At 59.1% G+C, this 59,955-nt stretch overlaps 2 protein-coding genes across 2 annotated transcripts; one reads left to right on the top strand and one right to left on the bottom strand.

Annotated features, from left to right (window-relative positions):
• The first annotated feature begins 9,030 nt into the window (after positions 1 to 9,030).
• On the top strand, positions 9,031 to 11,832 carry LOC130829909 (basic salivary proline-rich protein 2-like). The gene is made up of 4 exons (XM_057696452.1): positions 9,031 to 9,124; positions 9,215 to 9,395; positions 9,948 to 10,583; positions 11,410 to 11,832. Exons 1-4 carry the CDS (start codon positions 9,031 to 9,033, stop codon positions 11,468 to 11,470), a joined length of 972 nt encoding a protein of 323 aa, XP_057552435.1. The 3' UTR covers positions 11,471 to 11,832.
• Positions 11,833 to 22,434: 10,602 nt separating this feature from the next.
• SLX9 (SLX9 ribosome biogenesis factor) lies at positions 22,435 to 53,034 on the bottom strand. The gene is made up of 6 exons (XM_057697063.1): positions 52,807 to 53,034; positions 45,889 to 45,997; positions 35,605 to 35,673; positions 28,425 to 28,575; positions 24,454 to 24,519; positions 22,435 to 23,279 (listed from the first exon to the last, which is right to left on the bottom strand). The coding sequence occupies exons 1-6, from the start codon at positions 52,942 to 52,944 to the stop codon at positions 23,156 to 23,158; spliced, it is 657 nt and encodes a 218-aa protein (XP_057553046.1). The 5' UTR covers positions 52,945 to 53,034; the 3' UTR covers positions 22,435 to 23,155.
• Positions 53,035 to 59,955: the final 6,921 nt, after the last annotated feature.

Here is a 59,955-nt window from a genome sequence, read left to right as displayed (position 1 = left end):
GTACCCAAGAGAATGGAAACACACAACCACACAAAACCTTGTACAGGGACTTCCCTGGTAGCGCAGTGGTTAAGAACCCACTTGCCAATGCAGGGGACATGGGTTCCATCCCTGGGCCAGGAAGATACCACAGGCCAAGGAGCAACTAAACCCGTGCGCCCCAACTACTGAGCCTGTGCTCTAGAGCCTGCGAGCCACAACTACTGAGCCCACACGCTGCAACTACTGAGCCCATGCGCCTCGAGCCCGTGCTCTGCAGCAAGAGAAGCCACTGCAATGAGAAGCCGCCTGCTCATCACAACTAGAGAAAGCCGGTGTGTGGCAACAAAGACCCAACACAGCCAATAAAATTAAGTAACTAAGTAACCAAGTTAGAAAAAGAAACCTGTGCAGGGAAGTTCATTGCAATATTATTCGTAACAGTCAAAAGGTGGAAACAACCCAGATGTCCGTCCATGATGAAGGGGTAGGCGCAGGGTGGCCCACCCAGACACCGGAACGTGACTCTGCCACGCAAAGCAACGTCCCGACGCCCTGCAGCTGGCAGGCGCCTCGACACTGCGCTCGGGGAATTAAGCCAGGCTCAGAGGATGCCACCCGACATGATTCCACTCGTAGGAAACGTCCAGAACAGAGAAACCCGCAGACACAAACAGCAGAGCGGTGGTGGCAAGGGTGGCGGGAGAGGGGAGGGGAGGGATCCCCAGCGGGCACGGGGCCTGTGCTTGGGGTCATGCAGAAGTTCTGGGACTGGAGAGAGGTGACGGGCTCCTGCATACAACAGCGCGCACGTGCTCGGTGGTGCTGAACGACACTTTTAATTAAAGGATGAATTGCAAGGTGTGTGAATTACATCTCAATTTTTTTAATTCTGTAAGAGATGACTTTTTGGGGGAGGGAAGAGGTTTTTTGTTTAAAGCTCTTTATTGGAATATAATTGCTTTACACTCTTGTGCCAGTTTTTGAGGAACACCAAAGTGAATCAGCTGTATTTATACACATATCCCCATATCCCCTCCCTTCCACCCTCCCTGTGCTGGCCCTCTAAGTCATCACCCATCATCGAGCTGATCTCCCTGTGTTATGCAGGAATTTCCCACTAACCTACGTTTGGTCGTGTGTGTATATGTCAGTGCTACTCTCTCACTTTGTCCCAGCTTCCCCTTTGCCCCACCCCCCCACCATGCCCTCAAGTCTGTTCTCTACGTCTGCATCTTTATTCTTGCCCTGTCACCAAGTTCATCTGTACCATTTTTTTTTTTAGATTTCATATGAGTTAGCATACGGTATTTCTCTTTCTTGCTTACTTCACTCTGTATGACACACTCTAGTTCCATCCACCTCACTACAAATAACTCAATCTCATTCCTTTTTATGGCTGAGTAACATTCCATTGTATATATGTGCCACGTCTTCTTTATCCATTCCTCTGTCGTTGGACATTTAGGTTGCTTCCATGTCCTGGCTATTGTAAATAGTGCTGCAGTGAACATTGTGGTACATGTTTCTTTTGGATTTTGGTTTTCTCAGGGTATGTGCCCAGCAGTGGGATTGCTGGGTCACTGGGCATATACCCTGTAAGAAATGATTCCTTTAAAAGATGGTGCCCAGGGTTCAAGGGGGCACCGTGCTAGTCCATGTCCACTGTGCCCATCGTCGGGGGAGACCACACCCAGGGGCACGAGGGCCAGTGGGGCCGCTCTCCCGCTGCGGCTCTAGGGGCAGCCCGGCCCTGTGCCGACCGGGACGCCCTCGTGCCGAGAGTGCCCCAGCATGTGGCTGCAGCAGGGCCCGTTTCTTCTGGCTTTCGGCCAGCCTCCAGCCCCTCCCCTGTCTGCCCCTCCGAGGCCTAATCTGCCTGCACATGCCATTGATTTATTTTTTTTTAATAATTAATTTATTTATTTATTGGCTGCGTTGGGTCTTTGTTGCTGCACACGGGCTTTTTCTAGCTGGGGCGAGGGGGGCTCCTCTTCGTTGTGGTGCGCAGGCTTCTCCGTGTGGTGGGCTTCTCTTGTTGTGGAGCACGGGCTCTAATCGCACGGGCTTCAGTCATTGTGGCACATGGGCTCAGTCGTTGTGGCTCGCGGGCTTCGTTGCTCCGAGGCATGTGGGATCATCCCGGCCCAGGGCTCGAACCCGTGTCCCCTGCCTTGGCAGGTAGATTCTTAACCACTGCGCCACCAGGGAAGTCCGTGCCATTGATTTCTAATTCAAAGGATGCCGTGTTTACAGTGCGGTGAGAAGAGCGTTTCTGCAGCAGATTCTAGGAGCCCACCCTCGGGGGGGTGGGGGGGGGGGCTCGGGCGTGCCCTGGCCCTCGGCTACTGTGCTGCTGCCCGGGGAGCCTGACCTCGGTCCCAGGGGCCTGGCGAAAGGGGTCGAGGAGGGACGGAGGCGGGAGGAGGGAGCCGGGCCAGGCGCCACGTGGGGCAGAGGCAGCCTTGGATCTCCTCGAGTCCGGGCTCCCGAGCTCCTGCCCGTGGGAAACTGGGCAAGAAGACGCTGTAGACTCCTGCACTGTAAAAATCATCTTTCTTTTTCTTTCCCCTCTTTTTTTTATATAAATGTATTTATTTATTGCTGCGTTGGGTCTTCGTGGCTGCGCGCAGGCTTTCTCCAGGTGCAGTGAGTGGGGGCTACTCTTCATTGTGGTGCGCGGGCTCCTCACTGCAGTGGCTTCTCTCACTGCAGAGCACGGGCTCTAGGTATGCGGGCTTCAGTAGCTGTGGCTTGCAGGCTTAGTTGCTCCACGGCGTGTGGGATCTTCCCTGTGTCCCCTGCATTGGCAGGTGGATTCTTAACCACTGTGCCACCAGGAAAGTCCCAAAATCATCTTTCTGATTCTTAAACACTAGGGCCACATGGCTCTCTAGTGCACCTATCAGTCCAGAAGGCGTGCAGCTGGGGAGACGTGAGAGGATTTTGGTTCTGTGACCCCTGCTCTCCTCTCCCAGGAGGCACTTGGGCGGGCCGGGGTCTGTGTGTCTGTGTACAGCCCTGCCTGGGCACACAGATGTCGGAACGGGTGGACACGACTCGCTGAGACCCACCAGGACACACTGATCAGCCCGTCAGGCTTGGAGCCAAAGACCGAGGTCTTTTGGGTGCAGAGCAGCGGCCCTGGGTCCTGACCCCCCAGCTCAAGACCGGCCAGGACAGCCTGCCTCCTGCACGCACTGCTGCTGGTTTCCGAGGCACCTGCAGGAGGCCAGCCCCGCCAGGCCCCCACCTCTAGGAGCCCCCGTCATGTCCTCGGCTAGATCTGGGGCCTCCTCCTCTGCAGACACTGTGGGGCAGGGGTGGGAGCTCAGGAGACCCGGGTTCCAGGCCCGGCTCAGCCAGGAGCCAGCTGCACCCCGGCAAGTCTTGTCCCGTCTGTGGAGCCGTGTGGCCAGAACGACCTTAGAGGCATGTCTGGCTCCTGAGTGCCCCAGCCCTGACCCACTCGGCCTGGGCTTCCCGCCGCATCTCCGGGTGCCAGCCTCCCAGCAGAGCTACCGAGCCAGACGTCCCCAGAGCCCCAGAGCTGGTGCCGGCTTCCCCTCCTCAAGAGGCCAACTCAGAAAGACGGCTTCTAGAAAGAAGAGCCCAGAGCGGGGACGGAGACGCCAGATGTGGGGCCCCCAGGGCTGGCCGCTCAGGCACGAGCCTCGGCGTGCGGATGGCAAGCCCGGGGGTGCGCACGGGCTCCAAGCGAAGGTCACGGGGTCTCTGGTCGCAGGAACACGTGAAGCTCCGCATTCAGGCTCACGCGGGGTCGGGCTGTCACAGCGCCCACCAGCAGAGGTGTCACGCCTGTGTCCCATCGCGGCAGGCCTGCCTTTCCCGGAAAGTCACAGAAATGGGATCCGACAGGAAGCGGCCTGTTGGCTCCAGCTTCTTCCACCTGGAAAAACGCACTTAAGGTTCACCGGTGCTGTGTGAAGACCCGCGTGTCCCCTCCTGTGCTGCGAACGGTCCCACCCGTGGACGTGCCACCGTCCGCTTCCCCACTCACCTGCTGGAGACGCCCCAGCTCTTTCTGGGTTTTGGTCCTTACAAAGCAGCTGTGAACACAAGCTCTCAGTTCACCTGGGCAAATGCAGGGGTCCTCTGGCTGGAGGGGCTGCAGGGGGAATGTGGAGGGAGGGCTTGAGGGACAGCCACGCCGCGAAGCTTCTGAACAGCCCTCAACAAAGACGTCCGGGCAGGTTCGGTGGGCGTGGTCACCAGAACACGCGTCTTCAGCCTGCAAAGGCAGCCTGCCGTGGAAACCAGGCCCCTCGTATGCACCTGCTGAACTGAGATGAGACCCAGAGGGACAGGGAAGGAGGGGCCACAGCCCCCCCAGCACGTGGCGACAACAGTGGCTGCTCCTTGGGCCTGTCCGGTGTGACGTGGCATCTGTGCTGTGGCCACAGCGGTCGCCCTGCTGCTGTTCTCAGTCCCTGGAAGTCGGGAGATGGAGCACTGGGCCCACCTCTGCAGAAGGGGGGGTGGCCCTGAGTCCCCCTCCCTGACCTCTTACCCTTTTCTCCTCCTGGGACGGCCTGAGCAGAGCTCCCAAGAGTGAGGTGCAGGTGGAACGCCCCACCCCCAACAGTGTGCTCAGGGGAGCCTGGAAGGGTTCCTGCAGACCAGGGAGGGGGGAGCCCTGAGAACTGCATGGGGGGGCGGTGCTCCGGGCAGAGGTCTGCTCCCCCCGCTCCCAGTCTGCTATTCCGTGATGTGAGCGCACGTGAGTGAAACCCACGAGGTCAAAATCTTCCTCCCTCCTGCTGCACCTGTCGTCACTGAGACGCCTTCCCAGCAGGAGAAAGCTCAGGATAGAGGCTCAGGATGGGTGAGCACAGGGTGTCCCAGTGGCCACGGCAACAAACTTGCTGGCTTATAACAACAGAAATTTGTTCTCTCACAGTTTTGAGGCCAGAAGCTCAAAATTAGGGTGTGGAAGGGGCCACACTGTCTTCCAAGGCTCTAGGGGGGGATCCTTCCTGCCTCTTTCAGCTTCTGGCAGCTGCCGGCGCTCCGGGGCTTGTGGCTGCATCCCTTCAACCTTCAAGACCAGCACCTCTGAATCCCTCTCTCCATCCCGACATCATATGGCCTTCTCCTCCATGTCACCAAATCCCTGCCTCTCTTGTATAATAAGGACGCTTGTGGTGGCTTTTAGGGACTGTCCACACAATCCAACATAGGCCCCCTTATTTTATTTTATTTTTAATTTATTTATTTATTGGCTGTGTTGGGTCTTCGTTGCTACGAGTGGGGTTTCTATAGTTGCAGAGAGCAGGGGCTACTCTTCATTGTGGTGCACGGGCTTCTCATTGTGGTGGCTTCTCTTGTTGTGGAGCATGGACTCTAGGTGCACAGCCTTCAGTAGTTGTGGCGTGTGGGCTCAATAGTTGTGGCTCTCGGTCTCTAGAGCACAGGCTCAGTAGTTGTGGCACACAGGCTTCGTTGCTTTGCGGCACATAGATCTTCCTGGAGCAGGGATCGAACCCGTGTCCCCTGCTTTGCAGGCAGATTCTTAACCACTGCGCCACCAGGGAAGTCCCCATCAGCTTGACTTTGAATGTTGTACGTCAGTGGGGCCTAAATACTGTCTTATATTTGCAGAACCATAAATCTGGAAGCTGCTTATCTCGAGAGCAGCAGCCCCTACCGAGGCAGGTGGGGCGGGTCCTGGGGCGTGGGCATCAGCCTGGAAGAGGAACATGTGGCCACAGAGCCCACGTGGGGACACCAGAGGAGGTCGGGGGCAGGGGCCAGGCCAAAATGGGCGGGGCAGCCCATCAGCCACAAGCCACCTTGACTGGACCGTACCTGTGGGCTGTGATGAGGCCGTATCTGAGCTTTGGGCTCTGCCTCCCCCACAAAGAACTCAGAGAAGGATGAGTGCGCGTTCCCAGAACCAGGGCCAGTGACGTCGGCCGTGGCCAGGCTGCACTCGCCACCCAGCTGCCTCCACGGCTCGCAGGATGGTGTGAGCGGGCAGACGGAGGGCCCCCGTTCTCTCTGCAGCACTGAAGGAAGCCGTTAGGGCTGCGTGGAGATGCTAGATTTCTTGGAAAACATCACAGCAAAGCTCTTCTTGCTCTTGCAGAGTTTGCAAATATCAGAGAGTAACTGGAAATTACCCTTGCCTGGAAAATATTTCAGACAATCCACCCTCTAGCCGAGAACTTTTGGAGAAAGAAGGAAACAGGAAAAGTCCAGGCCGTGCGCATCCGAAGATCCTCAGGCCTGTGACGGAGCCCCGCTTTCATTTGGGATAGCTCTGCAAACACCGGTGCCTCTGGGCCACAGGCCCCCGCGGCGCAAGCCATGTCTGGAGTGGGCCAGTCCACGTGGCCTGGGCCACCCTGCGCCAGCAGCAGGCCCCAGGTCTCACGACGGCGCCCCTCTCACACGCCCCTGCCTGCGTGGATCACCTGCCGGGGGAGTCACTCTGGGGCCAGAGCAGGACAGAGCAGGACCCCCGTGGTCACACAAGGGCCCAGATGCCTCTGCTCACTTTCCCTCGTTGGCCAAAGCAGGCTGCTGGCCACGCCAGAGCAGATGGGAAACGCAGCCCTACTGCGTGCCTGGAAGGAGGGAGTGCTGGGTGTCTGACAGCCCTAATCGCTCCTCCCGAGAGCTCTGGGACCCGTGCTGCCCCGAGAGAGGCGAGCACAGCGGGGAGTGTGGACTCTGCCCACCAGGACCAGAGTAGGCGTGGGGGGGGTGGGCCTGGGACCAGAGCAGCTCACGTCAAAAGGGCCGGACCGCCACCTGGGAACTGTCCAGAGGGTCGGGGGACCACGTGGGCCCAGGAGAGAGGTGGGTATGAGGCTGGTTGGCGCCGTGAGGGCACAGGTGGGGTCTCAGGAAGCGTGCACCTCCTCCCCCATGCCTGTGGTCACTTCCCACGTGAAGGACACTTCTGACCGCTGAGCCTTAATGCAGCCAGGACACAGTTGACCCGGGAGGTGCCCACGTGGCCAGGGCCAAGCCCAGACTGGAACCCGGCCCCAAGGGCTCCACCCCCAACCCCACCCCAACCTCCTTTATGAAAGTCCTCTTACGACGGCCTCCTCTGGGGTCACATGTGGGAAGCACACGCAGCAAACCTGCAGTTACGCGTGCACCTGCCATCTGTGGGGCCACTGTCAGCTGCCACGTGTAACCGCGAATGAAGAAGAGAGAAGGCATTCCTGACATTCCAACAAGTCAGTGGGAAATTAACGTGTCAACATGCAGTTTAGCTGCAGCTTTGCAGAAGAAACACGGCTCAGAACTCGGCCTGTTGCTTCCTCTCGGTTGCGTTTCCTCTATAATCCAACAAACTCCTCACGGCGCCTCCTGCCGACGCAGTGCCAGGCCCAGACCCGCCACCTCCAGGGTCCTGATGGGTGAGAGGGCCACGGGCCAGGAGACAGGGCAGCACCCTTCGTCCCGGGGTCCCCCGCCACCGGCCTCTGTCCTGGGCCTCACCCCACTGCCCACACAGTGGGGCGTCTGAAAGTGAGGTCAGCGTGGACCAGAGCGATGGGGCTGCTCTCTCTGCCCGTCCTTTACCTCTCACTGTCTCTAGCTTTGATGCCAAATGGAGACAAGCCCAGCCCCCTGGGGGGGCAAAGACAGGAGCACCCATCAGAGGGCTTCCCCTCGTCGGCATGGCCGAGCCTAGAAGCTGGCGCTGGCCGGTGTCCCAGAGACCCTCCCGGTCCCCGGCCAGCAGGGCCCCCGCAGTTATTCCCTCGGTCATTGCCAGGAAACCCCAGTATGCGAAGACCGAGTCAGAAAGCCACGCACAATCAGGGTCGGGGAGACGGGGCCTCCGCCGCACAGCTGGGGAGGAGCAGGGTGGCAGGCCGTCTACACCCGCATGAACTCCCATCAAGCCGCCCGGGTCGCGCTGGAGGAAGCGGCCGGAAGCCGCGGCACCCTCACAGCTACGCTCCGACACGCAGGGAGAGTGGCTAAAATCCAACAGTGCTGTGTCTGCGCCTTCTCAAAAGAAAAGAGCACTTGGGGTCCTTGCAGTTGAGGGAAGATCGAGGGCGTCCTCGGGGACAAAGAAACCCAGCCCGGAGAGAATCCAGCCGGAGAGAGGACGTGACCTGGGACCTGTGCGCCAGGGAGCCCGTCTCTTCCCGGGCGGGAGGGGGCCCTGCCCAGAGGCCCCCACGACTGCAGGAGAAAGGCAGGCGAGGCGGCAGGCTGCCCTGAGAAGGCCCTTCTCAGATTTCAAACAATAAGAAAAAAGGTGAGGAAGAGTTAAGGTTCAGTTTTTTAAAAATCTCTGCCCTATATTTTCTGCTGTTGGCTGTTCTAAAACACATTCTCAAAATATGTCCATAAGACACTGACCCTGTGAGAATGTCCGTGAAAATTAAAACACCAAGTAGTCTGAGAATCCTGCTGCCCACCCCCATCCCCAGGGGGTCAGAGTTCACATTAGCCCATTAAAGGCACTGATAAGTCCTGCTGCAGGGCCTGTTTTCAACCTTGCCTAACTCTGCAGCCCCCAAACAATTTTGGCCAAAGAACCCCCTTTTCATATAATAGCTGATACCGACCCAGAACCCCTAAAACTGACCTTGGGTGAAGCTGCATCAGCGTGACAGCATAGAGGGTGAGTCAGACAGGATCTGGCCTCCTGACGGCAGCGTCCTTCTGAGTGGAAGGACTTTAAAACCGGGCAATGGTGATGCCTCTGGGCTCCTCTCAGTGCCAGGCTGGACAGCACCCTTTCTCCCAGCAGAGAGCAGTGAACATGCCCAGAAACACAGAAGCGGGAGGAACAGTCAGAGGTGGGAAGTCACCCAAACAGTGTGACGTGCAGCTGCAGGAGGACAGGCAGAGGTGACAGGACACGTGGCCCTGCCCCAGGCTGAGGGGGCCTCATGACACCACAGTGGGGGGCCACGGGACAGCCGTCCGGGATAGCTGCATCTCACGGAATCCCCCGGAACAGGTCAGAGTGAAGAGGCACGGACATCTAGGCCAGCTAAGGCAGCCACACCGCACTGGACGCTGATTCCAGAGCTGTCCATTCTGGAAATGTCCAGCTACACGCAGCGGCGACTGCACAGGGGATGCCCAACCAAGCCCAGCCCACAGGGTGTGCGCGGGAGGAGTGGCGTTATCCTGCAACGTGGGCCCCGGGAGACGGGGAGGGGGGTGCTGCCCCAGGAACATGGGAGTGCGGGGTGGGGGGCTCACCAGGTGAGCCCCCCACCCGCAGGGGCTGCCGGGGAGCAGGGCCTGGACCAGCGCCCAGAGCACCCAGACGCTCGGGTCTTCCCAGCTGACAGGAGACGCCCACCCGGGGCCGGGGCTACGGCTGCCTCGGCCGCCCGCCCTCCCCAGCTTCTAGGGCCTGGCCGGCCTCAGCCCCCGCCCTGCGGACCCCGGGGTGACCGTGGGTCCGGCGCACCGAGAGGGCGGTGCCCGAGGCGGGCAGAGACCGGCAGACCCACGGCTGCCATTCCCTGGTGTCCCCGGCCCTGGGCAGGGAATGAGGGGCGCCGGCACGTCCCGCGGAGTCTACCTACAGTCTCCCGGGAGCAGCTGCTGAGCCAGGGCCGCAGGGCTTTCGTCTGCCTGTGGTCACGCCACCCCAGCACCCGCTCACCTAGGGTTGGATCACAGCCCACCCACTGCCCCTTCCTCCCGCGTGCCCTCAGGAGCAGCTGCTTCCGGGCAGGGAGGCAGCGCGGGGAGGACGCCCCAGCTTCCAGCCCGGAGGCGAGATGCACGGTTCCAGCAGCGCCCCAGCCTCGCTGCCAGCAGAGCTGAAAACCCCAGACTAAAAATAAAAGGTGTTTCTCCTGGAGGCGCCTGGCTGGGCCTGCGATGACACCCCCGCCACAGCGAGCCCCTGAGCTCCTTCCCGGGCCACGGAGGAGCCGACAGAGAGAACTGACCCCCAACCAACCTGCGCTGGAGGCGGGGAGGCTCAGCCTCTGACGGCCCAGCTGCTCCTGGCCTCACCCCACACCCCTGGGCCCCCAGGCCAGCCGCACCGGGGGCACCGCGGGGGGCGGGGCTGGGGGGCAGTGGGTTCCCCTCCCGGCACCCCGGCCGAGGGGTCCCACACACAGCCCGACCGCACGTGAGAAGCACCGGGCACCGTGCCCCGCAGCTGGATTTCTGTCCCCACCTGAGCCCGGAGCACCCGGACCTCAGGGCGGGGGCCGCCCGTGCGCAGCTGGGAGCTGCGGCCTTGGACAGGCTCCAGGGCCTGAAGTCTCCTCCTTCCCCGTGAGTGTGGACTCGGCCGAGAGCAAGGGAGCAGCCCGGCGCCCAGGAACCCCCCGCCCGCCGCCGCCGCACGGCGGCCCCTCGCTCACGCCCTCCCCCACCAGGAGGCCCCTCGGCGACCGGGCGCTGGGGCCTCAGCGTGCGCCGAGCGGCTCCCCGTCTGCAGACCCGCCCAGCCCCTCGCCCGCCGCGCCCCACCTCTGCGTGGTGGGCAGAGCAGATGGTGCCCCAGAGCCCCCACGCAGGAGCCCTCCCCTCCGCTGCCCCAACCTGCCGCGGGCCGCGGCCTCCGCAGACTGCTCACAGCTGAGTGGGGCGCGTGTCAGACCAGCGGCTCGTGCGCAAAACAGGTAAAGATCCAATTCCAAGAAGCAGAGAGCTCCACGTGGGCACAGGCCTCCTCGTGGCTCTCCAGCAGGACTGGGGTCTATAAGGAAAACTGGTTTTCTAAAGAATGTCCCACGTGAGTCCTGCAGGGCTCAGGCCAGGACCCCCTGCTGCCTGCAGGACACCATCGTCCTCCGGGAGGCCACCAGGCCTCCTCCCTGTGAGGCAGGGTCCAGGCAGGAGGCCACAGACCACCTCTGAGGGCGAGGCCCCCTCACCCAGCGTCGGGGCCTGGAGGGACGACGGAGGCACGGGCGCCTCTGATGAGCTGGTCTGGGGAGCAGGTGCCTGAGGCAGAGGCCACGGGCCTCCAGGCAAGGCGAGCTCTGTCCCCACCAGAGCCTGCAGGTCCCTGGGCTCCACTCGGCCCCGGCCCTGCCCAGGTCCCAGGTCCCAGAAGCAGCAGGTGAAGCCTGTCTCTTCCCAAGTGCCATTGTGGGTCCCTCCAGGTCCTTCCCCAGGCCCCAGCGGATGGGCTGGGAGAGCCCAGAGCTGAGTGGGGCTCCAGCCTCCATCCCTGCCGGCTCTGGGCCTGGCCGTGGGGTTGCGCCCTCGGTGTCCAGACAGCAGTCCCGAGTCTGCAGGCTGCCGTGCGCAGGGCCTTTGCACACGCAGAGCTGCCTCCCACGTACGGGCTGGCAAGCCCACGCCCCAGTCACCCGGGGGGCCTCCAGGTGTGGCCACCAGCAGCTTCTTGTTTCCCTTCCTCTCCTGGGAGACGGGCTGTTCTACTGCTTCCAGAAAGTATGTTTGTTGTTTGGTTCCTGGAAACGCCATCTGATTAAACAGGCTCTGCCCAGACCTGCCACTCGGAGGCGGCAGCACCCACGGTCCAGCAGAGGCGGCGTGAGGGGCCGCCACACTCTGGCCCCCCGGCTGGGACCAGGCTCTACACGGGGAGGGGGAAGAGGCGGGAGGACCCTGCCTCAGAGCAAGTCACGGCGCGGCTGCCCCGGCATCGACGGGCTGCAGGAGCCCCCTCTGCAGGTCCTCAGCCCTCAGGCAAATGGACGCCTGGGCCCAGGAGTTCAAGTTCAAGAACAAGCACGTGCACAGGCACACACGCAAGGGGCACACGTGTGAGCCCACACACACGTGAACACACCATGCACCCGTTTGGACGCGCACACACACACATACACCCAGGCACGTGTGCACACAGGCACACACACGCAGGCCCTGGTCTCAGCACCAGGGTGCAGGTGTAGGGATATCGGCTTAACACTTAATAAATAATTGAGCAGAAATGTAAATCATTAATAAAGTCTCATAAACAAAAGTCAAGTGGGAATTCTGTTGACAACACACAAGAATGCAGAATTACTGGCAAAACACCTCCTCCCTCGCCTAGCACCCCCGTGCCTGACAGCTGCCCCATCACCCCCGTCCCCTCCCCAGACGCCCCCAGCCTTCCCGCCCCGCAGCCCGCAGCCCGCAGCTCGCAGGCTTGGGGACACAGGCCAAGACCAGGCCCCCGCGCCTGGGCACACAGGGGCCCTCAGGGAGGGACCGGGTCTCCCCGGGGCCAGTCACGGGTCCGCCAGGCTCCAGCCAGACTCAGGATCTCCAAGGCTCTTGTCTAGAGGCGGGAATCCGCGTCCCAGCCCTGGGGTCTTCGGAGGCATCACCGCGGACCAGGTCCAGTGCTCGGGCCTCGTGACAGCACGCCAGCCCACGCCTCTTCACGGGGCACGGCCAGCAGGGGCTCCACGTCTCACGCCACTGCACCTGGCGTCCTGTCGCCCAGGCAGCCATCTGTGCAGGCTGACAACTGGGTTTTGCAACCTGAGTGGTAGCTGCCGGGTGGGTACTTGAGATGCTCACTGGGGCTGGGACAGGTGTGGGGGGATGGGAGAGGTGTGGGGGGCTGGGAGAGGTGTGGGGGGGATGGAACAGGTGTGGGGGGCTGGGAGAGGTTTGGGAGATGGGACAGGTATGGAGAGGGGACGGGACAGGTGTAGGGGACGGGACAGGTGTGGGGACAGGACAGGTGTGGGGGTCGGGAGGACAGGAGGGGAGGGGTGTGCAGAGCCTGCCTGGATGCTGGGCCCTCCGGGCAGGCTGGGACCCAGGATAACTCCCTTGGGTCCCTGGAGAGGCGCTGGAATGGGCAGTTGGGGGCGGCGGAGGGGGACGAGCAAGGCCAGGATGAAGTCCAGGGCACATCGGCGAGGAGAGGGGCCTGGGGCCCTAGGGTGCATGACGGTGACCCGCTGCACAGGCTGGGCCCCTCGATGGGCGTGGGGGGAGGAAGGAGGAGACGGGAGGGGGAGAGCCAGGGGTGAGGGGGCTCGGGCCCGGCAGGAGCGGGGTCCTGTGCGGACCGCAGGGCGGGGCCTGGCAGGGCTGGGGTGTGTGCCGCCCGCGGGGCAGCGGGCTGGGGGGGGGCGAGGTCGGCCTCCGCCGCGCGGGGCCGAGGGTCGGGGGCCCAGCAGAGCCCTACTCGGGGTGGACGGGAGCCCGGTGTACGAGTTACCCGTCGCCACCTCACGGGTCCCTCCCAAGCGCGGCAGCTTCGCGCGGCCAGCTGGCCCGGCCTCTGCGGTTTCCGGCCGCGCCCTCGGGTGTCCCGCCTGAAGGCTGGGGGCTGGAGCGGCCGCCGCCAGGACAGACGTGGGCTGCGGCCTCCCCGTGCGCCTGCCCGGGCGGCCGTCTCCTCCCAGACGCCGGGCGTGGACAGGGCGGCGTGGCCATCGGTGCCGAGGACCGCCGCGCCCGGGGCCCACGCCCGCAGGCTCCGCTGCGCCGGGGACCCGGGCCTCAGCCGCCCCGCCGTGGACGAGGGGCCCCGGCCTCCCTGAGCCTCGGCGTCCCCGCCTGTAACCCAGGGCCACCGTGGCACCGGCGCCGCGGGGTGGGCAGGGTTCCAGGAGACGACGTGCGGCCGGCACTCGGCTAGCGGGACCGCACCCCCTCCCGGCCGCGGCGAGCGGGGCGCCGGCCTGCGGAGCCGGGGGCCGCGGGGCCCTGAAGGGCCGCAGACGCGCGCGCGAGGGTGCGGGGAGTGAGCGCTCCTGGGCTGAGGTCACACCCCTTTCTCAGGACGCGCACAGGGCAAACAAAACCACAATATTATTACAAGGCTAAGCCCTATTTTACAGCTGCCTTTAATATATGACGGTCTTGTTTCGTTTCGTCCAAACAGTTGGACGCACGTTTCCCTTCGCCCCGGGCAGCGGCGTGTCCTTCTGCTCGCGGCCCCGCAGCCAGGCGGGAGTGAAGGGCAGTGGCGGGAGAGGAGCCCCAGCGGGGACGCGGGGTCCCTCGGCCAAGGGGTCGCCCCACGAGGTTCCAGAGAGACCCCCGCTTTCTCTGGGGCGGGGGAGGGACCCGCCAGGCGAGTTGGGTTCTGGGGGTCGGGAGGCAGGAGAGCGGCGCCCGCTTTCCTTCAGGGCCGGGCCTGTGTTTGGGGGCTGCCGTGTGGCCGTGGACTCCCAAGGCCCCCGGACACCGGACGTCTGTGGTCGGCTGTGCTGGACAGGACAGGGGAGGGGGGCCCGGGACGCGCCCTGGCACGGCTGTGGCGGGACCTCTCGGGCACCAGCCCTGGGCTCAGGCCCCCGGCCCAGCTGACCCTAGACGAGGTGCAGGTGGCCCTTCCTGGCCCTTGGACCCCCGTGTGGCTCCTCAGGCCTCCAGACACCCGGACCTCGGGGGCTCTGGCTCTCTTCCCAAAGCACTGGGGGGCCACGTGGCCGCGGTAAATGACGGACCCCTTTGGGGCTGCCAGGGCACGCGACCCCTGGTCTGCCCCGGGAGCCCGGCCCCCTGCACCTCGGTCGACTCTTTCCCCTTCATAGAAAGGGCTGGATGAGCCCTTTCTGCCCCCGCTGTCTGGCCCCCACCCCAGCATCTGGGAGAGCAGAGCAGGGAGCTCCCGGCAGGCCCAGGGGTCGGGGGGGGCCACTTTCCTAACAGCTGCCCCGAGGGGGGCGCCCAGGTCACCCAGATGCCTCCACAAGCAACTCCCAGGGGATGTTTAAAGCTTAGCAACTCTACTGCTTTTCTGTTTGCCAAACCAGCCACTTTTCTTTTTTTTTCACGTATTCCTGCTGCTGCCTTAGGCGTTGGGCTTTGTCTTATTTTTCTTCTCTACAGTCTGGAATTGAATGCTTAGTTCATGTATTTTTTATTCTCTCTTGTATATAATAAAAACACTTATGATGGTAAGTTCTCCTCTGAGTGCATTTCTGGCTGCCTTCTAGAAGCTTCACTGGGGAGTTTCTTCCGTGCTAGGCTTTCCCAAACTTCCCATCACGCCGCGTGGCTTTCTTGGGGCTCGAGTCACTCCAGAGAGCATCTGTTTCTTTTCCAAGTTGTCTCACTCACCTCGGCGTGACTTAGAGCTGATTGCGGCTCCACTACGTGTCGGAGAACTTGTCGCGTGTCCAGCAGTTTACTGAGCGTCCTCTGTGGGCACTGCACACACAGGTCCCCCACTCCAGGCAGCTCCAGGGGGAAACGGGAGCAGCTGGTACCACATCTGCGTGAAAACCGCCATGGGAGACTCTTTTGTTGTTATTCCCTGGAAGCACATCTGACTTGCTGTTTCTTTCTGCAGAAAGTTATTTTATTTTTATTTATTTATTTGGCTACATCGGGTCTTAGCTGCAGCACGTGGGCTCTTCTCTGTGGTATGTGGGCTTCTCTCTAGTTGCGGTGGACAGGTTCCAGAGCACATGGACTCTGTAGTTGTGGCACACAGGCTCTCTAGTTGAGGCACGCATGCTCAGCAGTTGTGGCATGTGGCCTTAGTTGCCCCATGGCATGTGGGATCTTAGTTCCCTGACCAAAGATCACACCCGTGTCCCCTGCATTGTGGGACGGATTCTTTACCACTGAACCACCAGGGAAGTCCCATGTTTCTCGGTTTTTGTTTTGTTTTGTTTTTTGTCCCATCTTTCTTGAAGAAAATTCTTATTTCTCAGTACTTCTGGCCGACTTGCTGGTGGCGCCCTGCCTTGACCTCAGCACAGACAGGGCAGCTTGTTTCTACTCCTCAGTCTCCTCGGTGGGAATAGGAAGGAGGTGTATCAGTCACAAGGCACCAGTTCTGCTGCTGTGACAAACACTCCCAAGCGTCAGCATCTTCACAATCATGGTTCACCTCCTGCTGGCACAGCAAGTCCACCTGAGCCCATGGGGCTCTGCTCCATGTTGTCCTCACGCAGGACCAGGCTGGGGGACAGACCACCGTCCATAGCACTCCTGGTCACCGTGCAGCCCGGCACGTGGGGTGCATGGTGCCCTGACTCTGGAAGCTGCCCCAAAGCCATGCATGTTATGTGTACTCATGGCTGTGTCCAGATCAAGCTGGGGGCGTGCCCAAAGCCAGGGGAGCAGAGGACGTAGGCCTGCAGCAAGCTAGAAGAGAACCAGGCTCTGTGCTCGGCCTCGGGACGGACCACAGCAGGGCCTCTAGCACAGAGACACGGACGGGAAGGAGGCGGGGTGGCCTACCTGCACCCCGGTCACGAGGAGCCACTTCTGGACTGTCCACAGAGGCAGGTTTTGAGGACCCCTCGTGCTGGGGGGAGGCGGTGATTGATTAGTAATGGCTGTCCTGGAGAGGGAACATTCCTTGCAAAGCAAGTTTTGTCACATGAGGAGACACCAGCAGGCTCCAGAGACCAGCAGGAGGGGAGGACCCGTCTGGTCAGGACATCAAGGGACCCAAGAGCAGCCATCCGCTCCTTCTGGGATGTCGGGACCAGGACACCAGCCAGACAACAGGACATCCGAGGGGCAGGCCAGGGGGTCCTGCTGGGGCCAGTGCCGCCTGTGCAGGGTCCCACCCCAGCAGGAGTTCAGGGTGGGGCTGGACGGCAGGAAGACCAGGACAAAGCCTCGCCTGGGATTCCAGGGGGTCCTGCAGCATGAGGGGCCCAGAGCCCGGCCTCCTCCCTCTCGGGGGGGCATGGGAGCAGGGTGGGGTCCAGGCTTGGGTGGGGGGCAGGGCAGAGGCGGAGGAAACACCCCCTCCCCCTCCAGCAGGAGGAAGCTCGTGGACACCGTGGAAACCTTCCTGGGGACCCGAGGGAAAGTCTCGGGGTGTCAAGGCAGCACCCCACCCCTTGGCTTCCGGGAGGGGCCGGGAAAGGCTGCAGGTCCTCACGTGTGAGCAGAGCAGACACGGTGCAGCCGGGGACCCCCGAGCCACGCCGTGACCCCAGGAATGCAAAGCCGTGGCACGTGGAAAACGAGTCACACCACCTGCGCCCCCAGCAGGAAAAGTAGTAACACGTGACGGGGCAGGAGCCAAGGAGGAATTTGAGAGAACTCAGCCGTCTGGGTAGAAGCGCTTAAGGAGCAGGAACCACAGTGCCTCCCCGTGCGGAGGGCCGCGCTGGCGAGCGCCTGCCTCCTTCCCGCCTGCGGACTTTGCGCCCGACTGCACCCACGCACGCGCACACCGGCGCCGCGCGTGCACGAGCACACATGCGCACACGTGCACACACAGGCGTGCCTGCTCACATGCGCACCCTCACGCTCTCACCCACGGCTGGCAGGGGCGCATCACAGGGCACGACCCCCCACCCGTCTGAGCCGGTGGCCTCCGGGTGCAGGCGTGGGAGGGGGCGCCGTCCGCCTAGCCCCACAGGAGCCACCCTTCCCAGGGCGCTGTCTCTCTTCCCCGTTCTCCTCGGTTTAATCCCAGTCGTAACAAGAATCCAGTCATTCCTGTCTGGGGGCTCGGGCTGCATGGCGCCCAGGGCTCCAGGACTCCCACCGGGCTGGGGTGAGGGGATGCGGTCAGCCTGGGCACGGGCCCCGGGCACCAGGCGGGTGGGGACGTGGCACCGCATGTGGCATGCGGCGGGGTTTCCCACATCACTCACCAGCCACGTCCACTTGTGAGCGTATTCTCTCCCATCTACACGAACCAAGGACCCAGGGCCTGAGTGACAGCCGGGTCCCCAGCCCCTGGCCCCACCATCCTGTCCAGTGTGTGGGTAGCCCCCCGTCTTCTCGGACTAACTCAAACATCCACTGTAGGCAAAACACAGGTGCCCGCTTTTAAACATGTTCTCCCCCAGAACAGGAGAAGAACCCACCCACTCTAATACAGTCCAGCACTGTTATTAAGGAAAGAGGTTTAAATTTTATATTGTAGGCTTGACCCTTACAACGTAACTTAATTTTACATATAATGAAACGAAATTAAACATTTAAGAAGCAACACTTAAAAATCAAAGGAAGCAGGGGAAGCTGGCTGTGTATCCAGCCCAGGCAGCCAGAGGGAAGAGGTGCCCCAGGTGACTTGAGAACACAGCGCAGGGGCTCCAGCAGACCGCGGGGCCAACAGGACGTTCACAAGGGCCCCATGAGGCGCCCCCCCACCCAGGGATGAAGGTTAAGGACACTCAGACCTGTGACCTCAGGGCAGGGAGGGCTGAGGGGCGGGCGGTGGGAATCCCCTGGCTCAAGTCTTTAAGGCTCTCGGGGACGAGCTTGGGACCCGGGGCAGGTGGGCCAAGAAAGGACCTCTGACCTGGCCCTGGGAGAGGAGTCCCAGGGCCCACCCAGGGGACAGGAGGAGGGCGGCCTCGAGAGGGAAGGGAGACAGCCCAGGAGGCAGCGGGACGTTTCCGCGGAGGAGATGGCCTCGCAGGGGCTCGGGAGGCCAGCCCAGCAGGCGGACGGCCCTGTGTCGGGCAAGAAAGCCCAAAGGCACCGTCACAGGGACCGGTCCCCAGAGGGCCTGTGGGTGAGCAGAGGCCTGGGCCACGGGCCGGGGGGTGGGACAGGGCCCTCGGAAGACAGCCGGGCCGCCTGAGTGGGGCTGGGACAAGGGCACGGCAGTGCCTGGCTCCTCCCCAAGCTGGGCACCAGCCAGCAGCAGGGGTGTCTGCAGACCCAGAGCAGAGGGTCCCAGGCCTGCCCGTGTCCACACCTGCACTCACCTCCACCGCGGAGGGCGGAGCGGGGAGTCTGGGGCACGCGGCCTGGAGCTGGAACAGCCAAGGGGCAGAGCAGTTACGGCCCCCGCCCCCCTGCCGCCAACATCACCCACCAGTCGAGGCCTCGTCCACGGACAGCGGGCACCGGCGGGGCCCAGCTGCCTACCCGGCCTGCAGAGGCCTCTGGCCAAGCAGCACCTGACGTCTAAAATCAGAAGCCCTGCGGCACAGCGGCCCCCTAAGTGGGGTCCCCTGAGCAGCCCAAGTGCCCCCGTCACCCTCCAAGGGCCCTCCAACACCCCCCAGCAGCCTCGATCTTTTCTGGAAAATGGGACCCCGCCTGTTCCCAGGGCTGGGCCGGCCCGCAACACGGGGCCTTGGCCCAGCCCCAGCGCTTGGGGTCTCCCCACTCCCGACCAGCAGCCCCGCACCCTCGCCGCACCGGGACTCATCACGGCTCTGCGGGGCCAGGGCTCAAAGCACGCCCTCCGCCGCCTTCTCACCCCGAGCATCGCACCCTTAGACGTCTGACCTGCACCTGGCGCAGGGGTCGTGCCCGCTCCGCTGACCACACGCTCAGAAGAGATAAAGAAAAGCACCTGCTGCCCCTGCTGGGCCGTGAAACGTGAGTCCTGCCCACAAGGGCCTGGCAAGGGGACACAGGCTGTGTCTTGATGTCCAGAGAGAAGTACCAGCCACCCACCCAACACACCCCGACAGGAAGGCGTGTCTGAGCGGCGTGGAGGACACTGGTGTGGAGAGCCCCGCTCCCCCGAGGCAGAGGCCCCCGTCTGCTCTCCTAATGGCCTCCGGGCAGGGTGGGAGGTGCAGGGGGCTGACCCCAGCCCCCAGCTCCCCACCGGCTCCCAGAGCAGCCCAAGCCACATCCCTGGGACGCCACCCCCCGGAGAGAACTTCTTGATGGGATGCCACCTCCGCTCTGAGGGTCCCTCGTGGTTTCTGGGCAGCGAGGACACACCCTGGTCCACAATGAGGAACGCTAACCGCTTCCCAGGTGGGAGCCGTTGGCGCTGTGGGGGGAACCCCAGCATCCCTGTCTGGGGGCCTCCCGGGCCTGGAGGGGACCCACTGGCGCCCTGCCTCCCTTGTCCAGCCTGGGCTGCAGAACAGGCACTTCCGCACACCAGTGCCCCCATATAGTCCCAGGCCCGGCCACCGTGGCCCCCGGGCTGGGCCACGTCCCTCCTGGGCACTGATGACATCCCCCGCAGAGGTGCGGGGTTTGGCGCTGAGGCCAAAGGCAGGGTCGAGTGATCGGGGACTGGAGGCCTCCCCGAGGGCCAAAGGGCAGGAGGCTTGCTCTCCACGGCAGAGGCTGTCCTTTGTCCTTGCCTGCCCAGCCTCCCTGGAATCTGGGGCGGGGACGTAGCCCAGCCCTGGCCAATGAGCTAAGAGCGGATATCCCTGGGTGGGCCTCTAAGGAGGCCTTAAAACGAGGGGAGAGCAGGTTTCCCGGTCCCTCTTGCTGTTTGCCCTCTGCCCCTCCCCCTTTTCCTACCCGGAATGTGATGTGATGGCTGGGGCGCTGGCGGCTGCTTTAGCACGAGGATGAGCAGAGGATAGTGGAGCCTGGGCTGTTGATGGCACCCTGGAGACCTGGACTGCCTGCTTCCAGATCCTCACTGTGTGAGGGACAACCCTCCCCCACTTTAAACACAATCAGCCATGATGACTTGGGTTTTCCATTACAGCCTGTGGTAGGGACTAGCAGAGGACCAAGGCATCCTTCTCCCCATCCCGGGCCTCAGCTAGACAGTGTCCCCAGCCTGCTCTGCAGTAATCCCAGGGCCAGCGCAAGCCACCCTCACATACTGTCACTCTGCCTGACGCTTCCAGGACCCCATCCGTGCAGATGCAGAGTCAGGAGGTGTCCACCCAGGGCCTCTGCCACCGTCTGCCCTTGGGGTGTGAGTCCAGCTGGCACAGAGCTGGTGCCCCCCTCACTCACACTTGCCACCGTCCCCCCGCCTCCTCCTCCGGCCCCGGGCAGGCCTGAACTGGGCTTACAGGACAGCTGTTCCTGCCCCACCACAGAGAGCTCCCCGTGGAGAGGCGTCTCCTCTCCATCTGGTGAGGTGGCTCGGGCCAGACAGATGAGGCCAGAAAGCGTTGGCTGAATGAAACGGAGCTGGAGATGGGCCCTGCCCGAGGACGGGGATGCGGACAAGGGGCACAGCAGCTTGGGGGTGGGGGCGGAGGCCACTCGGGTCAGACCCGGGACACCTGCAGGAGGCAGAGGGAGGGCTGGCCCACTCCTCCCAGGAGCCCTGCAGCCAGAGGGCCGACCTGCGCCTGGTTCTCTAATTAAACATCGTTATGTAATTAGATTCTGCTCCCAACCCGGGAGAGGCGCCGAGGTGGGAATAATGACTGCTGTGCTGGAAGCCAGACACCAAGGCAAGAGGCAGGCGCTGCGGGAGGGGGAGGGGCGGCACCCGGGCCAATCAGGGCACCCCGGGCTCGCCTGGTGCCGGCCTGAACAGAGAGCAAACTCAAGGTGTCGTGGGGGTCACGGTGCGGCCGGAAGCTCGGGGTTCGCAGGGGCTCAGCGCCAGCTCGGGGGAGGCAGCCTTCCCCGGGGCCTCCGTTTCCCTCTGGAGAGACGGCCCCAGCCGGGTGCCAGGACCTCCTCTTCAGGCAGCGGGACCGGGGGGGACCGGAGGGATGAGGCTGCAGGCCCGGCAGGAGGCCCCACGACCCAGCAGCCCCTGGGGCACCAGAAGAAACATAGGATCCAGACATACAAGTAATCACAGATTTTCTCCCCAGAATCTTAAGATGTCTCAACCTTAAGGAAGACTTCAGAAACACAGGCGGCCATCAGGAACATGCCTGCCATCACCACTTTAAGCTACGTCACCGGAACAGCTTCCGAAGTGACCTCACAGGACGGAGGAGCGCCGCCGTGCAGCCCCGCCCGCCCCGGCGCTCTGACCGAGAGCCCCAGCGCGTCTCAGCACGACGACCTCAGCCAGGACGCCTCACGGGCGCGAGGAACATTCCAGAAGCAGCACGTCTGGAGTTTGTGCAAACCGGGCTGTGAGCACCACGGGACCCGACTCACCTGGGAGCCGCATCTGTGCCGCACCCTCCTCCCTACCCAGCCGGCAAGACGAATCTGGTGACACCCAACGCCGGGCACAAACGGGGCCGGGCCTGCCGATCACCGGGCGCGCGGGGACGGACAACGCGATGACACGGGACAAAGCCAGGAGCAGACAGGCAGGGTCCCCCGTCAAGAGCCCGGAGGTCTGAGGGCGTGGCCCCCGCGCGAGCCAGCCCTCCCACCCACCGGGCCCTTCCTCCCCTCACCTGCCCCTCCCGGCTCCGAGGCAGAGGAAGGATCTGCTGGGGGCCCCAGAGTGACCCTGACCCTCTACGCAGGACGCCACCACCCACCGCCCTGCTCGCCCAGGGCTCTGCTGTCCCCACCCTCAAGCCCCCTCTCCCAGCTGCTCACATCCTGCCCACAGGCCGCCAGGCACACAGTAGGCCCACTGCCGCCAGGCAGACCAGCGTGGCCTCTTCCTCGGGGACCCCCGCCCCGCCCTGCGGCCGACCCTCTCGCTACACCGCTCCCGCGGCCCGGCAGCTGCCGCCCCTCCCGCTGCACCACACCACCGCCGGAGGACACGCTGCCCCGGCCACGGCGCCTTTCCCCACGGCCCCCCCGGGGGCTCCTCCCCCGGGCCCGGTGCTGCACCGTCTGCAAGGCCTGTGAGTGTGTGCGCTGTGCGGCAGGGATTCTGCCCCCGTGCTGGGGGCCGGGGAGCACCATCTGGGACCAGAGCCCCTCGCAGGCCCTGCAGGGCGGGCACCACGGCCCTGGCCCGTGAGCCCTGCGAGGCTTCTCCTGCTGTCTGCGTTTAAAGTGCACACGAAAACCATCGAGCTGTTTGTCACTTAATTTTATTACCAAATAGTCCACGTTCGTTCTACAAAGGTTAAAAAACACGGAAGTCCCTCTGGCTCACAGACCACAGCCAGCAGGCTCCCAGGGGGCGGGGTCTCTCCCACCCCCACCTGCGCCCATCTGACGTCAGGGCTCTCTGCTGGGGGGAGGAAGGCACCCCCACACGTGTGCGGCTCCTCAGGCCAGTCTCCAGGGAGAGGGCTGAGCCCGTCGCAGTAGACGGCAGCGCCGGGCTGGCACCGCACCTCCATCTCCCCTCCGCTTCCCCCCCACCCCGCATCACCCAGGGGAAGGTCCTGGGCAGAGGTCGGAGGCCCTGACAGAGGCACCGCGAGATGGCGGCAGAGCCGCGCCCAGCCAGGGCCAGGCTGGAGCTGCTGGGGGACCAGGAAGCTAGAAGGTTCTTCTCTGAAAGTAACACGCCATGTGCAGTCACTGCTGACAAACTCAGACAAAACAGCAAAGTGTGAGGAAGGCCAGCTGAGTGGCGGCACCAGACTCCACGGACACCCTGGGTTTTTCCAGCACTTTTATTACAAAAATAAATGTGCCGTCACAACACCACCGTGCCGACTGTCGCTCAGGGAGCCCCGTCTGCGCGAGGCCGGCAGCCCCCTGGCTCAGGGGCTGGTGGAGCAGGGCGAGGACCGCAGGCACCTCCTCGTGGGTGTCCCCGGAGCTGAGCCGGCCCCGCGCCGGGTCAGGGCTGCCCGCCGCCCTCCAGCTGCATCCGCTGCACCAGCTGCCGCCCGACGGCCTGCAGGGGGCTGGCTCTGTAGGCCGGACTGGCCAGCAGCTCCCGAAACCGCGTCCTCTCCTCCTCGCTGAAAGAATGGAGAGCGGGGGTGAGCAGACCCCACGCCCTCGGTGGGGGGCTGGGGATGCGCGTTCCACACCCCCGGGACCAGCCGCGGCTCAGCCAGCCTGCAGGGACACGGCAGGGGGCTGGGCTGGGGCCAGGACGGGGGGGGGGACGGACTGAGGAAGGCTGTGCGCCTGTGACACTGTGCCTGGAGCGTCCCGGGGGGCGGTCTGAGGCCCCACAGGGGCTTCGGGCAGGAGGGGAGTGGCTGCCCTGGGGCCTCCTCTTCCCCACCTGTGACAGAGAGCGGCTACGGAAGGCAGCAGGCGCCCTGCACACGAGACCCCACGTGAGCGGCCCGCCTCCAGCACAGCTGGGCAGACGCAGGAGCTCGGGGCCCCATGGGGGCGACGGCGGGGGGGGGCAGTGGGCCCACCCCTCCCACAGGAGGTCCTGAGCCCCCACTCTGTGCCCGTCCCTACGCCCAGCCAGCCCCAGGGGGAGCGGGCACCGCCAGTGCCACCTTCCAGAGGTGCCAGGGCAGCGCGCGCTGTGGGCCCCATAGCCCAGCGTGGCCACGGGGGGCCTGGCCAGGTGCCTCTGAGGACAACACCTTTGTCACCAAAACTAAGGTGACCCAGTCGGGACGCTCCGGGTGGCAGCTCCGGCACAAGCCCATGCGGGCCCATCAGGGCACCGTGGTGGGGACAGCCCTGGCCCCGGGCGGGCGAGGGGGTAGAGGGCGCAGCCCGTGCCCTGCTCCCACCCTGGGTGTGTGACCGAGGGCAAGGCCGCACCACAGCAGGTCCCAGCTTTCTCTGCTGCTGATGGGGAGGCTCTGGGCTCCACGGGTGGAGTGACGGCCCGGCCAGGTGTCTGCACACCCAGGATGCCTAGGCCCTGGGGCCCCGAGGGTGGCCCCCCGAGAGCCAGCAGCTGCCCCTCCCCCCACCGCCCCGGGGGGAAGGGGCTCCCAGGCTCCCTGCAGACAGGCTGTGCGCGCCCGAGCTGCCCCCAGCACCCGAGGGACCGGAGTCGGGAGACGTGGCCAGACACCACATGGTGCTGGGGTGGGCCTCGCGGGGGGCGGGGGGGGGGGGGGGAGGCGGGGAGGGAGGGGGCTGGGGGGAGGGGGGGGAGGGGTGGGGAGGGGCTGAGGGAGGGGTGCGGGAGGGGGCTGGCGGGGCCATACTCACAGGAGCTGGAGCCTCTGCGCGGCACTCATGCGGCTCAGCGCGGCTGGCCGGGGCCTGCTGGCCGCCCTACCGGGGACAGGAGACGCGCGTCAGCACAGCACGCGCCCTCCCGGAAGCTCCGCCGAGGGCCCGACTCCAGGCCACGGGCCACACAGGGCTCTGGGCCCACGTGCCGTCTCGGGGAGACACGGGCACCTCACGGCGGGAGGACCCGGCGACCCGGGAGTCCTGGGCCGACCCCTGCGTGTAGCCTCCAGACCAGGAGCCCTCATCTCTTACCCGTGTTTCTTTGTAAAGTGTGAATGAGAGACCCGCCCTGCCTCCTTTCCCCCGGTCCCAGCCGCTCTGGGGGCCTCTGTCACACCCCCCGCACAGCCGCGGCCCCAGGACACTGTGGCCCTGTTCCTCCCACCACGGACCCCTCTCCCTGCGTCCCCCAGGCAGCAGGTCCCCCGCCGACCACCCAGAGCTCCCCAGAGGCCCCACCCTTGCCGCACGGGTGGGCCCGGGGCTCCCTTCCCACGGCCAGGGCTCCCGGGAGCGGCCGTGAGCTGGGAGGTCAGGAGGCCTTGGGTCCACACCCCCACCTAGACCAGGTAAGAAGGCCTCCCACAGCCCCTCCCTGCCCCGACCGTCGAGGGCACCAAGGCACACACACACACCTGGGACTCCCCTTGGGGCCCAGGGGCCAAGTGTGGTGTGCGGAGCAGGGGCGAGGAAGGGCGGGACCCTCCCCCGAGCCTCAGGGCACGACCGGAGCCTGACAGGCTGCTCAGGGCAGGAGGCGTGCCCCTCCCCACCGGGGTCTTCCCCTGTGGACGGAGCGGGGGGGGTGGGTTCCCTGAGGCCGCGGGGGGGAAGGGAACGGACCCCCCAGCACTCACCCCAGCGGCCCAGCGCCAGGGCTTTCACACCCGCCAGCCCTGGTCCTGATCGCCCACCTGCTCTGAAGTCCCCCAAGGGAGGGCCCCAGCTCCCTCGCAGCGGCCAGGCCTGGCTCTGGCCATGGGGCCGGGTGGGGTGGACCGTGGGCAGAGACCTTCCCGCCGGGACCGACTGCAGCTCAGAGCACACTGGCCGCTGCCCGCGTGCCTGCAGCGGTGCCTGGACTGTAAGAGGACCCCCAGCCCCCGCTGCCCTGGGAGGAACCCCCGGGAAGGTACTCACCCCTGAAGCCCGTTTCCCTGACTGCAGGACAGCCCGGTGCTTTCCTGACAGGCTCTCTTCAGCCAGCACTGAGTGCCCAGGTGACTCCCAGCTTTGGAGCTCTTGTGCCACCCCCACCCCTCCCCCTCTGCAAGAACAAGCCCACACCCACCCCAAGGGGACGGGGGCCTGAAACCAGGTGGGACTCTCATCTCGATCACAGCACCGGCGGGCGAACCCCTGAGGCCCCAGGGGCTCAGGGAGCCCTGCTGACATCAGGGCCAGGCTCCTGCGTGAGGCGCTCCACCCTCGCCCGCGCGTCCTGAAGTCACCATTCGTGTGCCCCACGGCTTTCCACCCGCACGCCTGCGTGAGCTGCCCTGAAAGGCGCCACCTTCTCCTGGCTCCAAGAAACCCTATCCTTGTGAAGGCACGGAAGAGGCCAAACACCTCGTGCCAGGCGTCACTTGGCCAGAAGGCCACCGGCATACAGGGACCAAAGGCAAAACGTGGGGGCCCGCTCACCCACGCCCGGGGCGGAGCTTGCTGGGCACCCGGCCCATCCCAGGCCCGTCCCAGGCGAGACTGCTGGGCTGCCCCCACAGGGAGGGGTGGCTGGAGCTCTCCCCAGCCCTCCCCACGGCTCTCCCCCCTCGGCTGACCCTCATCTGTATCCTTTCTCCATAATAAACTGTAACTGAGCGTGACAACCTTCTGTGAGCATCGTCAAACCTAAGAGGGGTCCTGAAGACCCCAGACGTGCAGCCGGCGTGAGACGTGAGCACGGTCTTGCAGCCTGTCCCCGCATTTCACAGGAACACACCTGGGTCAGGACACACACACGTATGTCCCTGCTGTCCGCGAAGAGGCCCGGACGCAACCACGCCCAGCAGCGATGAGACTCCAGCGCCCAGATGCTGGTTTCTGGCCCCCTCCCAGCAGAAGGGGCCCGGGCTCCCTGGAGAAACACCGCCTCTCGGGGAGGAGCAGGAAATGCCCGGGCGGGCCTGGGGCAGCTCGTGCCCGAAAAACAAAAGCCTCGCGGAGGGGCGTGGGGGGTGGGGTTGTCGCAGGCACTCCCGAGGGCGGGCCCAGGGCCGCAGAACAGGGTCGCAGCAGATCACAGCCCCAAGGACAAACCAAACCCCCAGGGGCCCAAATGCGGGCAGGTAAACACAGGGCTGGTGAGGACGTGCTCTGCGGGGGCAGCCACGCTGCCTGCGGGGGGGGGGGGGGAGGGGGGGAGCGGAGCAGAGCGTCCCCCCTTGGGTGTGGGGTGTGCACCGCGGCCTCCTTCCAGGGCACAGCGGGGGAGGGGGAGCAGCTGCACAGCAGAGAGACCAGACAGACACACCCGCGCCCCGTGGCCAAGGTCAGCGGCTGCGGTGTAGGTCCCGTGACAGCACCCCCCCCCCCCCAGAGGGGGTGTGATGGGGGCCCTTCCCCTCCGTGGTCGTCACTGAGGGACGTCCTGACAAACGGCTGACAGGTCCTCAAAACTGTCAAGGTCGTTAAAAACAAGAAGGTCTGAGAAATGTCACCGCCCAGAGGCGCTCCGAGGGGACATGACCTGTCACGTGGGGTCCTGGACAGGGTCCTGGGACAGCAGGACACTAAGGGACACGGAGGCCGTCTGAATAAACCAGGACTTTCAGGGAATTATTATTTTAACTTATTACATATGAATCGACGTTGGTCCTCGAGTGGGACAAGGGCAACGCTGACGCCCGGGGTGGAGGCCGTGGGCGAGTCACACGGGGACTGTCGGTACGACCGCTGCCATTTTTCTATAATCAAAAACTGTTCTAAAAAACCTTTTGCTTAAGCAGACAGCTGCCCGGTGCCAAGAGGCACTAGAGGGGAGCGGTGACCCGGCCGGCAGGAGGCTGGGCTGGGAGAGCAGTGCCCCCCCCACCCCCCAGCCTCGCGCGCCCTCCTCGGGCTGCCGGCCACGGCGTTTACGCAGCTCCCTCCCCTCTGGGAGCTCCAAGCACATTTTTCAGATGAGAAAACTAAAAGCAGGGAGAGATGCTTGACCGGGTCACATTTTTGTTCAAGAACCAGGAATGGAATGTGCATCTCAGGCTCTGGTACCATCACCAAATCTCAGCTCTGGTGGCCCCTCCGCGTCGGGACCCCGTGTTCTGGGCGCGTCCATCCCAGAACTGCCCTGGACCAACCACTGCCACGGGCTCTGCAGCCAAGCGGCCCGCGCACGTCCCCTGCCACCCCTGGATCCTTCCTCCCCAGAGGGGAACTCGGTGGGAGGAAGAATCACTTCAAAAAGGCAAAATCAGAGACGACACAGTGAACGATGATGGTCTGGCAACTGCGACAGACGAGAAAGGCCCTCCGACTCCTGCCCGTTGGTTCTAAGGCCAAGGCTATGGTCGCACCTGCGCTGGCTCCCCGCGGCCAGGCCAGGCAGCCTCGTCCTTGCTCAGAACTGGCAGCCGGGCACGCCAGAGGCACACACCCCCCGACAGCACACAGGTCCACAGTCCTGGCGGCAAAGGCAGCAGCTGCGGCACAGGGGAGACGGGGGAGGGGACAGAGCCAGACAGCAGCGCTGGAGGGACCGCCAGGCACGGCGCCCGGCTGAGCAGCTCTGGCCACGTGACGGGAGGCCCACAGTGCCATCCACGTGCCGCCGGCCACCCGCCCCCAAGGAGGCCCCAGGGCTCCTGCCTCGTGGTTGGGCCTGAGACAAGGGTGTCCAAGTCAGGACGGGCCTCTGCGGCCCCGGCCCCCCTACTGCTCATCCCCCCACCCTGGACGCGGCAGCAGGACCAGCCCGGCCCGGACAGCCGGACGCCAACACTCACCGCCGAGCAGGGGGCCGCCGGCCGCCAGCCTCCAGCTCCAGCAGCTCGGGGAGCGCGTCCCTCAGGGGCTGCAGGTCCCCCACCACCACCGTGGCCCTCCGCCTCTGCTCTGCCTTGCGCCGCAGCTCCGCCAGCTGTATGGCTTCAATCTCTGAGGAAGGGGGACAAGGGTCAGCGAGAGAGGATCCAGGGGGACGAGCACCGGCCTCCGCCTTCCGCAGCAGAGGGCCCGACTCCCGGCCCGACTCCCAGCCCGCAGAGTCCGTGCTCCCGGGCGCGGAACCCGGGGGTCCGGCCGGCTTCGAGCAATGTGCTCCCCTTAGTCCCAGAGACAGCTGTCGAGTTCCAGGCCAACGAGGAGGCGGGCTATGGGCAGGGGAGCTGACCCTTGGAAGGCCGGGCCCGGGGCCTGGGCTGGGCCGGGGGGGGAGCGGTGTGGCAGAGGGAGGGGGTCACACACAGAGCAGCTGGCACCTTCCCCTCTGCCCTCCACGTGTCTCCTGGAGGGAGAAAGTGGTTCCCAAGGGGGCGTCGACAGGACAGGAGGGCCCCCAACAAGGAAACGGTGAGAGTGGCCGGGTCCAGAGCGAGAAGGGACATGTGCCGTGGGGTCTCGAGGGGGCTCCTGCATGGGGCGGGGGGCGGGGTGAGGAGGGGCGGGGGCCCGGGTGCCAGACAGAGGGCAGGCGTGGATGAGCCGCAGGGCTGCGGCCTCTGCACGGAGAAGCGGTCCAGGCAGGTCCTGGACAAGGATGAGGCTTCGGGATCTGACGTTCACGTCAAGATATGTTTATTTCAACATTGCTAATCACACACGTACTCAAATGTGTCCTTTCCACCGTATGGCTTGTGGAAGACGCCCGCTCACTAGCTTGTGTGCAGACCTCGCTCCAGGGAAACTGCCTGAATCTCTGATAATTGATTTGTTAATTGTTCTGCATTAAATTCCTTTAAAAAAAAAAAAGCAAAAAATGGCTCTGCTACTAAAAAGCTTGGAAATGAGACTGTGATGTGATGGATTTGGGGCGATCTGCCCGGAGCCTGAGAGGCTCTCCTGCCTCCCAACTGCGCGAGGTTTACTAGGCTATAAATAACCAGTCTGCAGACTCTGAATCACATCTAAAAAGGGAACTAAAAGCACCTTCCTGACAAGCGGCTGAAGGATTCACAGCTCGGCCAACAGGGGCCAGGAGACCCCGGCAGAGAAGCATCAGCCGGTGGCCCAGGCTGGCCGATGTGGGACCTCTCCCTCCCCAGGGGCTGTGAGACTGCGGCCTGTCCTTCAGGCGCTGTGGCCAGCCGGCCGCCCGCAGGGCAGGCGCAGGAGGCACTGGCCGCGGGCACAGCCCCCAGAAGGGCGGTGAGGACACTAGGCACGGGGCGGGCCGGGGAGACGGGGGCCTCACGAGTGAGGACAGACTCAGGACAGCCCCCGATGCGTACAAAGGACGTGTGCGCACGCGGCTCGGCCCAGGATGTGTGTGAAACGTGAGGGGGGTGTGGTGACCCAATGAGGCGTTTCCAAAAGGGAATAATTTCCGGAAAACGAAAAGATCTGGGCGGTCTGGCAGGAGCGGCTCCTCCCCGAGCTTGCGGTCCACCTCCGAAGGCCCTCGCTGCCCAGAGCAGCTCAGCAAGGCCCACCCAGACAAGCCCATCAGGGACACACCACCCCAGGTGCACACAGACTGGGAGGGTCCAGGGGGCCTTCACCTCGCCCCGAAGAGCGGAGGTCCGAGGACAAAGCCTGCCCTTCTTCCCGGGCGCTCCTGCCCCGGGCCCAGGCCGCCCCCCAGGCTGGGGTGTCGGGGTGGATGAGCTGACCATTCAGCCCTCCCCGCGCGGCCAGGACGGGCACTCTGCTGAGCGCCTCATCACGCCGGGCACCTCTTCCCAGAGCACCCCGGCTCCCGGGAGGGCGGGGGCTCGGGCGGGGGCAGGGGCAGGGTGGCTCCCTCCCCGGCTGGCACACACGCCGAAGGGGGCCTGGCTCACAGGAGGACAGAGGCGAGTGCCAACAGGAGTGCCAGCGAGCGCGTTTCAGGTCAGAAGTGCGCGGGGCCACCTAGGGCGCGTCTGAGGCATGCGGGGACCGTGCAACACGGGACGTCACGGCAGCGGCAGCTTCGAGGGGAAAGGCCGCAGTCACCACAAGAAGTGCCCAAAGAACCTGATGGAACTCCCTATCCACTCAGGATAAAGACGACAACGAGACCAAGAGCAGACTTGAGGCTGGTGGGGGAGGGAACGCCCCTCATTTGAGACAGATTACCTACCAGAAACGCCGCGTCTTGTGTACACCAGACACACTCTCGGGTGAAGCAGGCCACGGAAGGGATGGCGGAGACCACGCCAAGCCAGCCGGGCGGCTCCGAGCCCAGGGAGGGAGAGCACGGCTCCCCCCACAGCCTCAAGTCTAACGCAGCTTCAACTCCAACAGGGCCTACAGCTGCACCTGGGACACTAATTCCAAACTTTATTTTTCAAAAAAGACTAAATGTGCAAGACCAGCCAAAACGTTTTTGAAAAAGAACAAGAAACAAGAGAGTTGGCCTACTGGATGTTAGAGCAAATTATGAAACTACAGAAATTTCAACAGTGAGGCGTCAAGGAGGTGAGAACTCAAAGAGCAGGCTTTGCGACCAGCCACCCTGGGAAAAGCGGGGTCCCTCCCTCCTGCGATTCCTAAAAACTCCTTATGCAAGAATTAAACACCACAATTAAGACAACTTCACAGGCATGTGGGATGCTGAACGTGGGAAACTTTTAAGGGCTGAAACCTGTGTTTCTGCATGGTGCCCAGGAGGGCAGGCACCAGCTCCCTGAAGGCCGTCCATCCTGGTCACTCTCTCCTTACTTTCCTGCCCACACTTGCTAACCTATAAAAGACTGAAGGGAAGTTCCTTATAAACAGGGCCTGAAACAGAGCTTGCACAAGGACCACGAGCTTCATGCTCCATCACGGCCTGGGGTCACTGACCCTGAGCAGAGCAGGCCCACAGGACACTGACCATGACCCAGTCCTTGGCCCGTGGAGACTCACCCCTTCTAGCAACACTGCAAAGGTTGCGGCCACTGCAGTAAAGAAGACGACAGGAAACAGAGTTCGGAAAGAAAGATGTAAAAGTCTCTACTTTAAGTAGCCTGATCGTTTATGTAGAAAATGCTAAGGAATCTTACACGATGACTACCAGCACACACACACAATTTTAGCAAGATCAGAGAATACAAAATTAATAATAATTAATAAAACAATAATTAATAATACAACAGATAACATAAAATTGGAAAATGAAGCTCTTGTGAACTTCATTTATAATAGCTTCGAAAACTATAGAACAACAAGCTTATTCAAAACAAAAAATCTAAGGCTTCTACGAAACTACACAATGCTGATGACAGAAATTAAGGAAAATGTAAATAAAAGAAGAGACACAGCATGTCCATGGATGAAGACCCAATACTGTTGAAATGGCAATTTTCCTGAACTGATCTATAGATTCAAAGCAATCCCTACCACTGCTATAACAGATTTTGTTGGTGGTGGCTTTCGAGAAATTGACAAGCCTGTGATAAACTCCATGTGGAAACGCTAAGAACCTGGACCATCCAAAGCAGTCTTGAAACAGAGGACCTGGGACGCAGGGCTTCCCTTATCTGACCCCAAGACCTGCTTCACAGCTGCAGCAATCAAGACAGCCTGGTACGGAGGGGCTCTCCGCCTTTTCACAAGGACACCAAGAAAACTGAATGAGGAAAGAAAAGTCTTTACAACAGTGACTTCCCTGGTGGCGCAGTGGTTAAGAATCTGCCTGCCAATGCAGGGAAACGGGTTGGGCCCTGGTCCGGGAAGATCCCACATGCTGCGGAGCAACTAAGCCTGTGTACCACAACTACTGAGCCTACGCTCTAGACCCTGCGTGCTGCAACTACTGAGCCCGCAAGCCACAACTAGTGAAGCTCGCACCCCCAGAGCCCACGCTCCACAAGAGAAGCCACAACAATGAAAAGCCTGCACACCTCAATGAAGAGTAGCCCCTGCTCGCCACAACTAGAGAAAGCCTGTGCACAGCAACAAAGACCCAACACAGCCAATAAATTTTTAAAAAATTTTTAATAAATAATAAAAAATTAAAATTAGAAAAAATGTTTTTAATTTAAAAAAATTTAAAGTCTTTACAACAAATAGTGCTGGAACAACTGAAAAAAAAGAAAGAAAAAAAAGAACCTGAACCAGTACTTCACACCACAAACAAACATTTATTCAAGATGGATCAGAAACCTAAATTAAAAGCCTTTGAAAACCAAAAAGTTTTTAGAAGAGTAGGATTTATCCTCCTGACTTGGGACTACACACACACACACACACACACACACACTACCACATAAAGAAAAAAGGCAAATCAGTCTCAAAATTAAACTTCTGTTCATCAAAAAAAAGGAAAAAAAATGTTAAGAAATTAAATAGGCAAGTCCCAGTCCAGGCGAAAATTATTTGCAAAACACACCTGACAAGACTGGTCTCCAGGACAGAGGAGTTCCTGGAGCTCAATAATAAAGAGCCCAGCAAGAGACTCATGAAACAGACCCGGGGCCTCAGAGGATGCCCAAGGGCAGCAGCACGTGAAGACGCCCGTTCACCACGACGACGGGCACCTTGCGCTCTGCAGGATGGCTAGGACTGCAGGGACAGACGTGCCGGCACAGCCGTGGAGCAGCCACAACTCTCCCACGTTGCTGGGGGGGCGTAAACACACAGCCACAGTAGAGAAATGTCTGGGAGCTGCTTATAAAACTAAACATACACCTGCCCTATGACCCAGCATTCCATTCCAAGTATTTACCCAAGAGAAATGAAAACATATGTCCACAAAAAGATTTGTAAAGAATGTTCACAGCAGCCTTATTCACAGCAGCTAAAAGCAGAAAGCAGACCAGGTGTCCATCCATAGGAAAGGGGATACCAGACGGTATGTCCCCATGAAGAAACACTTCTCAGCAGAAGGGCCCAGACTACGGCTACACGAGCACGGATGGGCCCCATGCCAAGCCGAGCAGAAAAACCCAGACACAAAAAGAGCACCTCCAACATGACTCCTTTTATAGCAGGTCTAGAGCAGTAAAACCTACGCTCTGAGCTGAAAAAGATCAGGTGGTGACCACCTCTGGGGGAGCCGAGACCGGGAAGGGGCACCGGGCATCCCTGGGTGATGGTGATGCTCTGCACCCTGAGGGGATGCTGCTTGCACAGGTGTATGCGTTTGTCATAAATCACTGAGCACACGTAAGATCTGCATTTCGCTGCATGTAAATTTTACCTCAAAATGAAAACTAAAGGGCTTCCCAGGTGGCGCAGTGGTTAAGAATCTGCCTGCCAATGCAGGGGACACGGGTTCCAACCCTGCTCCAGGAAGATCCCACATGCTGCGGAGGAACTAAGTCAGTGGGCCACAACTATTGAGCCTGCACTTTAGAGTCCGTGAGCCACATCTATTGAGCCCATGTGCCGCAATACTAAAGCCCACGCGCCTAGAGCCTGTGTTCTGCAACAAAAAGCCACGGCAGTGAGAAGCCCGCGCACCACAATGAAGGAGTAGTCCCTGCTCGCTGCAACTAGAGAAAGCCCACGCACAGCAACAAAGACCCAACACAGCCTAGAACTCTAGCAGAATTATTTGGGAGAAAGTGTGAAGTCTGTAACTCACTTTGAAACATGTAGCTAAAACATGGGTTGGTATCTGGACAGAGAGATCAGACAGACAGGTGAACAGATATGTGATAAAGAAGTGAGGTGCCCTCTGTAAAATCCAGATGGTGGGCATAAGGGCGTCCACTGTAAAATTCTTCTTACTTCTCTGTACAAAACTTTTCATAATAAAATACTAACTAAAATCAACTTGGGAGATGTAGCTAAAGCTATATTCAGAGGCTAACATACAGCCTTTCATTCCTAAACAAAACTTAAAAATAAATGACTAAGTCACCAAAACAAACCTAAAGAAACCAAGAATGGGGTACTAAAAAAACAGAAGCTAATAATTTGGAAAACAAAAGAGCAAAATTGAAACTAAACACAATTCTTGGCATGGAAGAGACAAAACTAACCAGAAATTAGAGAAGGGGTTACAAATAAAGAATGATGAACAGGGTATAAAATAATGAGAAACCGATGGCTCTGCTAATAAACCTGAGATCTGATTAGATGGTTTTACAGGAAAATGAACGGCCGAGATTAACTCAAGTAGTTAAAAAAGACCACCTGTCATGGAAGAAAACTTAAATAGCATCAAAAAAGTGTAGCCCAGGAACATTCAGGGCCCCAGCGGTCCCGGCCTGTTTTCCAAATCCATTTTACAAAGCATATTTTGCACAACTCCATGAGAGGGACTATGAAAAAAAAAACTGGATAAATGAGCCACTTCCTTAAGAAACATCTAAAAAGTGAAAGAAAACTTCAAATCAACACTCATGGAAGAAATTGACAAATTTCTCTAAGAAATTAAAAGCCTACAATTTCTTTAAAACCTTGAAGGAAAAAATAACGTAGATCACATTTTAACTGTATGAGAATATAAAGAAAAAAACATTTCAAATTAATTTTAAAAGCTGGCAAAACACTGAAAAGACAACTGTAAGAAAAAAATTTCAGAACAATCTTCACAAGAAGACCGTTAAAAAAAAATCAGCAGATATGCAGCATCACGAAACATACGTATATTTTCCAAAACAAAATTAATAGGAAGAAATCCACCCTGACAGACAGTCTCTTGGAAAGGAGGGACCCACCAACCCCTGCAAGGCGGAGGCCCGGGGTCCCCAACCCCACCAGGTGGGTGAAGAACCTGGGGCCCTGCACTGCCACTCAGCCGGGGGAGGGCCTGGAGGGACACACGCAGAGCAGGACAGTGGGACACTCCGCACACATCATAAAACACCAGACCCAAACGCACTCCCTCTGCGATGCTATCCACACGAGAAACAGCTCCCTGCCACACTGCGGGGGCAGGGGGTGGTGCTGAGGCAAGGCCGCGCAGACCTCCGCACCGCGACAGCGCCGCCCCCTCCCCCGAGGGGCCATCTGCTTGCCACCCCCCAGGCCACCTCCCCCAGGGCCGCAGACCAGCCAGCACGGGTTCGGAGCCGCCAGGGACAAGGCCCCGCCGGGGACGGGGGCGCTTACTCTGCAGCCACCTCTCGCGCCTCAGCTTCAGCTTCTCCTTCTTGGGCAAAACAGCCTTGGCCTCGGCACCTGCAGACAGAGAACACAGGGTGAGCCGGACGGAGCCCGGAGCCCAAGGCGTGCACACAGGTGTCGCTACTCAGGGTGCCCAGCCGTGGCTGCGGGACACCTGGCCCCCCAGGAGGGCTGCGGCCCACGGGACGAGCGACTCCAGGCTGCCCTGCTCGCTGGGACTTAACCGGTTTCCCCAGAGACAACGCGGCATCTTACACCCAGGCCATGCTCCACCCAGGGCGCACTGCGTACAGGACCCGCCCGCCCAGATGCCCAGGCTGCCACGGCACACGCCCAGCGCCCGAGGGGAAGCAGGGCAGGGACGGGCTCCGGCAGGGCGGCCTCCCGGTCAGACGGACGTGTCAGCTCAGGAAGCCGGGACTCCCACGGGGATCGGATCCCTTTTCCAAGAGTCAGGTCCCACACACAGCGGCCTTGCCTGGAGCCGACCTGCTTTCCTCCCCACGCACCCTGACCTCGCAGCCCAGCAGGACGGGGAGGCGCAGGGCCGTCCGTCACCCTGGGCCAGGTCACGGGCTGCTGAGGACGCGGGAGGGCGACGGGAGGGAGGGGCTGCACGGGGTCAGTGGCCGTGGGGCTGGGGCTGGGGCTGGGGGCAGAGACGTCCCCGGGCCGGCCTGGGGCCCAACCGCCCGTGGGGTGAGGGCGGCACGTCAGAGGCGGGAGCCTGAGCACGGGGGCACCAGCAGGAGGCGGCCTCACACGGGAGCCTCGATGACGAGATGCAGGCCGGGGACCCTCCCTCAAAGGTCCAGAGAAGCCCTCTCTGCCCCACTCCTGCAACGCCTCCACGATTTTGGAATAATTTGAAAAGAAAAAAGAGTCTACGACCTGCAGAGACGGACGGAGCCGTAGTGGCGGCGTGTGGCATCTGAGGGGCAGGCGGGTACCCAGGTCGGGACCCTCCCCGTGCCCCCCAGGAAACGAGACCCAGCGCACTGGCCCTGAGAGGCCCAGGGGCCTGGGGAAGCTCCGGTCCCGGGGAGGCCACAGGCCCGAGAACAGGGGAGCCTCCGGCCCAGGCAGCCCCAGAGGCACGGGCGGGAACAGCAAGGAACGGGCGTGGTGGGGCCAGGGCACCTCGGGTCTGCCCACCTCAGCGTCCCGCCAGGGGCCCCGAGGGCATCTGGAGGCTCGAATAAGCCCAACCGCCGAGGACCTGGCAGAGCCCTTACATGAGACAGTGAGGGGCCAGCGGGCCGGGCGGACCAGCCCTAAGAAGAAGGCGGCGTCTGGCCAGGGCCCCTGTGTCACCAAGGCTGGGGTCAGGACTGAGGGAGGGCAGGACAGCTGCCCGGGGCAGCGCTCTGTCCCGTCTCTGGACGTCTCCAGGGCTGAAGAAAGACGTGCAGATCCAGCCAAAGGAAGAGGGCCTGGTTCCGCGGCGGTGTTAACAGAAATTTTCAAACACGTGGGAGAGAGGACATTGCAAAGAACCCTCGCGCGTCCCTGGCTGCATCTACCACCCCTGGTACTTAGAGGCGACCCCAGACGGGCCAGCGCCCACCCCTCGGACCCCGGGACCGCAGCCACAGGGGAGTGTCCGCACGCAAGCTGTGTGAGCCAGCACCTGCAGCGGGGCCACCTGCAGACGTTCACTGAGGGCACGTGCGCGTGCCCCACGCACAGTGAGGCCAAAGAAACCGACCCATCAGAGTCTGGGGCAGAGGAGGGTTACGGCAGGGCCAGGCCAGAGGGGCGGCTCACGCTCGAAAGTCCAGCTCCCCGGACGCCTTCAGCAACACGTTTTTTTTTTTTTTTTTTATTCACTGTGTTGGGTCTTGGCCGCTGCACGCGGGCTTCCTCTAGCTGTGGGGAGCAGGGCTACTCTTCGTTGTGGTGCACGGGCTCCTCACTGTGGTGGCTTCCTGTTGTGGAGCGTGGGCTCTAGGCACGTGGGCTTCAGTAGTTGTGGCACATGGGCTCAGCAGTTGTGGCTCACAGACTAGAGCGCAGGCTCAGCAGTCGCAGCGCACGGGCTTAGTTGCTCCACAGCATGTGGGATCTTCCCGTCCCGGGATCGAACTCACGTCCCCTGCATTGGCAGGTGGATTCTTAACCACTGCACCACCAGGGAAGCCTCCAGCAAAGCATTTTTACAGGTCAGGAGAGGGCGGGGAGGCAGGGTGTGCGATTGGCCGAGGTGATCGGGTGCTCGACAGCATCCTCGGGCGGCAACAGGCCTGGGATTGCGTGCCCAGGACCAAGTAGTTAATTGCCTCCGTTCGGTGGTGGTTTTTAGCACCTGAAAAACTCAGGAAACATGCTCAAGATGCTATTACCTGGGCACTTCAGAGAGCAGCTACGGCAGAGGCGGTGCGGGAAGGGTCTGCCCTCCCCCGAGAGCCCTGAGGGGTGCTGCTCAGTTAGACACAGCCCCTGAGAACAGGCCACCCAGGCTGGATGGGGGACACTCAAGGGGATGCCGAGCACCGAGAGGGCAGCAGCACCACGTCGCGCCTGTCCCATCCACTCCCTCCCAAAGCCTGCACGTCAATTCTCTCCACCCCAGCACCAAGCCCCCATGGGCTCGGCCCTGCACAAGCTGAAGACCACACGGCCCCCCTCAGAGGAAGGCTCTGGAATGGCAGGCGAGAAGAGGACAGGAAGGCTCTCAGACGACTCTACCTGGTGACACAGAAGGCGCACCTGCCAGCGACCAGGGCCGGCTCCATGGACCTGAGGAAACAATTCCAGAAACTGCCGCCCCGACGCAGGCAGCTCAGGGTGGGAGTAGGGGAGAGTGCTGTCCCTCCTCGTGGCCAGAAGGGCCCCCTGGTCAGCATGTGGCACACAGGACAGAGGCACTCCGCGAGCCTCGCAGGAGACAAGCAGGGCTTCACCGAGCTGCCCACGCGAGGGGCTCCATCTGGGCTAAGAGGAGCCCGCAGCCCCTTCCCGGGCAGTGTCGGCCCCACCCAGATCAGCGAGCATCTGTGCGCAGGAGTGGGTCACAGATGCACAGTCCACGTGGGGACACAGGGACAGCTTTCACGTGTGATGTCCCTTCTCTCTTTTCCATAATATGCACACCCTGCTTTTTCAGCTATAAAGTGTTATTTTTTATAAAAGTAATTTCAGCAGGAGGCTGGTCCCTAACTTTGCAGTCTCTGCCAGGGGCACTGCAAGGAGGGGCCCGCAGCCGTTCAGCGTGGAGGACGCTGTGCAGTGAGATGCTGGCCCTCAGGTGGCTGCAAGCCTCACTGCTGCCACTGTGCTGGGACCCTCCTCTGCCCAGGTGGCAGTCAGACACGGTGTCTTCACGCGCAAGTGAACAGGGCCACATCCCATCAGAGGGCAGCAGGCAGAAGGGACGGGCCCGCGTTCCTGCCCCTGGGGCACCGTGTCCTGCTGCATTTACACCACTTTTAAGGCCTTTAAATCCCACAGACAACCTTAACGCCACAGACACTCAGCCCACCACACTGCCGTGAGCGGGTACCACCCCATGTTCCCACACAGGGGAGGGGCCCCCACAGCCTCGTCACCTGCTCGTGCTGCACTCTGCACTCAGTGCTCTGCAAGGACATGTTCACGGGGTCCCCGACACCCCTTCCTGCAAAGAAAGGCGCTGATCACAGAAAGCCTCAGGCCGCCAGCAGGAGGTGGCCCAGCAGGCCAGCTTCACAACTGGCTCCTGACCCCCTGCCAAGACGGGAGGAAGGATAGCTAAAGCAGGGCTTGCCCAAGACAAATGTTTCAGCGCTGCAAATGGCACGACTATGTGACGGAGAGAAAACCCAAAACGCCACCAGGAGGCCACGTGGAACATCTGTGGGCCCTAGTTTGCCCACCCCCAGTCCAGAGTCTCGACGTGTCACTCACAAGGATGCCAGGCTGGAGAAACAGCAACCCACCGGCTTCCCGAGCAGAAAAGCTCCCCCCCCCCCCCCCCCCGGCCCAGGTCCCCAGGGAAGTCAGCAGACCCTCCCCCCAGCCCCTCTCGCTGCCACAGGCCAGCAGGTCCTGGAGGAACAGACGTCCAGAGCTATTGCGGTGCACAGGCCAGTACAGCTCCGAACACCAACACCCCCAGGGTCTGTACACCGGCCCAGACGGAGATCTGGGGCCTTGGCCAACCTGGGGCTCCTGCACCCACGGCCCGAGTGCCAGCATCGTGGCTCAGGTGGGGGGAGGGGGTACACAACACACCTCACGCGCTGCGGCCACAGCAGGGTACAGGCCCCCCATCGTGCTGTCACTGGCCAGTCCTCCCGGCTAGACTCAGGCGGGTCAGTGTCCACCCGTGTCCGCCCTCAGAAGAATGAAGGGGGGCCCCCAGGGTGGGCCAGGCAGCCATTCCGCAGGCCTGAGGGCCCAGGGTCCCACCTGTCAGTGGGAGAAGGACCACATCCCTACTCTACAGCCAGGCCACTGGGGTGCCACACAGGGGGGGATGGTAACACTGGGAGCTGAGGCCCAGGCTGAGGCACCCGAGAGAGAGGCCCTGGAGCTGGGCAGGGAGACCCCCTGGCCATGAGGATGGTCCAGCCACTGGGAGAGGACAGAGGGGTCTGCTGGGCCATGCCCATCGCCACTCTGAGTCCAGCATCCTGGCGCGCGTGGGCACTGAGCAAACGTTCACCACACTACACGGACTCCACTTCTGCAAGGACGCCACCTGGCCTCCCCCACCGCACGCATTCAGCCACCCTTGCACCAGCACTGGTGGGACGGGCACGGGGGGTCTCGCCGCTCAGCCCAGCACAGGGGAGTGCGGCGCAGAATGAGTGTTATGACGTGATTTCTTTTGTGTTACAATTCCTACCCATCTCGTGTGACACACACAGGTGAGCTACGTTAGATGGTTCAAAAGGCAGCCACAGTGGCCAGTGTGAGCCTCCACATCGGTTGTTTTGAAACCTCAGCCGCAGGGGTGTGCATCTCCTAGTGACGGGCTGAGAGAGTCACCTCGGGTGAGAAGTCTGACGGGGCATGGACGTCACTGCAACAGAAGGAACAGCTAATAAAGCCCAGACCCCCTTCCCGGGGCAAACGCTGCTCCTTACAGAGAGCCCTGAGCTCAGCGACCGGAGCCCGACTCCCCGCTGTTGGGCGCTGCTGCAGAGATGCTGCCCAAGGCCCACCGCTCGGCTGCCGGTACCCGCTGCCTCCTGCCCCACGACTCCTGGCAGCGGGTGGACAACCCCTCCCTACTGCCTACCTGAGCCCTGTGGCACTGGGTGCAACAGGCTGAGTGCCCGTCCACCTCCACCCCTGTGCCCTGATCCGCCCCTCCTGCTGGGCCCTGCGACAAAACGCACTGGGGGGTCCCTGCGCGCCCAGCTCCTTGGTACCTCGGACCTGTCCACACACGCCGCCTCCCACGGCCACGCTGCAGCCAAATCCCCTGCACTTCCCACCAGCCAAGAGCCCATCCAGGGCCGCAAAGAACACACGGGGAAACGTCTGGCCTTCAAGGAAGAGGAGCCGGCCTGAGGGCGCAGCCCCGCGGCCGCTCCTCCCACCCCAACCCTTCCTTCTCAGAACCCCGCGGGCACGGTCCCCAGGCTGCTTCCCCGACCGCGCTCGTCCCTGCGCCCTTCCCTGCTTGCGTCGCCAGAAAGGACGGGGCTCAAGGCAGACCAGGGCGCGGAGAGCCCAGCGGGGGGGCCCTTGCCACCCCCGGCTGCCGCGCACACGGAGCTCAGGGTGCCCCCGGAGGCAGCGGACAGCCCTCCCCCGGGCCTCCCCCGCGACACAGGGGCAAGTGCCGGGCAGCACGGGGAGGCGCCGCCGGCGGCAGACAGCACGCACCGCGGCCCGGGCCAGGAAGGCGCCCAGACCAGCAGACGCCGCTGCCCACCAAGCCCGCCAGGACGCCCCGCAGGGCCCTGCAGGGGCCGCGGGGGGGGGGGGGAGGGGAGAGCGATCCGGGGCCCCGCCCCGCCCCCAGCGGGTCTCGCCCGGGACAGGCTCCCGCGGGGCAGCGGCTCTCTTCCACAACCCCCTCCAGGGCCGCTCCGGGCTGGCGCGGCTCTGCCGCCCCCTGCTGGCCTCGGAGCCAACCGCGCTCGGGAGGAGGCGGAGCGGCCCGCCAGCAGGGGGCGCCCGGCCGCAGGGAGAGGGACGCGCGGCCGCAGCGCAGAGGGCCGGGCGGGGGCGGGGGCGGGGGCGGGGGCCTCCCGGCAGCACGGCGCCAGGCAAAGCCACGTCCCTCCACCCCGCCGCCACCACCCCGCCCGCGCCCCCGGAGCCGCTGCAGACCGCAGCCCCCGCCCCCTGCGCCCTCCCACCCTCCCGCTCCGAGGCCCAGCCCGGCCTGTCCACCCGGGGCAAGAGGAGGGCCGGCGACACCCGTGCTCACCTGGGCGCGGCGGGGCTCGTCTCCTGCGACGCGGCAGCACGCAGCAATGGAGAACCAGAAACAACGCCGGGTCACCCGTGCCGGGAGGGCGCGGGAGAGGGGGCTGGGGCCAGACCTCCCCGCGACGCCCGGAGGCGCATGCAGAGCAGCTGGGCAGCCGCCGCCCGCGCAGGTGCAGGTCCACCAGCCCATGACCCTGACCCTCGGGGCAAAGCCGAGTTCTGCTGAGGGTGGCTGGGGGCTGTCTGCCGCGGGTGGGGGAGGCCCATCACTGCTGGGCCCAGCGTTTCCCCCACAGGAAGCTCAGAGCCCCTGCCTGGAATCCGAAGGAAAACAGGGGCAGGCCTGGCTCCCAGGCCAGCAGGGCCCCCAAAGGCTTCCCATGGAAGCTACAGAGATGCCGCCAGGAACCCCTGCCCCTCCCACCAACCAGGCCCTGCTGCATCCAGGTGCAGGGGAGGGTGTGCGCACAGGACGGGAGCGCAGTGGACGGGAGCGCAGTGGACGTGCACCCACCCTGGTTGGGGGGTGGGAACCAACACCAGGCTCTTCTGGGACCACATGGACCACACGGGCTGCACAGCCGCGGCAGAGCAGCCAGGGATGCTGGGAGCGGCGCTATTTGCACCTCAGCCCAGGGCAAGGATGTGCTCGTCCAGGCAGGCGGGCGCCCTCACCGTCGTGGCCTAGCAGGTCACTGAGCAGAGCTGAGTCACAGAATGCCACTTTCCACATGACCTGCCTCTGCCCCGGGCCACTGGTCCGGCTCAAACGCTGGGGAGCCACAAGGCCCGTCGTCTGAGGGAGTCAGGGCACTGGTCAATCAGGAGGCGAGTCTGAGGAACCCTGAACTGCAAGAGTGCTGCAGAGGGAGGCGTGGGTCTACTGACAGATATCTGCCACTGGGAACCAGGGCAGCTCAGCCCGCAGAGAGAGAGCCTTGCTCAAGGGGACACGCAGCCGGTGTGACTCCTGCTGCCTCACTGGGCATATACAGAGCCAGGCCCAGGCCCCGTTCCCGACCTTCCACATTTACTGACTCATCTGAGCCCCAAAGCAGGCGGCACTGAGGAGGCGAGGACCCTCATGACCCTCTCACAGCTGAGCAGCCGAGGCCTGGAGGGGAGCGCCGAGGGCCCCGCCCCAGCCCCCGCAGAGCACAGGCCCCCACCCGCCATCAGCGCACGGCCTCAGGCTGCTCACCCAAGCCTCCAGTCCCAGAGCCTGCGGCTCTCATGGCTCGGCCAGCCACCACAGCGCTTAGAGCTGGCGGTGCTCTGAGCTCTGCGCCCCACAGCCCAGGCCCTCTCCTTCTGTTAACTTCCTTTAATTTACATATACGTATCATGACATCTCGACATCTTAGAAAGAAACCCTCCCTGGCTGGAGAGAGACTGCCTTCTAGGGGTTGGCCAATCCCTGTCTTCTGCCCCTTGGCCACCCTAGTGCTTCCCCGCGTAGCCCTGCATGCCACGTCCTGGTCTCTAGGACCTGTGAGTGTAACAAACCTTTCTCTCAGCCGCTCCTTCTCCTCCATGGTCACACCCCGCAGACCACCTCATAAAAGAAAATAAACACCTTCCTTCCTTCTCTGTCCCCCCTCCCCAACTGTGGTTTTCAGGACACACCACCCAGATTTTAAGTGTCCCCTCCACTGGGAAGTGACAGCTGCTCTTTCAGGTTGGCCATGCTCCCTGGGCAGCCCATGCTGTCTGTAGTGGCCTGGAATTTTCTAAAACCTCTCAGGCTCGGGATGAAGGCTCAGGGGTAACTGAGTTCTCCCTGCCGCACACAGTCCTGAGTGCCAGCTCCCAGACCCGCAGGCCTGCACCGAGGCGCTGCCACCTTGGGGACTGCAATCAGGAGACGGCCGGTCGGGAACATGAGGACAGCCCATCCCAGCTCAGGACCAAGAGGAAACGGGGCCTCCGTGCCCCTGCAGCCTGAGGCAGGACCCCCTAGGCCCTGGGCCAGTGTCCCGAACTTGGCAGCATCGGAGGCCCAGAGATGGTGTGAGAAAACAAGGTTCAGTGGGTCTGGGGTGGGGCCCAGCGATGCTGCTGCTGGCCAGAAAAGGGCCCTCACTGCCTGGCACACAAACCACACAAGACCCAGTGAACACAGAGAGAGCCGTTTCATCACGTGGGTCACCCAAGGGACCTGAGGGGCCGCAGCTCTGGCCACAGGTGCACCCTGCCCGTCCTACCAAAGGCAAGTCCCTGTGCACCCGCCCCTCCATGGGAAAGCACTCAGGCAGGACAGAGTGCTGCAATGTGCTTTGTGGAATGCATCCCGAGAAACAGCAGGAGGGTCTGAGGGCTGAGGACCTCTGGATGCCAGGGTTACTTTGGGCTGGAGGCAGACAGAATCGGCAGGTGCAGAAAAAGCCTTCCGGAACCTCCCTCATCTGACCAAAGGCAGGAACTTCTGAGATGAGGACAGCCATGCACCCCCTCTTCCGGGGAAGCCTCACAGCCATGAGGACACCAGAGCCAGCACCACGTGGACCTGCGTGAACCTTCCTCCACGTATCCACCTCCAACAGTTTGCCCTCGGAAGCCCACAGCAGCACTGCTCTTCGCCAAGATGCTACGGAGGCCCAAGTTCTAACCACCACTTTGAGGTACTCATCTCTGAGGCTTCTCCCACAAGGTGTCACCCACACACGGTAGTAATTTGGGTTTCTCTTGTTCATCTGTCTTTGCTAGTCTAATTTGCAGGGTCCTAGCCAAGAACCTAGGAGGGTGGAGGGGAGGTTTCCCTCCCTACAGTTTCAATGTACAAAGAAAGGCAAGGAGATTCGCATAATCCCCCCAGTGGAGGGAAAAAATCCAAAGCAACGTTGCAAACAACACAACCTCATGAGAAATGCTTGATGCAAACCATGCCTGTGAAATAACCACTTACAAGCCCAGCAGCTATTTACCCACTGCAGATGGAAACCCGGAAAAATGACCCTAAAACCCTGGAGGCCCTGCCCTGGAGGTAAGCGTGCTCCCAACAGGGCTGCGGACGCGTCCATTCCCAGTCTCTCCGCTGCAGACGCGCAGCTTGCACACACAGCACGAAGCTTCTCTCCAGGAAGTGGTGGCAGTGAGGCCACCCAGGGCAGGAGAGCAGCTCCTCTCCTCCAGGACCAGCCCAGACTAGGTGCTCAGGCTAAGAGCACCACAAAGCCCCGAACGCGGAAAGTGCGGTTGGAAAAAAGGCCTCCCCCACACGATAAAAACATGGCGGAAAAGGGGAGCAGGGGCTGCCACGCACCCTTGTTCACACCTGGTTCTGACTGAGGCAGCCACGGAGAGAGGAGCTCTTCTGCTTCGTTTACCTGAAATAAGGAACTACCACTGATGTGTTTAGCTGTAGTGATGGCCTCGTAGGTATATTTATGTCTTTTTTCTAAGAGCCCTTAGAAATACTTACTAAAGAATTCCTGAAGGCAGGACTTCCCTGGTGGCGCAAGGGTTAAGAATCCACCTGCCAACGCGGGACACACAGGTTCGATCCCTGCTCCAGGATGATCCCACATGCCGTGGAGGAACTAAGCCTGTGAGCCACAACTATTGAGCCCACATGCCACAATTACTTAAGTCCATGTACCTAGAGCCCGTGCTCTGCAACAAGAGAAGCCACTGCACTGAGAAGCCCGTGCATCACGATGAAGAGTAGCTCCCACTCACCGCAACCAGAGAAAGCCCGTACGTAGCAGCGAGGACCCAACGCAGCCATAAATAAATAAATAAATCTTATTTATAATAAACAAATCTTAAAAAATATATATTTTTTAAAAAATGCACAAGCCAACCTTCAATTTGCTCTGGCCCATGCTTGAGTGCATGGAAGCTGGATTGGCACCCACCCCGCAACCACCCGACCCTAAGGTCCGTTCCGCTCGCTCTCACCTCTCCTGATGGAGGTGATGCTCCTCGCGTCCACATCCAGCTTCTGCACCAAGGCACTGGGGTCTATCGTGGTCCCGGCAAAGACATCGGCCTTCATGAAAGCCCACTCCTGAAAAGGACAGAGAGGAGACCCCTCAGCAAGGGCCGGGCCCCGGGCTTTTCCAGAGCAGGAGCCGGAGAGGAGCCCAAGGCATCCAGGTCAGGCCCCAGAGCTCTCAGACCGCATCCTTCCTGCACCTCTGTTCACCACCCAGGCCTGGATCCCTGTTTCAGGACCACCTGAGACCAGATTCAGGATCAGCAATGATTACTAATCACAACCAACACTCAGGAGCCCTTGTGAGAGGAGCCAGGTTTCCTCCCAAACCTCCCACCTTCTTACTCTTCCTCCAGTTGCAAAGCCGCTGTTCCATTTCCCTCTCCCAGCAACGTCTCTGTTTCCCGCCAGCATTCATCCCACATCAAGATTTCAAAACTCTCCAGGTCACTCTGCCTATCGCACTGTGCTAACCCAGACCCCGCCTCCCAGGGGTCTGGGTTAGGCCCAGCCAGCTCATTTGGGTCCAAGCTCCAGGACAGGGGCCTCGGAAGGGGAGTCAATAACACAGGGGCTTAGGCACAACCTCTGAGCAGACACTGGCCAAGCAGCAAGCCGCCCTGGCCCTGGAGCAGCTCCCAGGAAGCGGCATCATGGCAGGCTGGAGGCGGTGTGAGCTCAAGGCTGCACTGCTCAGGAGTGACCAGACAGAATAGCGAAGCCACTAGTCCCTGTGAAGGTCAAAACACCAGCTCCCCAAACTGCGACAGCAGCCTCCCAGCCACACACACGTATCCAGTAGTAAAGAGCAAAGATCTCCGTGAGCACAGGGCTGAAGCACAATCTGACCAGTAAGAGGCTTGCACTGACCCAGGCTGCCAGGCTAAAAGATAAAAACAAGAAACAACAGGAACAGGGAGAGGGGAGGCTGCACACTGGCGGAGAGTGGACTCTGAGTCACACAGCAGCCCAGAGCCGGGCCAGGGAACAAGCAAAGTGACCAGGCAAACATCCTCAACCCCTGCAGTGCTGCCACCACCTAGGACATCCGGTTTTCAACAACAACAGGTATGACAGGTGCAAAGACACTGGAAAGCAAGACCTAGGCAACGGACGCTGCTTCTGAGGGGCCCCCATGTTGGACGTGGCAACAACATCATAGCGGCCACTGTAAATATAGGCTCAGGACTAAAAGAGACCATGTCTGAACAACTACAGGAAAGTATGATGACAACATCTCGTGACACAGAGAACAACAGAAAAGAGACAGAAATCATTCAAAGATAAAATTCTTAAATATGCTACGAGACTATACTGCATGCACATGGGGAACACAGCCCACATTTTACAATAACTATAAATGAAGCATAATCTTTAAAAATTGTGAATCACTGTTGTGCCCCTGTAACTTACATAATATCGTACATCAACTCTCTCTCAATTTTTTAAAAACAACAAAATAAAATTACAGCAATCAATTCAGCATGGTATTGGCATACAGATACACAAACAGATCAACAGAACATGTTAGACCCACACATACATGGTCAACTGATTTTTTTTCTTTTTTAACAAATTAGGACTTTATTCTCTCATGTAAAAGAAATCCACAAGCAGGCAGGCCTGGGCTGATAAGAAGGCTTCGTAAAGTTATCGGGGCCGAGGTTTCCCTTTATTTCTCCTTTACCAGAAGTAGGTCACAAGGTCACCCCCAGCTGTAAGGAAGGTATATCAGTCTGGGTTTGGTTGCAGTATCTGCTCTCACTAGTTTAAAAAGAAAGGGGCTTCTTACACGGTATTACTGACTTACAGAATCACTGGGATGAAACAAACTTGGGTTGGACTTACAGGAACAATTTCCTAAGTCATTCTATGGAACTGGGTGGCCAAAGCAGTTGAAACTTCTGCCATGACATGGTCAACTGATTTTTGACAAAAGTTCCAAGATACTTTTTGTAAAGCTCTTTATTAGAATATAATTGCTTTACACTCTTGTGCCAGTTTTTGCTGTACACCAAAGCGAATCAGCTGTATTTATACATATATCCCCATATCCCCTCCCTCCTGTGACTCCTTCCCACCCTCCCTATCCCACCCCTCTAAGTAATCACCCATCATTGAGTTGATCTTCCTGTGTTATGCAGCAGCTTCCCACTAGCTATATGTTTTACATTTCGTAGTGTGTAATGTCAGTGCTACTCTCTCACTTCGTCCCGGCTTCCCCTTGGCCCCCAACTCTGTGTCCTCAAGTCCGTTCTCTACATCTGCATCTTTATTCTTGCCCTGTCACTGGGTTTGTCAGTACCATATTTTTAGATTCTGTATATATGAGTTAGCATATAGTAGTTCTCTCTTTCTGGCTTACTTCACTCTATATGACAGTCTCTAGGTCTATCCACCTCATTACATATAGTTCAATTTCATTGCTTTTTATGGCTGAGTAATATTCCATTGTATACATGTGCCACATCTTCTTTATCCATTCATCTGCTGATGGGCATTTAGGTTGCTTCCATATCCTGGCTATGGTAACCAGTGCTGCAGTGAACATTGTGGAACATGTTTCTTTTTGGATTATGGTTTTCTCAGGGTATATGCCCAGGAGTGGAATTACTGGATCATATGGTAGTTACATTTTTAGTTTTTTAAGAGACCTGCAGACTGTTTTCCATGGTGGCTGCACCAACTTACATTCCCACCTGCAGTGCAGGAGAGTTTCTTTTTCCCCACACCCTCTCCAACATTTATGGTTTCTAGATGGTTTGATGATGGCCATTCTGACTGGTGTGAGGTGATACCTCACTGTGGCTTTGATTTGCATTTCTCTAATGATTAGTGATGTTGAGCATCTTTTCATGTGTTTTTTGGCCATCTGCGTGTCTTCTTTGGAGAAATGTCTATTTAGGTCTTCCACCCATTCGTTGATTGGGTTATTTGCTTTTTGCTCCAAGATAATTTAATGGAGAATTCCAATAAATTGTGTGGAAACAAAATGATATTTATCTGGGGGAAAAAACCCTACTGCATACCATAACAAATATATATATGTATGTTTTTTATACTATATGTTTTTATAACATATATAAGTAAATAAAATTCTGGAGTGAAAAAATACGTTAATCAAAACAAGAAATTTCACTACAGAGATTCAAAAGTAGATCTGAGCTGGCAGAGGAAAAAAAAATCAGTGAATATGAAGAAAGATCAACAGAAATTGTACCATTTGAAGAAAAGATGAAAAAGAACGGAGCTTCATAGAAAAAAATATAAATAACCTTAGAGAACAGCCTTGCAGAAAAACAGAGCGTCAGCGCACCATTCAGCACGCCAACCTATGTACGTGTAACGGAAGTACCAAAGGAAGAAGAGAGACAGAACAGGGCAGGAAAAATATTCAGAGAAATTATCTCTGAACACTTGCCAAATGTGATGGAAAACACTAACCTATACACCCAAAGTCAATGAACTGCAAGTAGGATAAACAAACTCCAAACAGAACAAACAGAGATCTACATCCAGACACATAATAGTCAAAAATGTTTAGAAGCAAAGAGAAAATCTTGAAAGCTGCAAAAAAATAATTCATCACATACAAGGGAACCCCCATAAGATTAACAGCTGACTTCTCATCAGAAACAACAGAGGCCAGAAGGCAGTGGGATAACATAAAAGTGTTGAAAGACTACAGTCAATCGAGACTCTCATATCCAGTTGAAACCATCCTTCAAAGGTGAAGGTAAAATAAAGACAGTCCCAGATAAACCAAAGCTGAGAGAAACTGTTGCTAGCAGACCTGCCTTATAAGAAATACTAACAAAGATTTTTAGGCTGAAAGCAAGTGACACCAGACAGTAATTCAAATCCACAAAAACAAAACAAGAAGCCTGGAAAAAGTAAACATGTAACTAGTTATGAAAGAATAATTATAACATAGTTGGGTTGTAACTATAGACACAACTTGCATACACAACAACAGCACAACAAGGGGATAAGAGGATATGGAGATGAACAATAGTGAAGATTCCATCTTTCACTGGAATTAATATGTAAATACTGATGTACAGGGACTTCCTAGGTGGCGCAGTGGTTAAGAATCCTCCTGCCAATGCAGGGAACACGGGTTCGATCCCTGCTCCAGGAAGATCCCATAGGCCGTGGAGCAACTAAGCCCATGAGCCACAACTATTGAGCCTGTGTGCCACAACTACTGAAGCCCGTGTGCCTAGAGCCCATGCTCCACCAAGAGAAGCCACTGCAACAAGAAGCCCGAGACCACAATGAAGAATAGCCCCCATTTGCCGCAACTAGAGAAGGCCTGTGTGCAACAATGAAGACACCACGCAGCCAATAAATAAATAAACCCAATGTACCTCATGAGCCCTATGTCAACCAGCAAAGGACATCCACTGACAAAAAGTCTCTCCATAACCAAACTCTGCTCAAACTCCCCTGAGCTTTCAACTAAACCTTGGCTTTTCACAACACCAAAAGCACAAGCAAAAAAGAGAAAACAAAACAAACTGGACCTCATCAAAATTAAAACCTTTATGCTTCCAATGACAATATCCAGAAAGTAAAAAGACAAACCACAGAAGTGGAAACATATTTGCAAACTGCATTTATCTGATAAGGGTTTAGTCTGCATAGTACAGAAAGAACTCTGCCAGCTCAACAAAAATACAATCAGCACAGTTTGTAAATGGGCAAAGGACCTGAATAAACATTTCTCCAAAGATATAGTCAATAAGCCCATGAAAAAAATACTGAACATTATTCATTAGCCCTTGGGGAAATGCAAATCAAAACAATGAAATACAGCCTCACATCCAGTAGGAGGGCTATAATCAAAAAGACAGACAATAGTGAGTTTTGGAGAGGTTGTGAAGAAATTGGCAGACTTCCCCGGTGGCGCAGTGGTTAAGAATCCGCCTGCCAATGCAGGGGACATGGGTTCGATCCCTGGGCCGGGAAGATCCCACATGCCATGGAGCAACGAAGCCCGTGCATCACAACTACTGAGCCTGTGCTCTAGTGCCCTCCGGCCACAGCTACTGAGCCCACGTGTCACAACTTCTGGAGTCCGTGCATCTAGAGCCCGTGCACCATAACAAGAGAAGCCACCACAATGAGAAGCCCACACACCACAATGAAGCGTGGCCCCCCCCGGAAGAGTAGCTCCTGCTCTCCACAACTAGAGAAAGCCCGTGTGCAGCAACGAAGACCCAATGCAGCCAATGCAGCCAATAAATAAATAAATAAACTTTTTTTAAAAAAAGAAATTGGAACCCTCGTGTATTGCTGGTGAGACTGTAAAATGGTGCGACCGTTGTGTAAGAAAATCTGGCAATTCCTCAAAAAGTTCAACACAGAGTTCCACACATCCTAGCAATTCCACTCCAGGCACCCACAGAAAAATGCGTACACAGCAGTATTACCACGACAGCCAAAAGTCAGAAACAACCTAAGTATCCAACTTCCAAATGCATAAACAAGATGTGACGTGGTCTGGTCTACCCATACAATGGACTACTTTCCATCCATGAAAAGAATAAGGACAGCAAAGAAATAAATGCTACAAAAATGCTGTAAGGATGAACCGCAAAAACACGCTCAGCGAAAGACCCCCGACACAAAAGGCCACACATCACATAATTCCATGTACACGGAACACCCAGAAGGAGCACACATACACAGACGGAAAGCAGAGTCACGGCTGCCAGGATGGCTGACAGAAAGCACGGGGTTTCCTCTCAGGGGGATGAAAATGTCCTAACATTTGCCGTGATGATGACTGCACAGATCCGTGAACAGACTTAAAAACCCACAACATGGCTTCCTAGGTGGCACAGTGGTTAAGAATCCGCCTGCCAATGCAGGGGACACAGGTTCGATCCCTGCTCCAGGAAGATCCCACATGCCACGGAGCAACTAAGCCCGTGTGCCAACAAAACAAAACAAAAAACCCACTGCACAGCAGACGTTACTGGGTGAACTTTATGACGTGAGTTCCGCCCCAATAAAGCCCTGGGAGTCAGGGCGCGGACGCCCGACCCTGGCTTCAGACATCCGCTCCGCCGTTAGCCGCTGAGCGTCCCCGGTGCTTACCGGCCCTCTGCCCGCGCGGGGTGGGCCCTGACGGACGTGTGACGTTTCCAACAAACACGGCTGCTCTGGTCAGCACCGCGGACGCAAGGCCACGGCCCCCGCGCTCCAGCGAGGCTTCGTCCGCGGCCCCGGTGCGGGCCGCGCGGGTACGGACGGCGGTGAGACGCCCCCGGGCAGCTCCAGGCTCAGCACCGGGCCGGACAAAACGTGGCCTGGCCCCCCCGCGGGGCGCCGCCGACACACGCCGCGCGGCCTCGCTCGGTCCCGGGCGCCAAGCGCCGAGGCCACGGGCCGCACCGGTGCGGCCGCGGGGCGCGCAGAAGAGGCCGAGAGGCCCGGGGTCGGGGGGCGCGTGGCTGGGGGGCGGGGACGCGGGGGCGGGGCTGGGACGCGGGGCGAGGGGCGGGGCTGGGGCGCGCAGAAGAGGCCAAGAGGGCCGGGGGCGGCGGGCGCGTGGCTGCGGGGCGGGGACGCGGGGGGCGGGGCTCGGCGAGGCCGCGCGGGGGCGACGGGCGACCGGCGACGGGCGCGGGGGGGGGGGGGGCGGCGCGCCCCTGGCCCTGTCGGCGCCGCGGGACGCCCTCGCCTTTGCTCGCCGCGCAGCTACGACGCGCAGGGACCTCTCCACCCGCGCGGGGCTCGATGCGCCGCAAGTGCGCGCGGCCTCGGGGCCCGCGGGGGGGCCCGCGGGAGGGCCCGCCGGGGTGAGGGCGGCGCCGGGCCGCCGGGCCCGCGAGGCCCCTCCTCCCCCACCACCCGCGGGGCCCCCGGTGTACCTTCCCTCCGACTCCGCCAGCCGAGGTCTGCAGAGGGGCCGCCTCGCGGGCGGGGGGCGCGGGGCCCGGCGCGGCCTCGCCCGCGGGCCTCACGGCAACCTGGTGCACCCGCGCCCGCAGCGCCCTCGCTTTCCCCATGTCCCCTGTGGAGGCCCACAGCCGGCCGGAAGCCGCGGCGCGCACGCGGCGCAGGAGGCCGGAAGCTGGTCCGGCGCTCTGGCGGCCCGTCGGAAACAGGAGCCGCGGTGGCTGGGATCCTCTGTCCTGCCCGCGCCGGCCGCCGGGCGCCCGAGAGGGGCGGGGCCCGGGGGCGGGGCCGCTCTCCTGGTCCCGCCTTCGGCTCCGCCCCGCCTCCCGCGGCAGCTGTGGCTGATTGCTGGGATCACGCAGCCTCCTTGTGATCTGGGGAATGATGGTTACAGCGCTGGTGGGGATCAAGTTTGCTGAGTTGCACGAGTCTGTTTGCTTCTGCCTGTCAAAAATGCCCTGGGGGGAGGAAGAGAATCAGAGAACTGAGGGCTGGAGGCACCTGAGAGACATCAGGCCAAGACTCACAGGGGCAACTTCACAGCAGGTCTGGGGTGGGGCCAGAGAGAAACGTCCTTGGAAGAAAGCCAAGAAGCCAGCTCGCAGGCTCGGCACGCCCACTCTGTCAGTGGCCCTGCTGTCACTGCCACCTGCCCAGGGCCGGCACCTGCCTGACCAGCTTCCTCTGGCCAGAACGGTGACCAAGACTAGCAGAACTTCTGGGGAGGCTTTCTGGAGCCTCCACCCGTCTGGTGGCACCTACAACTTCTTTACGGGGTGTCACGAGTCGTTCTGTGTTTCCGCAGCTGTGCCAGGCCTCAGGAGAACGCAGAGGTAATGACTGCTGGGAATATGTGGTGCCCAGGCGCAAGCAGGCACAGCGCTGACTCAGCCGGCGTGCAGTGACCACCTCCTGGTGGCGGGCGCACAGCCACATGCAGCATTCCAGGAGCAACCCCGTTCTGTGGGCGCCAGCATCGCTGGGCCTGATCTTCAGCACGCTGGCATCCTCTGCATCCAGCTAGCCTCATTTCCTGAGCTGTCTGTGGCAGGGACACCTGGGCTTGGCTGCCAACCCGGGGGCCTGCTCCCCTGCCTGACCCCCAGGGAGCTGGGCCCCTGGCCAGCTCCAGAGGCCTGCAGGGCAGCCTCCATTTCGGGGTTTGCTTTTTGCGTTTTCTGTGTGGCATGCTTTCTCAGTGAAAGGAAAAGAATGTCCAACTGCTGAAAAATGTGGGGGAAGACATTCAGGAGCCTTTCTGAAACCTTGAAAACGTTAAAGTATGTGGGCCGAGCGATGGGATTCAGAATGTCCTGCTTGAGCAGTGGAGGAGCTGAGGGTGTGGGGCGTGGAGACTCTGGGGGCATAGGCAGAGGGTTGGCCGTCTCTAGGGGCGCAGCCCCTTTCTCACTGCACACCTCATATCACCCTGTTTGGCCCTGAAGGATGGCTGGTTAGCCAAAGACGGGTAAGATTCCTCAGAGGAGGAACAACCTAAGACAGGAACAGCCGCAGAGGGGCCAACAGGGGTGGGGCACAGACCCCTAATATCTGAGAGAGCTCTCCTGCTCCCAGGGCTGTTTTGCTCTCCACGCCCAGCTCAAATCCACACCTGCTCAACTCGGACCCAGGAGGCAAACAAAGATAATTGCCCCCAGTCATGTGAGGCCTTTGATTGTTTATGGGAGTAACCTGAGAATGTTAGCCGAGAAACCAATAAAAGCAAAGTGGGATGAGTCAGCAGGGCTCTTGATCGGAGAGGTCTTGAGCCCCCTGGTCCCACTTTTCTCTTCAGTCTGTGTCTGTGTTTTCTTCAAGCTTGCAGCACCGGTCACTCACCTCGAGTCGCCGAGCTGCTCATGGCAAGTGGCGCCCAACGTGGGGCACGAAAGGCTTGAGTGACGAAGGCTCACGGAAAGTGAAATTGATAAAAGTAAAGAATTGGGAAGTGCCATGAAGCCCCCAAGAGGAGAGTAAGAGGCCTCTGAAAAAATCCTGCCAGTAAGTAAATCTCTTGGGTAGTTTGTGTTCGGGGTAAAATATGGGAAATAAAAAAAGTTCAGATTAATATCGACCAGATGTATGCCTGTTACGGCAGCTCCTAAGGGCTGGTGGAGTAAAAAGCAAGTGAAGGTCGATTGTTAGAAATTCTGTAAATAATTGAGAATATTGTACGTGGTTTCCTTCTTCAGGCTAACACTGGCTTTATGTACTTGGGATAAGATTGGAAGCAAACTTAAAAAACTGCCTTCCAAAGGGACTCCCATACCTGTTTCTGTTTGGTCAATGTGGTCTCTGATTAAGTTAGTACTAAAGCCTCTACAAACTCCTGAAGGCTCAGATGATAGCTTTGATGAAGAAGCTGGTCCGTCAGAGGACCGATGGGCATGTGCGGTGCCAGACGAAACTGAAAAACTAAAGGGAATGCAAATGGCTGAGGGATTAAGACCCTGGGCTCCCTCACTTGTGGAGGAGGGCGAACTTCCTATACTGCCCCCTCCTCCACCCTCTTTAATGCTACCTGGGGGAGCTTATGCCTTTGCTGTGTCTAAAGGATACTCAGTTTTATCACCCTTACAGAAGGGCATTTTGCAGGCTAGACAAAAGGGAAATCTGGAAGCTATGCAAATGGCAATTCCAGTAACTGTTCATGAAAGGGTGGCACCTGGAGTGGATCCTAATAATCCTAATGGAATTTATGAGGCAGTACATGAGACGATACCCTTCAAAATATTGAAAGAATTAAAACAAGCAGTACAAAATTATGGAGTAAATTCTCCATTCACCATAGGTATCATACAGGGAGTAGCGGAAGGCTCTCTTTTGATTCCAGCTGATTGGGCAATGTTGGCTCGTGCAGTACTAGCCCCGGGAGAATTTTTACAATTCAAAACCTGGTGGTGTGATCATGCTGAAACTATGGCAAACCAGAACCGAGCAAGGCAGATTCCTATTTCCTTGGATCAACTGATAGGTAGTGGAAATTGGGGCACAGTTCAAGATCAGATTCTGATGGAAGATCAGGCCATAGAACAGGTGAGACGTTGCTGCCTAAGAGCCTGGGAGAGAATAGAAGCTAAAGGGCAAGCTCCTGTCTCTTTTCAAAAGATCACGCAGGGAGCAAGAGAGCCTTATACTGAATTTATTGCCAGATTACAGGAGACTATCAAGCGGCAGATCACTAATGCTGAGGCTGCTGATACTATTTTGCAATTAATGGCTTTTGAAAATGCGAATACAGATTGTAAGAAGGCCATTGGACCTATGAAAGGAAAGGGAACATTAAATGATTATATTAGAGTGTGTCAGGGAGTGGGAACTGAGAGCTTTACAGCAACAATGATGGCACAAGCTATGGCTGGACTGAAAATAAGTAACAAATTTCCAGTGAAATGCTTTAACTGTGGTAAACAAGGACATACAAAGAAACAATGTAGGAAGAGAGTGAATAGAAGGGCTGTTAACTTTCAAGATAATGTAATCAAAGGGCAAAAACAGCCTGGACTTTGTCCAAGATGTGGAAAAGGATTTCACTGGTCAAGCCAATGTAAATCTAACTTCCATAAGGATGGAAACCCCATTGTCGGGAAACTATCAACGGGGCTCGCTCCTAGCCCCGCAACGAAAGGGAGCCTGTCAGATCCAGAAACAGGCGGAAGTGGCCCAATACTCCGCAGTGCCATGGAATTATCACCAGCCACAGCAGGCAGCGCAGCCTTAGACCTTCCTTGTGCAGAATCTATTGTTATACTGCCTGGAGAAACTCCAACATTGGTCAGAACAGGAATTGCTGGACCTTTGCCAAAAGAAACCGTTGGCTTAATACTAGGAAGGTCTGGTTTAACATCAAAAGGAATTAGAATTCATACTGGAGTGATTGATAATGATTATACTGGAGAAATTAAAGTGATGATATCAACTTCGGTTTCATGGAAAGCCCATCCAGGTGATAGAATAGCACAGTTGCTTATTCTGCCATATTATAAGATTGGCAGTAGTACAAAAGTGAGGGGAATGAAAGGCTTTGGAAGCACAGGAGAAACCAGAGTTTTCCTCTCTGAAAAAATTTTAGAAACATGCCCGACATGCTCAGTAACTATAAATGGAAAAGCTTTTAGAGGATTAATAGATACAGGTGCTGATGTTTCAATTATAAGCAGTAATCATTGGCCTTCTCGCTGGCCTACTTGTCCTGCAGACATTACAGTGGTGGGTTTAGGTAGAGCTCATGGCTTGCAGCAAAGTGCTAAAATATTGCCTTGTATTGGCCCAGATGGGCAGCCAGCCCACTTACAACCCTATATAGCAGACCTTCCCATTAATTTATGGGGAAGGGATTTATTGCAACAATGGAAGGCTGAAATCCACATTCCAACGTTAGATACTTATAGTGTGCAAAGTCAAGAAATGCTAGTAAATCAAGGATATCAGCCAGGGTTAGGTTTTGGTAAATATCATCAAGGGAAACTTTCCCATTCCAGCTGAAGGTAGTGCAAATAGAGAAGGTCTTGGATATCAGTCTTTTCACTAGTGGCCACTGTTGGTAAAAGCTTCCTGCTTCCCCCAGCACCAATCCCATTGACCTGGAAAACTGATACACCTGTATGGGTTGAGCAGTGGCCTTTAACCATAGAAAAGTTAGAAGCTCTAACAGAATTAGTGACTGAACAGTTAGAAAAAGGACACATTGAAGAATCTTTTAGCCCATGGAACTCTCCAGTATTTCCAATAAAGAAAAAAACTGGTAAATGGCGTTTATTAACAGATCTCAGAGCAGTCAATGCTGTTATACAACCAATGGGGGCCTTACAACCAGGCCTCCCATCACCTAATATGATCCCTGCTAATTGGCCTTTAATAGTTACTGATCTGAAAGACTGCTTTTTCACCATTCCATTACATCCCAAAGATAAAGAAAAATTTGCTTTTTCTGTGCCTGCACTAAATAATAAAGAACCTCAAAAAAGGTTTCAATGGAAGGTGTTACCTCAAGGCATGTTGAATAGCCCTACTATTTGTCAGAATTTTGTTGCTAAAGCCCTTGAACCAGTACGACTAGAATTTCCTAATTGTTATCTTATCCATTACATGGATGATATCTTGTGTGCTGCTCCTAATCAAGATTTACTTCTGCGTATATTAGCATGCAGCTTTGCCTTGATAAAGCAGGACTTAAAATAGCTCCGGAAAAGGTACAAATGCATAGCCCATATCAATATTTGGGCACAATAGTTGATAGAACAACTATTAGACCACAAAAGGTGGAACTGAGGACAGATCAAATCCACACTCTTCATGATTTGCAAAAACTCCTAGGAGATATTAATTGGCTTATGTGCCTAATCCCGCATTATTAAGATCTGTTAATTGGGGAGAAAGATCTATACCTGTTTATGTTAATAATTCCTCTTGGTTTCCTGGACCAGAGGATAAAAGATTGCCTAAACACAAAGGCGAAGAAGGAACCCAGTTTGAGCTTTGGATATCAAGAGACTAAGTTTACTAATTATGCCATCCCTGATAGACCTTTGTGTGAAGTAAAACGGATATGGGCTGACAGACAAGATCAGATTCTTTGGGATGTTTGCCGTGGGACGGAGGGTGTGATACTACTTAATGGTTCCTATGGAACAGTATGAAACTGGTCCCCTAAGGGGTATGCAGTCTCTAATGGTTTACACCAAAACAACTCCTCCTGCAATCCCTATAAAAGGTTGTGATGGCATATACCAATATTGCCATGCACTCGCCCTATCCCATCTTATGGCTTAGGATTGGATTAGTACCTCCTTGGCCTCAATTAGAGGATGGCAGAGCTCAAACAGAAATATGGAAACTTCCCTTAAGTTTAAGAACATTACAAATCTGGGATGGCCATGATGCCAGTGACACATCTGCTGGGAAATGGAGCGGATGGTTTCACACTGGACATACAACAATTACAAACTAAAATAACTGGCATGCAATATGCATCTTTGCAATCTCTACACCAAAGTGCTACTTTACGAAGTATAGCTGATGGATTAAAAGCATTGCATCCATTGGATTGGATAAAAAGCATGAGTAGCAGTCTCCTAAGCATTTTGATACGTTTTGTTGCGTTTTAATTATCCTATGTTTAGTTCTCAGGTGCGCAGGAGGAACGCTCCAAGGATTGACCAAAAAAGAAATAACTCAAATAGGCTTATCTTCTGCGAAAACAAAAAGGGGCAGATGTGGGAAGACATTCAGGAGCCTTTCTGAAACCTTGAAAATGTTAAAGTGTGTGGGCCGAGCGATGGGATTCAGAATGTCCTGCTTGAGCAGTGGAGGAGCTGAGGGTGCGGGGCGTGGAGACTCTGGGGGCATAGGCAGAGGGTTGGCCGTCTCTAGGGGCGCAGCCCCTTTCTCACTGCACACCTCATATCACCCTGTTTGGCCCTGAAGGATGGCTGGTTAGCCAGAGACGGGTAAGATTCCTCAGAGGAGGAACAACCTAAGACAGGCACAGCCGCAGAGGGGCCAACAGGGGTGGTGCATAGAGCCTTCCTTATATCACTGTTTGGCCCTGGAGGATGACTGGCTAGCCAGAGACGGGTAAGATTCCTCAAGGGAGGAACAACCTAAGACAGGCACAGTCGCAGAGGGGCCAACAGGGGTGGGGCACAGACCCCCAATATCTGAGAGAGGTCTCCTGCCCCCAGGACTGTTTTGCTCTCCAGGCCCAGCTCAAATCCACACCTGCTCAACTCCGACCCAGGAAGCAAACAAAGATCATTGCCTCAGTCATGTGAGGCCTTTGATTGTTTATGGGAGTAACCTGAGAATGTTAGCAGAGAAACCAATAAAAGCAAGGTGGGATGAGTCCGCAAGGCTCTTGATCGGAGAGGTCTTGAGCCCCCCCGGTCCCACTTTTCTCTTCAGTCTGTGTCTGTGTTTTCTTCAAGCTTGCAGCACCGGTCACTCACCTCGAGTCACCGAGCTGGTCTTGGCAAAAATGGATCTATTTTACAAGTTTTTTAATTCCTGGGGCCCCTTTCCTCTCTGGGCCTTCATCCCCCTGGGTGACCGGGCCACACCCTGCTACCTAGACACTTTCATCTGCAGACCCGACCTCTCTGTGGGTCTCCACCTGAAACTGA

This window comes from Hippopotamus amphibius, chromosome 10, assembly GCF_030028045.1.
Source record: "Hippopotamus amphibius kiboko isolate mHipAmp2 chromosome 10, mHipAmp2.hap2, whole genome shotgun sequence".
In the NCBI taxonomy this organism is placed as follows: domain Eukaryota; kingdom Metazoa; phylum Chordata; class Mammalia; order Artiodactyla; family Hippopotamidae; genus Hippopotamus; species Hippopotamus amphibius.
This window is presented reverse-complemented; position numbering and strand designations above follow the sequence as displayed.

Bases quoted from the DNA above. Each gene is read 5' to 3' on its own strand.
- SLX9 (XM_057697063.1), bottom strand. From the start codon at position 52,944: ATGGGGAAAGCGAGGGCGCTGCGGGCGCGGGTGCACCAGGTTGCCGTG. The intron at 45,998-52,806 runs GTACACCGGGGG...TGTCCTTTTCAG, and splicing joins CTGGCGGAGTCGGAGGGAAG to GAGTGGGCTTTCATGAAGGC. The intron at 24,520-28,424 runs GTGAGTGTTGGC...TGTCCCCGGTAG, and splicing joins CGGCGGCCCCCTGCTCGGCG to GGCGGCCAGCAGGCCCCGGC.
- LOC130829909 (XM_057696452.1), top strand. From the start codon at position 9,031: ATGTCCAGCTACACGCAGCGGCGACTGCACAGGGGATGCCCAACCAAG. The intron at 9,125-9,214 runs GTGGGCCCCGGG...CCCCACCCGCAG, and splicing joins GAGTGGCGTTATCCTGCAAC to GGGCTGCCGGGGAGCAGGGC. The intron at 9,396-9,947 runs GTCCGGCGCACC...CTGACGGCCCAG, and splicing joins GGACCCCGGGGTGACCGTGG to CTGCTCCTGGCCTCACCCCA.